The 68154-nt window shown below is 45.5% G+C and overlaps 8 protein-coding genes across 18 annotated transcripts in view; 6 read left to right on the forward strand and 2 right to left on the reverse strand.

Moving 5' to 3' along the window:
- Positions 1-201: 201 nt before the first annotated feature.
- Positions 202-3832, forward strand: ccng1 (cyclin G1). The gene is made up of 6 exons (XM_047022160.1): positions 202-388; positions 1176-1439; positions 1713-1966; positions 2047-2125; positions 2322-2432; positions 2684-3832. The coding sequence occupies exons 2-6, from the start codon at positions 1176-1178 to the stop codon at positions 2873-2875; spliced, it is 900 nt and encodes a 299-aa protein (XP_046878116.1). The 5' UTR covers positions 202-388; the 3' UTR covers positions 2876-3832.
- Positions 3833-3888: 56 nt separating this feature from the next.
- Positions 3889-6369, reverse strand: nudcd2 (NudC domain containing 2). Its single transcript, XM_047022170.1, has 4 exons — positions 6020-6369; positions 5804-5852; positions 4754-4905; positions 3889-4440 (listed from the first exon to the last, which is right to left on the reverse strand). The coding sequence occupies exons 1-4, from the start codon at positions 6206-6208 to the stop codon at positions 4357-4359; spliced, it is 474 nt and encodes a 157-aa protein (XP_046878126.1). The 5' UTR covers positions 6209-6369; the 3' UTR covers positions 3889-4356.
- A 45-nt stretch (positions 6370-6414) lies between these two features.
- On the forward strand, positions 6415-10144 carry aup1 (AUP1 lipid droplet regulating VLDL assembly factor). Of its 2 annotated transcripts, none has more exons than XM_047019893.1 (12): positions 6415-6627; positions 7289-7426; positions 7557-7707; positions 7784-7971; positions 8164-8236; positions 8389-8462; positions 8599-8665; positions 8751-8863; positions 8949-9103; positions 9187-9323; positions 9486-9562; positions 9696-10144. In XM_047019893.1, the coding sequence occupies exons 1-12, from the start codon at positions 6587-6589 to the stop codon at positions 9721-9723; spliced, it is 1242 nt and encodes a 413-aa protein (XP_046875849.1). In that variant the 5' UTR covers positions 6415-6586; the 3' UTR covers positions 9724-10144. The 2 variants fall into 2 exon arrangements, with proteins under 2 accessions (XP_046875849.1, XP_046875840.1); XM_047019884.1 differs by having other exon boundaries at positions 8751-8856; positions 8972-9103.
- Positions 10145-10200: 56 nt separating this feature from the next.
- Positions 10201-17158, forward strand: trpc3 (transient receptor potential cation channel, subfamily C, member 3). The gene is made up of 14 exons (XM_047019912.1): positions 10201-10456; positions 10558-10750; positions 10945-11716; positions 11947-11994; positions 12226-12411; positions 12917-13081; positions 13860-14076; positions 14173-14406; positions 14841-15105; positions 15512-15707; positions 15836-16045; positions 16212-16277; positions 16389-16464; positions 16593-17158. The coding sequence occupies exons 2-14, from the start codon at positions 10719-10721 to the stop codon at positions 16790-16792; spliced, it is 2667 nt and encodes an 888-aa protein (XP_046875868.1). The 5' UTR covers positions 10201-10456; positions 10558-10718; the 3' UTR covers positions 16793-17158.
- Positions 17159-17204: 46 nt separating this feature from the next.
- LOC124467579 (glutathione S-transferase P-like) lies at positions 17205-23303 on the forward strand. The gene is made up of 7 exons (XM_047019898.1): positions 17205-17283; positions 17717-17752; positions 21472-21578; positions 21713-21800; positions 22251-22354; positions 22626-22727; positions 22817-23303. Coding segments are annotated over exons 1-7 (627 nt in total). The 5' UTR covers positions 17205-17282; the 3' UTR covers positions 23006-23303.
- A 767-nt stretch (positions 23304-24070) lies between these two features.
- Positions 24071-29479, forward strand: fnta (farnesyltransferase, CAAX box, alpha). The gene is made up of 9 exons (XM_047024198.1): positions 24071-24312; positions 24689-24774; positions 25579-25693; positions 25795-25899; positions 26668-26794; positions 27666-27814; positions 28149-28211; positions 28578-28749; positions 28852-29479. The coding sequence occupies exons 1-9, from the start codon at positions 24188-24190 to the stop codon at positions 29002-29004; spliced, it is 1095 nt and encodes a 364-aa protein (XP_046880154.1). The 5' UTR covers positions 24071-24187; the 3' UTR covers positions 29005-29479.
- Positions 29480-29555: 76 nt separating this feature from the next.
- Positions 29556-31766, forward strand: LOC124470364 (transmembrane protein 271-like). Its single transcript, XM_047024207.1, has one exon. The coding sequence runs from the start codon at positions 30431-30433 to the stop codon at positions 31220-31222; it is 792 nt and encodes a 263-aa protein (XP_046880163.1). The 5' UTR covers positions 29556-30430; the 3' UTR covers positions 31223-31766.
- A 12063-nt stretch (positions 31767-43829) lies between these two features.
- The window catches only part of pigg (phosphatidylinositol glycan anchor biosynthesis class G), a 30634-nt gene continuing 6309 nt past the window's right edge, over positions 43830-68154 (reverse strand). Inside the window, exons 5-14 of one of the 10 annotated variants that reach the window (XR_006957345.1) lie at positions 65684-65822; positions 65006-65218; positions 60283-60500; positions 58718-59002; positions 57185-57585; positions 55433-55624; positions 52011-52320; positions 50719-50882; positions 50485-50569; positions 45054-45131 (exon numbers count right to left, since the gene is read on the reverse strand). Coding sequence is in view for 6 of the 10 variants with exons in the window: in XM_047037332.1 (XP_046893288.1) it covers positions 44912-45131; positions 50719-50882; positions 52011-52320; positions 55433-55624; positions 57185-57585; positions 58718-59002; positions 60283-60500; positions 65006-65218; positions 65684-65822 (2142 nt within the window). In the remaining 4 variants the exon portion in view is untranslated. Of the gene's footprint in view, positions 45132-49991; positions 50349-50484; positions 50570-50718; positions 50883-52010; positions 52321-53481; positions 54311-55432; positions 55625-55734; positions 56108-56957; positions 57096-57184; positions 57586-58717; positions 59003-60282; positions 60501-65005; positions 65219-65683; positions 65823-68154 lie in introns of those variants that run through there. The other 9 variants (XR_006957349.1, XM_047037332.1, XM_047037467.1 and 6 more) reach the window with 9 other exon arrangements.

Consider the following 68154-nt stretch of genomic DNA (forward strand, 5'->3'; position numbering starts at 1 on the left):
CCGAAACAGCTTCATTGTTTTATACTAAAGTAAAAAGGAACGCCTTGCGCTCACCGCCCCCTGTCAGAGTGACTTCCGCGTTGATTTGTACGATTTGATCGAATCAGACTCCAAAAAGAGGGAGGGTCTTCTCCTCGACAGCTAATCAAATGTGCCTTTGTGTGGGCGGGGATGAGCGGCCGTACTTAAGCCGCCGGAGCCCTTTCTCGGGCGCTTTATGCCAAGGGTAGGGAGTGTGCATAGGCGGAAATTTACGTTTGCTTGAAGCTTTCTTGTCGGAAGATCATACTGACACTTTTCATTTCCTTTCTAAACATTTTTATTAAGAACATTATTCTGTAAACTCTTGGATAACCACATTGCAACGCTTTCTATCACTTCAGATAAGGTAAGTTACAGCGATTCTCTATTGTAATTTCAAATCCTGTGCTACCTAGCTACCTTGTATTTAACAACTTTTTATAAAAACATTCGCTATAAATATTCGCTTGTGTCCTATATGTTTTAAACTTGGCGTTACTATGTATAAATTAGTTTTGATATGTAGCCTACCTCTATCTAGCCCAACGTTTGCTGTGACGTTCAGTTATCGATGACAGGGCATTATAGCCTAAACGGTGCCTGCGCCTTTTGACAAGAAGATTTTAGTTATATGATGTCATCCACTTGTGTAGTTTAAGCAAAGTCTATTTAGAATGGTGTTTTAAACGTAGATATTCGCGTAATTGCGATACTGTGGTCGTGTCTATTGCTATCTTGGCTATGTAGCTAGTCCATTGCTCTATGTTGGGGACATGCCCCGACATGCCGCAACGCTACTGCCCTTTAGTGACGCACAGGCGTACAAGGCCCGGGTCGCTCGCTACGCTAGCCCCCGAAAAGTTAAGTTCTTAAATCAAAGACTACTGTATGTCTATCTCCTATACATGGGTAAAACGCAATATGTTTGGATGAAGAATACTTTTGGATCACACTGACATTCATGATTACTATAATTATAATGTCATTATTTGTGGCCTACTAGTCCAGTTCAATGACAATTTCAGCTAGGAATCTGACTCAATAAATGAAAAGCAAATACTCGTCATTTAAAATAGTGGTAGCGCATGGGGATTGACTGCAGGTCTAAATATGATCTATGATCAGCGTTTGGTAACGTCTGTGACCCTCCACAGATGATCGACACAGTGCCATCCCCCGCGGTCCAGCCCTTCTCCGCCCAGCTGCGCACGTTGACTGAGCTGGAGTCTCGCTACCAGCCGAAACTCACGGGCCTGCGGGTGATTGAGAGCGCCAGCGACAACGGGCTGAGGATGACGGTGCGGCTGAGGGAGTGTGAGGTGAAGGACCTGCTCTCTCTCACCCGGTTCTTTGGCTTCAGCTCGGAGACCTTCTCCCTGGCCGTCAGTCTGCTGGATCGGTTCCTCTCAGTCATGAAGGTGAGTGTGACCGGAGCTGCAGGCTGCACACACTACTAGACTCACTCTGGTTTGAAACATCTGGTGAATGAAGAAAATGTTTAGACGGGCAGCCTTTCATGTGTAGGTCTCCCTGGTGCATATTGTGTATCTCAAATATTTTTATATGGTTGAATGTTGATAGTCATGTGCTACATAAGCTGTCAAAAGGATAACGTAAAATCTCAACAGACATTTATTAAAGAACGATGCTATTATGTCTTCATGTAGACTAACCAAGCTCTCCCCCTCCAGATCCAGCCCAAGCACCTGTCGTGCGTTGGCCTCTGCTGCTTCTACATTGCCATCAAGTCTTCAGAAGAGGAGAAGAACGTTCCCAACGCCGCCGATATGATCCGCATCAGCCAGAACCGCTTCAGCGTGTCGGACATGGTCCGCATGGAGAGGATCATCCTGGAGAAGCTGCTGTGGAGGGTGAAGGCTCCCACCGCACTGCTCTTCCTGCGCCTCTTCCACAGCTACGTGCAGGAGCAGCTGGGCTCTGACGGGTAGGCTGCTCATCTGGAGCGCACTGGTTCCTACAGAGTGTCTCTACCCCTAACCCTAACAGGGCGTTTTGTCTCCACAGCCAAGAGGTGCTGAGGATTGAGAGACTGGAGGCTTTGCTGAAAGCTTGCCATTGCTCGTTCGTCTTCTCCAAAGTTAAGGTAGGTTGATGTCTTGTCTTTTCATTAAACACTTCAGCGGCACACTGTAAGCACCAACTGTTATGCATGTTATGAAACTTGATATTGGACCTTGGTTTATTTTTAGTTAGTAGTCCTGGTGTGTCTTTATGAACCCCCTACAGTGGTGTGTTTCACCATCTTCCTCTCCCCACTCTCCCTTCCACTCCCCTCCCAGCCCTCTCTGGTGGCCCTGGCTCTGCTGGTCCTGGAGATCCATGAGGAACACAACGGCGATCACGTCCACAAGCTACTGGAGGCTGTGCAGTCCCTCCAGCAGCTCCTGAGTGTGAGTGACCAGGGTCCTCTCTCTGTAACAGGATACTGAGTGGCATTTCTCAGACAGCTGCTGTTGTAGCCTTGTTGCACAACTGAATGCCTAAATGTGTAACCAGGGTCCATGGGAAATTTATAGTTGATCATTAATCAGGACGATGAGACACTGGGTGCTAATGCCCTCTGGCTTGGGTTTAGTGACAGTCTCACATAACAGCAACGTTTGCTTGATGTGAAGTGTTGTCCCTGTGTTCTGTTGGCCAGGTCAGAGACGGGGACCTGGTGTGTGTGCGGGAGCTGGTGGCCAAGTGTCTGGTGGAGTACTCCACCACCAGGCGCTCCAGGCCCAACAGCCAGAGGCTGCGCTGGGTGATCTCAGGACGGACAGCCCGGCAGCTGAAGCACAGCTACTACAAGATCACCCACATGCCCACCATCCCAGAGTCTGGCTGCTGAACCCACCATCCCAGAGTCTGGCTGCTGAACTCGCCCGAGCTGGAGGCGTATATGGCCACATTTCCTACTAAGAAATAAGCCTCCTACCACCGCCAACTATTTCCTTACAGTACTGCATTATGGATGGTGGAGTTCTTTAAGGAAATGCCAACTTCTATTTTCTGTTTCTATTGTTCTTGTTTATCCCCCCCACCTACCTCCTAAGTTTCTGTGATGCAATTGTTCTTTTTGGATAAGCTCACTATGACATCACATCTGTCTTGGGCATGTCTTGTTGCCCCCTAGTGAAGGATTTCCTTCCAGGTTGAATTGCTTGCACAAGTGTACAGTTATGCTCTGATGTTAATCAGTGTGAGGATGTTTTCTGAGACGTTCTGTAGCAGCGGTTTCAGTTAAGCGATGAAGAATCTAGAACCACCTAGGTCCTCAAGCCACCATGTGGAAGAGGAGGGAGAAGGGTTTTGTGAAGTGCACTAATAATGGAACCAAGAAATCGGGCCCAAAACCCTTCACTCCCACCCTAGGTTGACTTGTCCTAAATGCACACTCCTACCCAAGGTGATGAAAACAAACTTTTTTTTTTTGTGGTTTCCTCAGTGATGGAGGAGCTAGTGTTGATCTGAAACATGGTTGAAGCTTGCCTGATATAGCGATGCTGTTTTAGCTCAACTACTCATAGTTACTTTGCAGACCCCTCCCAACAACTGACAAGATGTGTATTATGGTAGTATTCAGAAGTTGAACAAAACATGTTAGATGTAGACAATTGTTACCATTTTAGTATATTGTGCCAATGCAAAGGGCCCCTGAGTTGATCTATATAGGAAGTTAACTTTTTTTTTTTCTTTACAAATAGTTGATTTTTCAAAAGGTATAACAAATGTTTTGATCAATTGGCTTACTACACATCTGTGCGCCATACGTACAACCTTTCAATAAAACTTTATTGAAAAGCAATTTGTGGTTCACCTTGTCATTGGACCAACCATGCAACAATGTGTTTCAAAAGGAAAAAAACATTTTATTCCACTTAAAATATTGCAATATACTTCGCTCAAAGCAACCCAGTTGACATATTCTTAGATTCAGTTTCTGAACCCCACCCTAGCCGACATGTAAAACACATTCATGTTCTCATGTGCAATGAGAACAGCTTGGCAGAATAAACAGAACTTAAAAGGCAGCTGGTTGGCAAGTAAATGATGGCTTTCACTGACACTTGCATCCCCATGTATAAACCCTTCCAACTTTGTACACTGTTAGCGTGTAGCACTGGGATGACCCAGAGCCCATGCCGTTAATCCCGACCCCTGAGGGGACAGGTGTTAGCATGTGACAATGGTTTCTACTTCCCCTTCAATAGCGAGTTAAGTCGCTGCTGTCCACCTGGCCAGCTGCTGGGGTCTCAGCCCGGACAGTAGAAGGTTCAGGGGTGGGATCAAGCTCTCCAGCATGGTGGTTCAGGACAGCACTGTATCACGTCACTTCTGCAGGTTGGAAAAGTCTGGCCCTCCACCTGCAAAGTTCCCAGAGATCTCTGCCCCGCTGAAGTCAAACCCTGGATTCTGCAGGAGGACAACACCGGTTATAGAGGGCATCACAGGGATGGTACAACAGGTTAAAGAGGGCATCACAGGGATGGTACAACAGGTTAGAGGGCATCACAGGGATGGGTGCAGCTCATAGGTAAATCATATCTCTCCCTGGCTTCCTTGGGAATCTCTTAAAAGAAATAACAGTCCAATTAAATTGTTTTATATTGCCTTTTTTACAAGAAAAGTCAACAAGGGCTTTACAGCTCCCCATATAAATTGCCAGTCTACATAAGGGAATGATTTCCGGGCTTGGCCCAGGCAGATGTAAGAAGTGTTGGTGTACCTCTCTATGGAAGCGCTCCAAAGTGAGTTTGCGCTGCATCTGGTCCTGAACCCATGCGTCCGCGCAGTACTGCCCCTCCAGCAGAGACGCCCAACAGTTTCCTGCTTCCCGGTTTGTCTTCATCAATACGATGCGGATCAGACACTTGTCCTCTGGAGTGTGGGAGGGGGCGAGGGGTTGTACACTTATCAAGTATACATTCAACCATGGAGCTAGGTTAATTAATGTAGCTTAACAGATACAGAGGCCTCTTCAGAGGATTCAGAACGCAGCGGTCGCCTGGTCTACAATCTACCCAGACACTCCCACGTTACCCCACTCCTCATCTCCCTCCACTGGCTACCCATCACGGCCCGCATCAGATTCAAGACCCTGGTACTGACCTTCCGAGCAGTGAACGGGACTGCACCCGACTACATCAAGTCTCTCCTGCAGCCTTACACCCCCACCCGTCACCTACGGTCTTCTTCAGACAACCACCTGGTGGTCCCACCGCTCAAGACCGCCCGCTCTCAACACAAGCTCTTCTCCAGCCTGGCCCCCCAGTGGTGGAATCAACTCCCCACCTCCATCAGAGACACAGACTGTCTCTCCGCCTTCAAGAGAAGGCTCAAGACGCACTTGTTCCGGGAGTACAACGGTACTTAGGAATGGTTTGCTGAACCCAATGCTAGTTTCTTCAAGGATCACAATGACTCTTGCTTAGGGTTGCTCTTGTTGGTTAGTGGTAGCTGATTTAAACTGTTTTTATTTTACTGTTGCTTGCTTTTCTACAGGTATACTTGCACTTAGAGATTCATGTTGTTTAATTGTAACTTGCTTAACTACGTGCTCTTATGGTCTTTCCCTTTGGCACTTACTTTTTCGTTGTTCACAATGTGTGCTTCTTGTTTTGGCTACCCGCAATGCTTTGGGGCTATCTTGTTGCTAGTATCAGTGACCTATGCACTTTCTAAAGCTCTCTCTTGGAAGTCACTTTGGATAAAAGCGTCTGCTAAATGAATAAATGTAAATGTAAATACAGTAGCTAGTGCTTAGCTGAGGACTTACCTAATGTCCATGTTCCTTCATCAGAAACTGTGGTTCCAAATAGCTTACCCTGAAAGTAAACGTGGTAATATTTCAGCCAGTAAGCTAATGGCATGTTGATGTTTGCACCAAATACATTATGATATAGATTGATTATAGATTGATTTATATAGATTTGATGTAATAGATTTGAAGACCCAAATCACCAACCAGTGGTTTGAATTGATAAATTCCTACCTTGAATATCTCTTGTCCTTTCACGTGCAGCTCAATGTGTTTGGATCCCAGGATGCAGCTCACTTCTTTACCAGACGTGCCGTGAGGAACGTTTACCTCGATAAACACCTCCTCCATGGTTTGATACCAAGACCCCCACGATGTTCTACACAGGATGACTCCGCTCCTCTCCTCGAAGTGATTTGACATGCTGCTTGCTTAGAACAACTTGAAATAATCAGTCCAAAATATTCATACAGTTGACTAAAATTAGCGTCGTAGTCACATTAATGTTTGGTAAACATTTAACCACAATTAGCTCTAGATACTAGCTAGCTTTTCACTTCGTTACAATGGGGTTAAATTACAACTGCGCATGCGGGATGACCTTCCGGTTTGGAATGTGGAAACGCCCCTTCCTCTGTGCTGACTTCAGATCGATTAGACGGCAGCCGAAGCTAGCTGGGGATGTTAGCCAACCAGTTGGCTTAGTACTCAAGTGATAAGTCACTCAGAAGTTAGCTATCATCGCAGTTGTTTACGATGCAGAACAGCAATCACGACAACTTCTTATCGAAGTAGTTGAAAATGGAAACTCGGGGAATTGAACATATGTTCGACTTTCAGCGGTAAATTGTTTTGGCATATGTCGAAAGGGTCAAATTAGCACTAGCTCCGAAGCAATTTTGAGCGCTAGCAAGGGACGAACAATTTAGCTAGTTTGCTAATTGCATAGCTGCCTAATATGTAGAGAACTCCTTTGTCGTAGGTGTGTTGTAGATTTGTGGTATTGTGTCGAGAACTGTGTAGTTATCTATTTAGTGGTCTTTTATTACAGTAGCTGGGTAGTTAACGTCACTTAATGCTAACGCTAGTTGGTTGCGCTAGTAGTAATCACTGAAAATTGTCGATTAGCTAGGCTAGTGATGTTGGCTAGTTTCTAGCTGGCAAGCCACGTTGTCTACGTGAGAAATTGTGGTTACGTTATTATACGAATTCCTAATTAGGAAACGTTCATTATCCACGTAGACCTGGTTACCGTTTACAACTTTAATTATGAACATGGTAGTGTTATGTTTTGATATACTGTTACACAAATGGGATCCAACTACAGCAAGTTGACCTGCTAACTGTTGTTGATCAACTGTGCGACCTAAACCATTGCGCCACTAGTTTGTGTGTTAATATATAAATAGTAAACCTGTACAAGTCAAGATAAATGGAAACAGTTCTTGGTGGTGACCTTCTTTTATAGGTGGTCTAATAGTTATTTTTACGTTTGTATTATAGGTTGCCTAACGATGGACTGGTTCGCATCCTGCTTCTAATCTACTCTCCTATAGGCTTATGCCTGATGTTAATACGCATCTTCATAGGTGTACATGTGTTCTTAGTAAGCTGTGCACTGCCAGACAGCCTTATCAGACGGTAAGCACTAACTACCCTGCCTTTTATGTGAACTTCTACTTCCCAAAATATGTTATATAATGTTTTAATTAATTTACAGTCTTGATATCTTGTCTGTTGTGATTTCTAACAAATCTTTTATGTAATCTAGATGTATTGTGAGGATAATGTGCTCGGTGCTTGGCATGCACGTAAGACAGAACAACCCACGTCTAAGAGACAAACGCGTGAAACTCTACATTTGCAATCACGTGACAGAGTTTGACCACAACATCATCAATCTTCTGACCTCCTGCAACACAGTGAGTGTAACATCTGTACCAAGTGTATCTGGGTGTTCTGTTTCAGTTCAACATGTGGAGTGTGTGCTCTGTGCAGCCGATGCTGGACGGCTCAGCAGGGTTTGTGTGCTGGGCCCGAGGGTTCATGGAGCTGGGCCCCGCCCCAGCCCCCGCCCAGCTGCAGGAGGCCTTGCAGAGGTACTCCTCCTCCCCCGGCACCCCGCCCCTGCTGCTCTTCCCCGAGGAGGACACCACCAACGGAAGAGCCGGCATGCTTAAGTTCAGGTTTGTCTCCATCTCGCCATTTAGGCGTGTCACTAGTTTGATAATCTTTCATTTTCATCATAATCTTTTCAAATCTTGTGTGCAAGTTTGTGCATGTTGGATAGACCAGATACATTCAAATAAACGTTATTAATCATTGAACTGGTTGTGAACATGACATCTGTTACTGCTAACGGTGGTTCCCTCCTGCAGCCTGTGGCCCTTCTCTGTGACTGAGAGTCTGCAGCCCGTGGCTCTGCAGGTGAAGAGGCCATTCCTGTCCTTGGTAAACATCATGCTCCCACCTACTCTGAACCACACCAGCTGGTCATCGTCATTGTGTATAATAGGGTTTGGGCTCGTATGTAAGAACATGTGGAGTTAGGGTAAGCCAGGTTAGCTGGAGGTGAAGAGATGTGGTGTTGATTTTCTCCTCAGAGCATCCCAGAATCCTCCTGGTTGACCGAACTGTTGTGGACCTTTTTTGTCCCGTGTACGGTCTATCATGTAAGGTACTAAATAATTACTTTTCTTTTTCATTCACAATTATTTCAGGTTCTAGACCATCACAGATAATATGTATTCCTGCCAGAAGAGAGAACAGCCTCAGCTCACTCTCTGCTTTTCTTAATCTATTCCTCCTCCAAGATGGCTCCCGGCTGTGTCCAGGCAGGAGGAAGAGACCCTGCAAGACTTCACCAATAAAGTACAACAGGTGCAGAACGTTCATGTTCACTTCCTCTGCTGCCAATCATCACTGGCTGCTCTATTTTCAGATGACTTGACTGTGTGCGTTTCAGCTCCTTGCAGCTGAACTCAGTGTGGCGTCTACCCAGATCACTAAAGCAGACAAAGCTGAACATATCAAAAGGAAAAGACATGTTGCTCCGCACATCAACACGTCTAGTAAGCACACCACCTTCCAGTAACACCTCACCATTACCAGTAACACAACCACCTTCCATCTGGGCATTTTCCTTTGTGTGTGAGGTCTGGTGTGGGTGGTCGTGTGTTCCTCTAGGTGCCAGCCCCCGCCCCAGCCCACGGGGGGCCCAGGTGCGTGGCGTGGATGAGGCTGGGCTCAGCAGGCTGGCCCTGCAGGTGAAGGATGTGCTGCCTGACGTCCCCCTCAGCGTCATCACCAGTGACCTTGGTACCCACACGCTCACACCGCGCGCAGTACGCATGTTAAACCACAGGATAGTGGCTCTGTTTCTTATTAAATGTTCTCTTCAGTGCAAACCAACTGTGTGGACGCCACCATCACTAACCTGCTGGAGAGTACGGAGGAGTTCTCTTCTGAGCCGACCGGAAGCTCCGCCTTCACCTCCAGCATGAGCTCCTCATCTGCCTCTTCTCCCCCTGCTGTCAAGGTCCTCTTCCCCCCACCCCACCCCTCCACTATCAAAGTACCCCCCACACACACACACACTATCAAGGTGTGTGTGTGTGTGTTTGTTAGACTGGGATTTTGTTGTTTTCTTATGTAGGGTTGGGGTTGTAGTCTGATGTAGGGTTCTTCTTGTCACTCACAGTGTTTTGGGAAGTCGCCAGTTGACAGACACATGTCTCTTCAAGAGAGGAAAGAGGCCTTGTATGACTTCGCTAGAAGGTAGGAGCCTGTCTTAATGTCATTCAGTCTGCAACACTGTTTGAGAGGGGACAACAACCCATGCACATTTACAGTCCAAGTGACATTCTGAAGGATTTCATGTTAGAACACCTGTTTTCTTGTGTTTCTCCAGGCGCTACATTGAAAAACATGGACTGTAATTGGAGGACAGATTTTGAACAAGTAGAAGAGAAGTGGTTCCTATTAGGAAAACCATTGTTGAAATCAAACAATAGCAAAGACATTTGAAAGGATTGGAAGAAATCAAGGAAATTCTCTTGTTGGATTTGTTTTTGCAACAAAATGAATATTTTGAAAATGGATTTTATTGACTACCCTAACTAGAGGAATATGTCAGGACCTCGGTGGATTCTGTTTTTTTGGCATGACATGTCTGCATGTGTCTTAAATAATTTGTTCTATCAAAAATATATTATTTTGATAATGTGTCTTGTGATTGTGAAACACCACATTCTAATCATGTGCAGTGGTCTTGTAAGACAGGACACATGGACTTCATCAGTGAGGGGGTGTGTTTCTGCAATTACATTTTTGAAGACAATAAAGTCAATCATCTACAAATTTAAAACTTGTCTTAATGACACTATGTAGCAACGGCTTCAAAGTTCACACATCTGCTCAAGTGCATGTGTCGTGGTAATGTAAGTGTTGTTCAAGTCTGATTTCTGTCCAGGACATTGGATGGGTATTGCTCTGCAGTAGCACATTTGACTGCAGATAAAGAGGTTCAACATTAGTGAACTGTTGTTTTAGATAAGTGTGCTGAATGAATAAATAAGTACTTCAGATATGCCCTGCTAGAAGTCCTGCTGGAAGAGCAGGAGAGCCTACCAGATCCACGCTGTAGGGAAGCTGCTTGTTGAATCTACAAAGGTCTGACATGTTTTACTGAAATGTTCATATTGAACTGAATATGTCCTAACCTTCTGAATTAACATAGTTGATCATTATGTTTGGTTGTATACTTCTCTAAGGTGACCCAAGGTTATCCACTGCTTCTCCAGCCTGGCTCTGCTGGTATCTGGCGCGATGATAATGTGCCGCAGACAGCAGCACCTGTAGTGTTCCTAGCATCTGTAGTGTTTCATTAAAACGCTATTAAACCAGTAGGAGTTCTGTGTCGGGGGTCTGTTCCATGACGGATGATCCTAATTCGCTGCTGCTGAGGTGAGAAAAGACGCGTTTCCACCTCGTATGCCTCCATGAACACACAGAAGGCAGAACGACTTGTATCACAGGATGTGAGAGAAATATAAAGCAACAAATCATGCACTTAAACAGTTAGTCGGCCGATTCATTTCTGCGTGATCTGTAACGCACACACAAAGCCTGATTTGAACGAAGCAGGTTATTTGTTTCAGTGTGTCCACAACGACGGACCTTGCCACACACAGACGCATGAATGCAGCCAGAGATAGGGGCCGTCGGATAGGGGTGCGCGGCCCAGCACTCATGTTCAATGGCCGCGGCACCAAACTTACCGCTGAAGAGGAGCGTTTTCTGGATGCTGCAGAATATGGCAATATCCCAGTGGTGCGCAAGATGTTGGAGGAGATGCCTGCTCTTAATGTGAACTGTGTGGACTACATGGGCCAGAATGGGCTTCAGCTGGCGGTTGGAAACGAGCACCTGGAAGTTACGGAGCTACTCCTGCGGAAAGACAACTTGGCGCGTATCGGGGACGCGCTCCTTCTCGCCATCAGCAAGGGCTATGTCAGGATAGTGGAGACCATCCTGGCCCACCCATCCTTTGTTACCAGTGAGCGTCTGACGCGTAGTCCCCGCGACCTGGAGGACGACGACTTCTATTCGTACGACGAGGACGGCACGCGCTTCTCTCCAGACATCACTCCCGTGATCCTGGCAGCGCAATGCCAGAAGTACGAGGTGGTTCACATGCTACTTCTGAAGGGCGCACGCATCGAGCAGCCACACGATTACTTTTGCAAGTGCGAGGACTGCACTGAGAAACACCTCAACGACTCATTTAGCCACTCGCGCGCTCGCATTAACGCGTACCGTGGGCTGGCTAGCCCTGCTTACCTGTCCCTCTCCAGCGAAGATCCCGTCTTTATGGCGCTGGAGCTCAGCAATGAGCTGGCCAAACTTGCTAACATCGAGAAAGAGTTCAAGGTAGGCTACAGGATAAAAATGGCTTGAAATACCATTTCGTTTTCCTGCTTTTTTACATTGTGGTATTGTAATATAATATTAATTATATAATACGAATTGAAGGACATATAGAAATAATATGTCCTTCAAGTTGAGTTGATTTGTATGTTTTCGGAATATATTTTAATCTTATGTTTTCTATTAACATCAATGTTATGCCTGGTGTTTGTATCTGCTACTGTGTCCACCAGGAGAAAAAGAACATTAAAAAAGAGACAACACACAATTGCTTCTCCCTGGTAAATATATATTTGGCAACAATTAACTAGGCTACTTGATGTAGATAGTTAAGACTGCATAGTACTCTCAGGTTGAGTACTCACTCGTCTCACAAAATCATGCGTCGTGTCAGTTGAACTTGTATTGAGGATCATGAGCTATTCATAACGATTTCGTTATAACATGCACAAATTGACTGTAAAAAAGTGTACATTAATGTCGCCCTTCTCTGTCTCTTGTTGTTTGTCCAGAATGATTATCGCAAGCTGTCTCTGCAGTGTAAGGACTTCGCGGTAGGCGTTCTGGACTTGTGTCGGGACACGGAGGAGGTTGAGGCCATCCTGAACGGTGACATAAGTAATGAGACGGAGGAGCGGCAGCGTCGCCACTCCCTCCTCAACAGGGTCAAACTCGCCATTAAGTACGAGGTGAAGAAGGCAAGTAACTGCGACAGGTCCTACCAAGACCTAGACCCTGACATTTGATATTAGGCTACAGCAAGGCCGTAGCCATGGAGTCAACATTGGGGGGGGGGGGGGGGGGCGCATTTCCTGGGGAGTCTGAGGGTCCCCTGAAAACCTTTTACGTGTACGTTTAGTTAAAAACATGATTACATTTTTTTTTGGGGGGGACGACATTTTGACCAGATTTGAATATTGGGGATGCCCCCCCCCCACACACACACATATATATATTATGATTACGGCCCTGGGCTACATTATATTCATTTAGCAGACACTTTTATGCAAAGCAACAGTGCAAATGTACAAAATCAAGTATCAGAAATGCATAGGCCTAGTTCTAACAGTATTTCAGTGGTCAAAGAACGTTCTGTATTTACCAGGCACAGTGCAAAGTGTCCACATCTCAGCTTCCAGACACTGTGCTCACATTATCTCAATCTCACGTCAGTTCATTTGTTTTCCCGTTCGTCCTCCACAGTTTGTGGCCCACCCCAACTGCCAGCAGCAGCTCCTGAGTCTGTGGTACGAGGACCTGTCCTTTCTCAGGGAGCAGAGCCTGCTGGTGAAGTGCCTCGTGGTGCTGCTGGTGGGCCTGGGTCTGCCCCTTCTCGCCACAGCTTACTGGCTGTGCCCTTGCAGCAAGGTGAGACCCCACCACCATGCCAAACTACTGTCATCACCACCACCATGCCAAACTACTGCCATCACCACCACCATGCCAAACTACTGCCATCACCACCACCATGCCAAACTACTGCCATCACCACCACCATGCCAAACTACTGCCATCACCACCACCATGCCAAACTACTGTCATCACCACCACAATGCCAAACTACTGTCATCACCACCACCATGCCAAACTACTGTCATCCCCACCAGCATGCCAAACTACTGTTATCACCACTCACCACCACCATGCCAAACTACTGTCATCACCACCACCATGCCAAACTACTGCCATCACCACCACCATGCCAAACTACTGTCATCACCACCACCATGCCAAACTACTGTTATCACCACTCACCACCACCATGCCAAACTACTGTCATCACCACCACCATGCCAAACTACTGTCATCACCACCACCATGCCAAACTACTGTCATCACCACCACAATGCCAAACTACTGTCATCACCACCACCATGCCAAACTACTGTCATCCCCACCAGCATGCCAAACTACTGTTATCACCACTCACCACCACCATGCCAAACTACTGTCATCACCACTCACCACGCCAAACTACTGTCACCCCTACTCAGCACCATGTCGAACACTCTGGTGAACAGTCAGAGCCAGAACACCTGTTACGCTTCACAAAGGTCTTAACATTTAGTTCATTTGGTTGGATTAGTAAATTATCAAACTGTTTATGGCTGAATAACGTGGTCTGACTTGTTGCTTGTCTCTGCAGCTGGGCACGGTGCTGCGAAGCCCCTTCATGAAGTTTGTGGCGCATGCGGCCTCCTTCATCATCTTCCTGTGTCTGCTGGTGTTCAGCGCCTCAGACCGCTTCACAGGCATCACCACGCTGCCCAACGAGACGATCACGGAGCACCCCCGCCAGGTGTTCAGGGTGACCACCACACGCTTCAGCTGCACAGAGGGCCTCATCATCATCTGGGTTGCTGGTTAGATCAGAATTATGAGGAATTGTACAATAAACAAATCCCTTTTCAACGTGGGTGTCTGCTCTCAGCACTGTGGTCTTCCTGTTTCCTGTGCAGGGATGATGTGGTCGCAGTGTAAGGAGCTGTGGACTCAGGGCTGCAGGGAGTACATCTTGCAGCTGTGGCATGTTCTGGATTTTGGCATGCTATCCATCTTCACAGCCTCCTTCACTGCCAGGTTCATAGCTTTCCATCTGGCCAACAAGGCTCAGAAATACGTAGATGACCAGGTTCAGGCCAGCGATCTCTCCCTCGTCACCCTGCCCCCACATGTCAGATACTTTACCTACGGTGAGAGCAAGGAGCACTTGTGTTTTTCAACTTGACATTCTCACCGCATAAACGCTGAGGGAACAAGCACTTTAGTGATAACACTTAAGTGATCTGGATGAAGTGTGTTGTGTTGCAAACGACTCATTCGTTTTTTTTCTGGGACTTGAAGTATAACGTAAACCTGCTTCCTCACTGGGTAGCCTTCAGTTTAATGTATTCATTCAACAGGGGCTTTTATTGAAAGCTACATACAAATAGTGCAGTGGAAAGTTCAGTAGAAAATCATCAGAAGTGCATAGTTCTGACAGTGTTTGGGTGGTTCTTCATGGTTCTTACACTATCTGAGGTTCTGTGTAATTCTGACTTTATCTGTGTGATTCTGACTGGTTCTGTGTGGTTCTGACTATCTGTGTGGTTCTGTGTGGTTCTGACTGTTTTTGTGCCCCCACCAGCCAGGGCCAGATGGAGCCCTTCAGATCCTCAGCTGATCTCAGAGGGGCTGTACTCCATTGCCGTGGTGCTCAGCTTCCTGCGGATCGCCTACATTCTGCCGGCCAATGAAAGCTTCGGGCCTCTGCAGATCTCCCTGGGCCGGACGGTCAAGGACATTTTCAAGTTCATGGTTTTGTTCATCATGGTCTTCCTGGCGTTCATGATAGGCATGTTCATCCTGTATTCATACTACCTGGGCGCCAAGGTCAACCTGGCCTTTACCACGTGAGTAGGTTCATTAGTGTGATGTTAGCTGGTACAGTCAGCTGGTACAGTCAGCTGGTATATTCCCAGCACATACAACATGATCCTGGGTGTGACTGGGGTGGGGGTCTGCAGGGCTCTTAAGCTGTTGTAATGGGGTCAGGGGTCGGGTTACAATGTTAATCCACTGATGAGGTATGGAGACAGGCATGCTATGCAGTAGGAGTATCATGTCACACAATTAAATAAATAACGCCTTTTCAAAGTAGGTTTTGAAAGAAGGACCCTTTACTGGGTATCTGTTACAGTATATACAGTGCCAAACTGTTCTTTTTTTCTTCTTCACTATAGCTACTGACACTGCGTAAGTGACTTAAGAGATTGTCTTTCCTTATCAAAAGTGACCAGTTTCATGTTGTTACTGTAGGGTGGAGGAGAGCTTCAAGACGCTGTTCTGGTCGATATTTGGACTGTCTGAGGTGTCCTCGGTTGTGCTCAAGTATGACCACAAGTTCATTGAGAACATCGGCTATGTGCTGTTTGGAATTTATAATGTGACGATGGTTGTGGTGCTGCTAAACATGCTCATAGCCATGATCAACAGCTCCTATCAAGAGATAGAGGTATGGTCTACCAGCACCCATTACACATACAACTGAACATGTTTCTTTTAATATGGAAAGATTAAAAGTTTACTTTTTAGGTGACTATGTTTCCAGTCTATGATTATATAGTCATTCCCTTCTCTCAGGATGATGCTGATGTGGAGTGGAAGTTTGCGCGGTCTAAACTGTGGCTGTCCTACTTTGACAATGGAAGGACCCTCCCCCCCCCCTTCAGCATGGTGCCAAGCCCCAAGTCCTTCCTCAGGGTCATCCAAGCAGTCGTCTGCCGGCTCCGCTGCCCAAGACGCAGCTTGGAGAGGAAGACAGACCTGGGGAGATACTACTCTAAGTCCAGGGTATGAATACATTTTGAAGTCTTATAAATGAGCCTTAGATGGTGACAGTTTGTCAGTTTTATTGTTATATTATTTTAAATTCAGTTTATGAAACAAGATATGTTGTTTCATAACATTGTTTCTGCGTCTGTTTTAAAGTATGTTTTAAGTATGTGTCTTAATGTAGGCCAACCATCAGATGGCAGAGCTTCACAGTTTAAACAGCCAGCTGAACCAGCCCACTGGCTATCAGGTACAGAATGACTGTCAGCTCTCCAGAATGTTACCCAGAGAGCTTGTCTTTGAATCCTCCATAAAAACACAACATCCCACCTGCTTACTATAATTAATCTCATGATTGCAGCAAATTATGAAGAGACTCGTCAAGAGATATGTCTTAAAAGCGCAGGTGGATAAAGAAAGTGATGAAGTTAATGAAGGTATAGCTCTAAAGATTAAGGTTAATTAATCTAAAGTACAGGTACAACATCACAGTCACACTGTCTCATAGTGTTGTTCTTGTTGTCTCGGTGTTTCCTCTCCTGTTGGTCCACATCCCTGATTTCAGGGGAACTTAAAGAGATCAAGCAGGACATCTCGAGTCTTCGCTACGAGCTCTTGGAAGACAAGTCTCAGGTCACAGAAGAACTCTACTTAATCATCCACAAACTGGGCACCCAACTGAACCCAGTCTCTACACACTATGCAGACACAGGGGACACTGAAAATGGTCTGGCACAGCAGACAAACATTTATGCTACAATATAGCAATACAACACTTTCACAGTTTGTAAGACTTTCTTAACATTTTCAATTAATTTGCTACCCGGAGGCATTTTACCTGACACTCCTATGCACATTCCAACATTGCATGTATGAATAATAAAATATGGTTCGTGTGAGGGAAGAAATGGGCTACTAGTTATGTGAAGTACATGTGGGAAACGTATTGACTTTGTTTTGTTAGGACAGTTTTTAATATGGCATTCACCAGCAATGGTATTGTCACGAAACCGCAATGTATCATACATAATAAATAAACACGTTGCTTAGAAACTACTTCTTTCAAAGTGCACACTCGGGGAGTTCAACTTTGTCCTAATAGACCAATTAGCAGTCAGAATGACTCAGCACGTAGAGATGGGCGTCTCCAAGATCGCTTTTGTCCGTCGCTTTAAATGTCCTGACTCTTGTTCCCAAACGCACTCCGTCACTAACGCAGTCTACCTAACCTACAACATTACCCTTTGCCTGCACAAGTAAGTAGCAAATTTCGTTTTTTTGCAATATGAAAGTAATATACAGTGTGCAAGTATTGCTCTGTGCACAATGCTAGTTCTAGCTAGTTTTAGATTTTTCATTTAGTTAACTGCCATACTGTATTTGCAGAGATTTCTAAATAGCGCAATCGCAAGTGGACTGCTTCAGTGAATGTACGGTTTTAAAGTGAATGTGATTGCGTTTGTAAAGATAGCTTAGTCTACAAGTTATGCTTACACAAGAAACGTGGGTTAATTGTTATGTAACACGCGTTGCGACGCAGTGTGCTTGTTTGAGTTAGTGTCCTGATTTGTTGGACTGAACTAGCTAGCTAGTAAATTGTCTCACTTGCGCTTAAATTTGTCCGGATACAGTATGTGATGCAAAATGCTTTTTTTTCCCTGTGACTCATCTCCTTTATCACCCCTATAGTGCCGCCCTACACTATTACTTACTTTGCTGTGCGAGGTATGTGTAAAGAATAGAGAAATGAATGTATTTGTAAAACCATAATGCCACATGATCTTGAGCACATGACTGTCTCTCCAGGGGGAAACCAATTTTCCACTTGGCGCTTGAGTTTTGTCTGATTAATCGACTGACTTATTTCATTGCATTACTTTGCAATTAAATAATTAGCTAACATCTACATTTTTGTTCTGTTCAGATGATTTGGCATCGTAGGAATTTAGCGAGGTGAAGTTAGTTTCATATTCGACATTCGACATTCGTCTCACATTCGGAAGACGCTACTTTGCAGCGCCGAGTTAGGGACCGGGTGAAAATTACCCATACAATTTTGAAAAATGATGACATTTATAATATTTGTATGACTATAAAACCTCAAACAAACAGCAGAGCATTCCAACAATGTCTGACCTACTTCCACACCCTTTACTTTTTCAATAAAACTTTTTAAATGATAGAAAATCGCTAAATAGCATGACATCCTTGCAAATCTCAAAAAAATCTTAATATTTTTTCCAGACTTGCGTCAAAAAATCTCAAATATACACCCGATTATTCTAATAGTGTCTGGCCTACTTCCACACCCTTTAGTTTTTTAATAAAACCTTTTAAAAAAATGATAGAAAATCGCTAGTCTCTGAAAATAGCATGAAATCATTGATAATCTCAATAACATTTTCAAACTTGTTTCAAAAAATCTCGAATATACACCTGATTATTATAATAGTGTCTGGCCTACTTCCACACCCTTTACTTTTTCAATAATGTTTTTAAAAAAATGATAGAAAATCGCTAATCTCTGAAAATAGCATGAAATCATTGATAATCTCAATAACTTTTTCAAACTTGTTTAAAAAAATCTAGAATATACACCTGATTATTCTAATAGTGTCTGGCCTACTTCCACACCCTTTACTTTTTCAATAATATTTTTTTTTAAATGATAGTAAATCGCTAATCTCTGAAAATAGCATGAAATCCTTGCTAATCTCAATATCTTTTCCAGATTAATTGAGAAAAATCTCAAATACACACCATATTATTCTAATAGTGTCTGGCCTACTTCCACACCCTTTACTTTTTCAATATATTTTTTTTTTAAATGATAGTAAATCGCTAATCTCTGAAAATAGCATGAAATCCTTGCTAATCTCAATATCTTTTCCAGATTTATTGAGAAAAATCTCAAATACACACCAGATTATTCCAATAGTGTCTGGCCTACTTCCACACCCTTTACTTTTTCAATAATGTGTTTTTAAAAATGATAAAAAATCGCTAAACTCTGAAAATAGCATGAAATCCTTGCAAATCTCAATAACTTTTCCAGACTTGTTGAGAAAAATCTCAAATACACACCAGATTATTCTAATAGTGTCTGGCCTACTTCCACACCCTTTACTTTTTCAATAATGTGTTTTAAAAATGATAGAAAATCGCTAAACTCTGAAAATAGCATGAAATCCTTGCAAATCTCAATAACTTTTCCAGACTTGTTGAGAAAAATCTCAAATACACACCAGATTATTCTAATAGTGTCTGGCCTACTTCCACACCCTTTACTTTTTCAATAATGTGTTTTAAAAATGATAGAAAATCGCTAAACTCTGAAAATAGCATGAAATCCCTCTGAAATTTTATAGAAGACGAGTGATCATGTCATACAGGAAGACAGGATCACAATCCACCACAACGGATCAATTGACAGTCTCAGCTGTCAAGTCTTAGGTAAAACACTTTATATATAAGGAATATTTTGAATCCAGTCGATACTGACCTGACAGAGAGAGAGAGAGAGAGAGACAGACAGACAGACAGAGAGCGCGAATTAGAGAGAGAGGTATGTGTAAGATTACTCTGATGTAACCCCTTGACACACCCCATCACTTTGAGTGTCTGCCTGTCAGAAAAATTGAAGATGTATCTTTTTTTATTCTGTATAAAATGATACTGTGTTCAGCATTCCTTGTGTGGAAAGAGAGGCCTACTCCCAAACCTGGAATAGATGGAGACGCAAACTCTGGTGACCATTTGCTTGACACCTAAATGGTCAACTAGGGTTGATGACGCAAACACTCACACACACGCGCGCAAGGTCTATGCAAGGGAGCCAATGAAAGAAGAGTTATTAAGAAATTGGGATTTCCTATGTGCTTACATTATTCACTTATCAATAGAGCTAGTCATTGGATACTAGTTAGTAAGTTCTCATGTAAACTTGTTATTAAAAAGAGTAGATTGTGTCTGTGTCAGGATTAATAGATGTTCGGGGTCAGGAGAAAGTACTGGCTAAACGTTCCTTGTCATGACTACAAGTAGAGCTCCATATGAACTCTCTAGTCTGAGAGTTGTGATGGTGTTGGGAGCAGTGAATCTCTTTCTCTGAGACTGTCGTAACGTCAATACTGTCTGACTGACACAATCTATGTTTACATTCTTGTGCCCTATAAAAGATGGTCCTCTGGCTTTCAGAGCTGAGAGAGACATGATTGAGACCTAAGCCTGGTGTTGTGTTGTCATTTATTGTCAGAGATCTGGTTCTTTGTTTGGCAAAACTCATTGCCACAACTTGTGCCACTGTGTTTAAATGCACGCTTAAGATAAAAAAGAAACAGGCAATGAAAATAAGAAAAGGCTGTAATCATAATATATATGGGGTTCCATAAAGGTTATTGAGATTAGTGAAGATTTCATGCTATTTTCAGAGATTAGCGATTTCTTTTCTATCATTTTTTTAAAATGTTTTATTGAAAAAGTAAAGGGTGTGGAAGTAGGCAAGACACTATTATAATAATCAGGTGTATATTTGAGATTTTTTGAAACAAGTTTGAAAAAGTTATTGAGATTATCAATGATTTCATGCTATTTTCAGAGACTAGCGATTTTCTATCATTTAAAAAAAAGCATTTTTGAAAAAGTAAAGGGTGTGGAAGTAGGCCAGACACTATTAGAATAATCTGCTGTGTATTTGAGATTTTTGACACAAGTCTGGAAAAGTTATTGAGATTAGTGAAGATTTCATGCTATTTTCAAAGATAAGCGATTTTCTATCATTTTTTTAAAAGGTTTTATTAAAAAACTAAAGGGTGTGGAAGTAGGCCAGACACTATTAGAATAATCGGGTGTATATTTGAGATTTTTTGACCCAAGTCTGGAAAAGATATTGAGATTTTTTTGAGATTTGCAAGGATGTTATGCTATTTTCAGAGATTAGCGATTTTCTATCATTTAAAAAGTTTTATTGAAAAAGTAAAGGGTGTGGAAGTAGGTCAGACATTGTTGGAATGCTCTGCTGTTTGTTTGAGGTTTTATAGTCATACAAATATTATAAATGTCATCATATTTCAAAATTGTATGGGTAATTTTCACCCGGTCCCTAACGCGGAGCTGCAAAGTAGCGTCTTCCGAATGTGAGACGAATGTCGAATATGAAACTAACTTCACCTCGGTTAGGAATTTGATATACTAAAGAGATTATCTTCCTGTCCTCCAATCCCTTCCCTGGACCTAGCCGTAGAGTATTGCATGTGACACACATGTATTCATAGGCCGACACTACACCCTGACCCTACATTTTTGAAACAAATAAAGGAGAAATTAGTCTGAATGTGTTCATGTAAACATTTGAAAGAATAATTCAGTCACCATTAAATATGACTGCGCTATGGCTTCCTATGATTACTTTAGTCTGTGTGCCAAAGAAATGTATTGTGCAACAGGGCGTTGTAGTGCTGCCAAGATTATGCTGGCGGACCAGGGCCAGCAGTGGAAAGACATTGTTGTCAACTTCGAAGACTGGATGAAGGGAGACCTAAAAGCCACTTGTGTGAGTGAAATATCTTCTTTTTAATTTTCACTGATTTTATAATATTCTGTTTATATCTTCACTGATTATTATGTGAAACCTAACACCTGTGCATAATGTCTTTACAATTGACTGAACTATTTTTGTTGTTTTAGGTTTTTGGCCAGTTGCCCAAGTTTGAGGATGGAGATTTGGCTTTGTTTCAGTCAAACGCCATTCTGAGACACTTGGGTCGCAATCATGGTGATGTGCATCCTCACTCTCTTATTGACATAAGATCAATAATTCATTGAATTTGTACATATTTTTTATAGACCAAGACTCTTATTTTATATTCTTATTAGGCACATGTACTGTATCACTACTACCCTGCAATGCTTCGCAGTGTGTAAATTGCATAGTAGGTTTTGAGTCCCACACTAACCCACATCCCCCTGCAGATACTAGAAACAATTTGTAAGTCACTTTGGATAGAAGTGTCTTCTAAGTGTCTTGAGTAATTTTCCATTATAACTCATATATTACAATCCATTTACAGGCCATCATTTGTATTTGAACAAAAGTTGGTATAAGAAGACCTTGCATTATGAAATACTGTTTAATAACACTCATTTATTACTTGAATTTGTCTGCTGAACTATTTTTGATGTTGCTACATGAATCAGGAGTGTAAAGAGCTGCTGTTGTCTTCAGGGGCGTATGGGAAGGATGCCAAAGAGGCGTCTCTCATCGACATGATGAACGATGGCGTGGAAGATCTGCGTCTCAAATACGGTCGCCTTATTTACCAGGAATACGTACGTATGGGAGGTAGCTCTGGTATCCTTTTTCCTGCAGAAGATTAGGAGTTGACTCTTGGCTGTTAGAGCAGTTGAGCTTTGCTGACTTATTTCACCACATCTGAAGCACCTTCAGTCCGTCTGGTATTCATAATCAGTTTGATGGCTGTAGTGAGATCAAGAACATCTCTACATTGTTTTCATGTAGATTACTGGGCAACTGCTCAAGTGGTTATTAAGTGTTTTATCACCACGGCATTGACTCATATTATTCATTCAACTCTGACAGGAAACTGGAAAGGACCAGTACCTGAAAGACCTGCCTGACCACCTCTCCAAGTTTGAGGCTGTTATGGCTCGCAACAAGACAGGTTTCCTTGTTGGTGATAAGGTACTCATCCTGCCAGACTAGGGGAACGTTGATTCATGAGAGCATCTGGAGACTTCACTCCCTCTGTTTGTGTGTGTTATCTCTTCAAGGTTTCCTTTGCTGACTACAATCTGTTTGATATCCTGCTCAACCACCTGGTCCTGTGCGACTGCTGCCTGGATAGCTTTCCTTCCCTGAAGAGCTTTGTAGAAAAGATGTCTGCTCGACCTAAAATCAAGGTCTTCACTGACTCTGACGCGTACAAGAAACAGCCTATCAATGGAAATGGCAAACAGTGATTATTTGCCATTTCTGTTTGCGCCCCCCCAAAACATAATAATCTAGTACTAAAGTTAGATACCACTTATTTAGTTGTATTGCACTTCCGTTCATACTAATGGTTGTTTAGGGTTTATTGCATATTACTTAATAGTAATGGTTGTTTTGGGTTTATTGTAGGTTAGTTGAAACTATAGTTGTTTTTGTTTCCACCTTTTGTGTTTTCCCCATCATACTATACAACTTCAATGGATACAAATGTATTTTTTATATGGATTTGGCAGCTGAAATCTAATAAAAAGTAAATTTGAAATATGACTTTCTTTGTCATTAATTAATTATTAACTTAATTATTTCAATGTTTAATAATGTTAATTAAAAAAACAAGTCACTGTTTCTGGTCAATGACACTGGAAAAAAACAATTTACTGGTACTGGTCCATGACGCTGAAAAGTAATATTGCTTTTTCTGTCATGCGCCAATCTGTTTCCTAAATTGAAAGTAAGAGCGTCTGCTAAATGACTACATTTACATTTAGTCATTTAGCAGACGCTCTTATCCAGAGCGACTCACAGTAAGTACAGGGACATTACCCCCGAGGCAAGTAGGGTGAAGTGCCTTGCCCAAGGACACAATGTCATTTGGCACAGCCGGGAATCGAACTGGCAACCTTCTGATTACTAGCCCGATTCTCTCACCGCTCAGCCACCTGACTCCCACTAAATGTGGCTAAATGTGACTCAAGTTGATGTTATCGGGATGTAGCCTCTAGAACTGAATAGGAGGAACCAGTTCTCCTGTTTCCCATAAAAAAAAAAGAAAAGCTGTCTCGGAAATGACATTGCAAATAAGTGCAGGGTACATGAGGTAAAAACATGCACTAAAATTCATACTGTGGGAATTGAAAAGAGCAGTGGAAATGTGTAGGTGTACGTCTGCACATGATAGATTGCAGTGTTCTAGGACTGACTTCCTTTAAACAACGGTGGGGGTTAACATATAGGTGTTTATTTTATTTATGTATTGTGTTGATTTTTGGGGTTTGTTTTGAGATTGTGTAGGCCACCGACTTCACACTCCCGAACAGTAGGCGGCGATCATGCACCTCACAAACGTTGGTTGCAACCTGCCATTAAACCCACAAGAAGAAGATTTCCTAGCAAAGTCGGCTAGCATAAACTACTGTGCGAGTTAACAAAAAATGTCCGGTCTAGAAGACAATTATGGGATACCCTCGGAATTTCAGGGGGAGAATGAGGGCGAAGGGGATTTTGAAGAGGAGCCTGAAGCTGATTACGTGAACCCTTTCCGATATGTCTTCTATAGGTAAATTAAGTTAGCTAGCTAGCTAGCTAGCTAGCAATATACTGTAACTGACCAATATGACGAGCATCATAATGCTCCGATTTGCATAGCCTTCTCTTCTTCGCTAGCTTATTAGCGCTGTAATTTTTTAGCTGCTAGTTGGCTTTGGTGGGAAAGATGTGTTGTCTTGACAGCTTCAAGCATCATCCATAAACGGTTCTTAGATATAGCTAGTAATCTCAAGGGTCTACGAAAATCTGTCAAAGTGACCACTGCGCAAATTACACCTGCCTGGGTTCCTAGCTAGCTCTAACTGCTAGCGTAATTGACTTGAAACAAACCAGCATGCGATTGCGGATTGGGAACCTGAATGATCTGAATTTATTTTCCCCGACAGAGATAGGAAAGAGTGGTCGGATTTAGAGGGCGTTCCACAAGATGACGGACCCAATCCTGTTGTGAAGATAGCGTACTCTGACAAGTGTAAGTGAAATGGTCACAGTCTAGCTAACGAGCCAAGTATATATCCAGTGTTGTGCCTGAACGCGTTCATTGTCATTGAATGAAAGTTCATTAACTCGTTCATAATTTTGGTGACCGTGAACTGAACGTTCTGTATTACTACCTGATGAACGATACTGTGAACGCGTTCATTCTGGTGTCTGTGAACGGCACGTTCACTCTTTTAGATTTTGTTCTATAAGGTGCCATATTTCTAGAAACTTCCAGGCGATAAAAAAAACCCGGTAACAGTCCTGTATCCAGGGTTTCCCAACCCCAACCAGTCAATCGCTGCGTGTGCTTTCTTCTACGGTCTATGCCTGGCAAGTGTGAGAGCGCCGAAGTTGCGTAGAGACCGAGAGCGGTATTGCAGACAGATGGAACAAATGGGGAAAGCTGTCCCTTCAATGCGAATCCTGGTTGGATAAGGATTACAAATTGGATATGAAGATGAAATATGACAGTTTCAGCGTTAAACTAATACAATAATTGCTGTCTGTGGTTCTATATGGGCTGTGGAAATAATTCAGAAAAATTATAGCTCGTAAAATATAGAAAATTTCATTTTTTGGAGCTGTGAACTTAGTTCAAAATTTTGAATTATGAACTGAACTAGTTCATTTTAAAATGTGTGAACTATGAACTGAACTAGTTCATGTAGAAAGTGAACTTTCCCAACACTGTACCTAGCTCTACGTTTTTCTTTAATCCCTCAATCATCAATATTCGAACAAAAGATAAGTTGCAATAATGGATAATTTTACTGATGCATGTTCTTTCCCACAGTCACGGATGTATATGACTATTTCCGAGCATTACTGAAGAATGATGAGAAAAGTGAAAGAGCCCTCTCACTCACTGCAGAGGCCATTGAACTGAACGCAGCAAATTATACCGTATGGTAATACAAGCTCCTCACATAAAAACCAAAACATTTTAAGTTGAATGAAAAAATGAAAAAAAAGATTGCAAGGGCTGACTTTGTTTTGTGTGAATCTGCAGGCACTATCGTAGAGTCTTGCTGCAAGCTCTGGATAAGGACCTTCGGGAGGAGATGAACTACATTACAGCCATCATCGAGGACCAGCCAAAAAACTACCAAGTCTGGTGAGCTCCTGCAAGGTAGTAGCTCTGGTGAGCTCCTGCAAGGTAGCAGCCCTGGTGAGCTCCTGCAAGGTAGTAGCTCTGGTGAGCTCCTGCAAGGTAGCAGCCCTGGTGAGCTCCTGCAAGGTAGTAGCTCTGGTGAGCTCCTGCAAGGTAGCAGCCCTGGTGAGCTCCTGCAAGGTAGCAGCCCTGGTGAGCTCCCGCAAGGTAGCAGCCCTGGTGAGCTCCTACAAGGTAGCAGCCCTGGTGAGCTCCTGCAAGGTAGCAGCCCTGGTGAGCTCCTGCAAGGTAGCAGCCCTGGTGAGCTCCTTCAAGGTAGCAGCCCTGGTGAGCTCCTGCAAGGTAGCGGCCCTGGTGAGCTGCAAGGTAGCAGCCCTGGTGAGCTCCTTCAAGGTAGCAGCCCTGGTGAGCTCCTTCAAGGTAGCAGCCCTGGTGAGCTCCTGCAAGGTAGCGGCCCTGGTGAGCTCCTTCAAGGTAGCAGCCCTGGTGAGCTCCTGCAAGGTAGCAGCCCTGGTGAGCTCCTGCAAGGTAGCGGCCCTGGTGAGCAGTCGTTTTTGTGTGTCCTTTTGTTGTCAACTTTATTCATAGAGACAGACAGGAAAGCAGGGAGGGAGAGAAGGAAAGACATGCTGGACATGGCCTTGGGATGGATTTTAACCCAGGTCCCTGCGCTATGGCAGAGAGAAATATGACCATCGTGAGCTTGTCCACACATACATGCTCGCTACCCTATCTGCTCCCTGTGACCTTTCTCTAACCCCTGGTCTCCAGGCATCACAGGCGCATAGTGGTGGAGTGGCTGAACGACCCTTCAGAGGAGCTGGAGTTCATAGCAGACATCCTGAACCAGGACGCCAAGAACTACCACGCATGGCAACACAGGCAGTGGGTCATCCAGGTAGCAGCCTCAAGATTCATACATGGTCAGGATTTATACACAGAGTATCAGTATTTGAATATAGTCTGATTTTATTGTGCTTTTTATTGATTCATGGGAATGGGGGAAGCACAGTATAAAAATAATCGGCTCAATACATGATTACAGAATTATTAAAGGTAATGTTGACTTTAGGAGGTTATTTAACATTAATATGAGTTCCCTTAGCCTGCCTTTGGTCCCCCAGTGGCTAGAAATTTCAATAGGTGTAAACCAAGTCCTGGGTATTCTTCTCCACCTTTGAGAAAATGAAAGCTGAAACGCTCGGTTTTGAAAAAATCCTTTCCTTGTATCCAGGGGTGAATCTAGGTTCCCACTTTTGGGGGGGCTAAGCCCCTAGATAAAACCTATTATTTTTCCTTTGACCCAACAAAACTAGGGGGGTCTGGGGGCGTGTTCCTCCAGAATAATTGTTTGAAAATATCCTTTTAAATAGTGTCCTCTGGTGGGTTTTGGGTAGAAAAATTGACAAATTTAGATTTAAAATATGAAAGAAGAAAATAATGTTCAAGTTTTTTTTATTAAAATGTTTTGGGGGGGCTAATGGCATTTTTGGGGGGGCTCCAGCCAGAATTTGCCCCACCAGTGAGAAAATGAGCCGCAAGCGCGATACTGGTTTTTCCTCGAGACATCATGGCTTGCAAATGACCGAAGCATGGCAGTTAGCCCCGCCTCTTTCTTCCTCATAGCATTTAAAGCTACAGACACAGAAACAGCACGTCCTGAGGAAAGCTCATTGTGGGACTGCTCGTAGTGGCATGTCATGGGATCTTTAATGGATGGAGGCCTGAAACAGTAAACTGTGGGGGTGGTGATCATGTGTCATCCCCAGGAGTACAGCCTGTGGGATAGGGAGCTGGAGTATGTGGACCAGCTGCTGGAGGAGGATGTCAGGAACAACTCCGCCTGGAACCAGCGGCACTTTGTCGTCTCCCACACTACTGGCTACTCTGACCCAGCCGTACTGGACAGGGAAGTTCGGTAAGTTTGTTAATTCATACCTGGAATCCCCTTTAATCTTGCATAGAAATGGAAAGGGAGTCAGATGGCTGAGCGGTGAGGGAGTCGGGCTAGTAATCAGAAGGTTGCCGGATCGATTCCCCGCCGTGCCAAATGATGTTGTGTCCTTGAGCAAGGCACTTCACCCTACTTGCCCTGGGGGGAATGTCCCTGTACTTACTGTAAGTCGCTCTGGATAAGAGCGTCTGCTAAATGGCTAAATGTAAATGTAAAATTATTGTCTTTAATTAGTTGAATTTGAACAGCAGTGTCTTATCCATACATATTTAATATATTTGTATTACTGTTTTTGAAGGTATTGTCTCAAACAAATAAAGAAAGCTCCACACAATGAAAGTGCATGGAATTATCTAAAAGGGTGAGTTCCATAATTAAATAAAATATGGATGATTTCAACATATCCTCATACATTCACACACTGAGTAAACATAACACAACAGTTTCTAGCATGCTCCAGCAGATGGCAGTACTCTCTTGGTTTCATGAGTACTTGGAAAGACAGAGATTAGACCACTGTTTGAGTTTCAGTGGAGGAGGGGGAGGCATCCTGCTGTGCCGCTTGGCCACTGGCTCTTCGACATTGATTGACAAACATTTGACAAAATATAAACACTCCCATTCAGCAGTTAAACACCCTGTGCATGACAATAGCTATGTTGATAAATGTGCCAACATAACGATGATACCCATCTGGCCTGGTAACTCTCCCCTGACCTGTGTCCAGGATCCTGCAGGACCGCGGCTTGTCGACCCACCCTGGCCTGCTGGAGCAGGTGCTGGAGCTCAGGCAGACCCACTGCTCCCCTTACTTGCTGGCCTTCCTGGTGGACAGCTACGAGGACGCGCTGGAGTGCTCCTCCAGCCCCCAGGAGGAGTGCCTGAGCAGGGCCCTGGAGGTAACACAGCTCCTCAACACTGCCCTCTGTTGTACTCTCCCTCCCCTGACCCCAGCCCCCCCTCCCTTGACCCCCCAGACCCACGTCTCTGTCTCCCCCCAGCTGTGCGAGGTCCTAGCCCAGGAGAAGGATACCATCCGTAGGGAGTACTGGAGGTACGTGGGCCGGTCCCTGGAGAGTAAATACGGACCTGTGGTGAGGTCAGAGGTGGCCCCAGACTCTGCCCCCGGGCCTGAGGGAGAGGGCAGCAGCTGAGGAGCAGTCCCTGGTCCCCCATCCTCCCCACCCCACTATCACCTCCATTTCCCTGTCTGCCCTACCCTCTCCATCCCCTCTATCCCTCCATCCCTCCACTTCCTTCCATACCTTCATCCCCTCTATCCCTCCATCCCTCCACCTCCCCTCTATCTCCAAGTCGCTGCTTATTAACCAGTAGTGCAGCATGCCATGTTTTTTAGGTGAAAGGCTGTAACCAGGATAGTTCTGCTGTTTTTGCGTGACAAGGTAGTCAGGATGTGAGCCAGTGCTCTCTGTAGGGTCCCTGCTGAGCAGAGCAGGGCCCCTGCTGCACCCAGATATCATGTATGTATCATGTTAAAGAAGTGGGTCACCTTTGTTGTCAATGCATCTAGCTTTTTGCAGAATACAGTGTAACTGTATTCATGTCTGCTGTACTTCTACAATGTTTTTTATGCAAGAAAAAGCCTGAATACATGAATATTGTAAACTGGGCAGTCTTCTCTTGAATTTTTGTGTGAACCATGATGCCTTGAAGGTCTTCTTTCAGTCATGTTTCCACTTTGCTGCTTGAGGCACTAATCAAATAATCTACCATTAGGTGAATTGGAAAGAGCTAATGCATCTATAATTAACCAAACTAGAAATGAAATTAGTTAAGAACACATGAGTCACAACACAGGCTGATATTAAGCCACATACATATTTTAGTTTAAGTGGTGTCCTGGCTTGTAAAATATATACAGATATAATAATAAACGGAGTAACCTGCTCCAGCTAGGCTACAAGTGTCAATCCAAATGCCCCAAGGCTCTAAAACGGTGTAGATTGTTTTCTTCTTCCAGTTTTGGCCATCAAAAAAAATAAAATACAACCATAAAAAGATATTTTCTAAAACACTGCTGTTTTCTCAAAATACCATTAGGATCCAAAGCCAGTCTTGTTAGAGGCAACAGCCGGTCACAGGTTTAGTACCACGGACAGCGTTTGCTACACGCTACTCACTGGCCTATGTTGCGTGTCACTAAACCCCCTGAAAGATTCAAGTCTTAACTCCCAGGTTTCCAGACATTATTTGATCTCTGCCGCATGGTGAACACATACTATGAACGCCATCACCCTCACGCGACGTGAGTACCGGAGGGATGCCTATAATCCTGGTGTAACTTGAAGGGATAGGAGTGTCATGAAGGTATTCATTACCACAGGGTTGGATTTGGGGGGTCTTTACCGCAGAAACAAACCATTCTTTCCATTAATAATTAATACATTCATGAAGCAGCGGGAAAGCGCGAGAGAGCATGCAGTACTGGAGATCCTCGTTCTGAATAGCTGTCACCGGCGTATCATGTCACAGTCTGACAGCGCTTCGCGAGGGGCAGACGAGGAGGACGCGGGAGGATGAGGGAGCAAGAGGGACCGGGAGAGGTAGAGGAGGAATATAATGAAGTTGAGTGGGAAAGGACTGTGTACCATCATCTCCAGCACCCTCCTCTTCCTCTGTGCCGTGAGCGAAGTTGTTGTTGGATTCAAATGCATCGCGATGGGCACCAGAGTAAAAGTGCATTTCCATCTGGGCACTGCGGCCGGAGCCTTCTACTCCGGGATACTTATCGTTATCGGCCAGGCGCTCCTGGGCTTTGCGCTGCTTTGTTGCAAAGGGAAGCCTGGGTGTCGGAATTTTTTCCTCTTGGGGATCCTGGTGTTCTTACTAGGAGTTCTCACAGCCTTCTCTGGCGCCGTGGTGGACGGGGACACGGTGTCTCTGGTAGAGCGGAAATATTCACACTATTGCCTGCACTCAGTGGATTTAAACCACATGTGCGAGCAACTAAAGGAATATCAGAGAGGGCTAGTTATCTCAACCACTCTTAGCACTTTGGAATGCCTTCTCGGGCTTATGAACTTGATTATTATAAAAAAATATAAAACAGCGCAGTTTTACAGACGGAGGCAATCTCAGAGACAGAGTACGGGGGCTATTATATTTAACGAAGAACAGGACTTCTCCTCTGCAGAATTTCAGCCTGTTTCCTATATAAACTTGGGTGTTTTTCATGTGTTTGATGAAGCTGGAGTGGAGGTACAATGCGGGGGCCACCCGTCAGTCGAACTCCCGGGTTATTCGCCTACGGATCCTGAACTAAATCATTCCTATCCCTTTTCTTACCCGCTTCCGAGTGAACTACCGCCCGCGTATGAAGACATTTTCCCCGGAGAAGAAAGCAACAAATAGTCTAGCAAGTCTTAGTCCCTCAGTCCAAAATTCTGCAGTGACAATCACCGGCTTTTACCCCACAGAGTAAGATACTCTGTATGATGATTTTCTTAAAAAAATGGATTTAATTCATCACAGCATTGTGAGCTCTCATGCGTAGCTAATTTTTCAGCAAGAGTCGCTGCCTAGTCCATTGACAATATCCAACAAGAACATGCTGTCTATAAATTAGGCTATTTCATCATCAGTCGACTAGTTTACAGCATAGTCAACGGTGTTTGGAAAAAGAAAAGTCCCTACTTTGAGATGTTAACATACAATTTAAGATATCAAAGCAGCGTTTGTGTTGCTTTCAGATTGTAAACACTATGCTCAAATAGGTTGTTGTTGTTAATTGTTCCTTACCATATCAATAAACATGTATTTACTCTTATCCAATGTTGACATCTAAAGTCTGCTAACCGAATAAATCAACTTAAACCACCACTTGTTCAATTCCCCAGTAGCCCACTGCCTCCCCGTTACACCCTCCAGCAAACAAGTCAACCTAGAGTGGATGACTGCATAGTTATTTAAACATGTCATGCATAGAACAACTAGTGACCGTGCTGTGTTCCCGGTAGCGTAACGGTAGTGTGTTCAGTGCTGAGCGGAGAGCAGATGTCATGTTCTCACCTGAACGTGACTCACAGGGTGGGTCTGTCTCAGGGGCGTTGTTAGACATAAAGCCCTACTGGGGCACAGGCCCCCTATTCATAACCCTTTTTTTTCTTCAAAGCTTGCTGTGGACAATGCAACAGGCTACTAGGCTATAGAAACTCCCATTGCTTAACCCACCATACAGTTCAGGGACGCAAGTTTGATATCAGCTCTGGCAGGGACATCATCAATAGTTAAAATGCGAGCGTGTTTAACGGGTGTGAACCTGTGAAACTCACTCCTCAGGTATGTAATGGGCTACCCGCGTCAACGAATAGCTAGCTTTTCTTTGGCGTAGCTGGTAGTGGTCGCGCTTGGCAAGTCAGAGGTCGTGCGTTTGAGCCCAGCGAGTGGCGAACGACGCCTTGTAGTGACGGAGCGTGGCCACGTCCGTTACATACCGTCACATTGGTGCCGTGACCCGGATTCACGAGGTTAGCACTAGCTAACTGCCGGAGTGAATTTCAGAGGGGTGAAATGCCAATCAATCCGATAAATTTGAAGCCAACGCCCCGCTCCGCTGTTGTGGACACGCACTGTAGTCAAAATCATGCTTTGTGCTAGGGTACTGTAGCTGATAAACAGCGAATGCAGGTTGAAATGTTAGGTAGAGTTTTTCATCTTTGGCTCTTTTTGTTCTGATCAAAGGTGCTTTCTTGGATAGCCAAGTTGCATTAGTTTAATGATGCAGCCAACGTTACTATGTCCACACAAAGAAGAAAAGGCTGACTTGCATAACTCCCAGAGTGATGGGGTGATTATGCTGCAGAGAAGGAGGATAGGCCAGAGAGTCTGAAAGGGAAAGGTGGTTCAAGATAGGGTTAGGTAGACCCCTCGTCTACCTGTGTTCTGATATCCTCTAGTCTACCTGTGACAGGGCCCAGCCAAGGCAGGAAAGGCATTGTGGGTTCTGTATGTGATGAGGGTGGTACATACCTCAGTATCTCTGCTTCCCATCCCGGGTAACATTTTTGAAGGGTAAAAAAAAACTACACTTAGATGAAATCAATCCTCCCTAAAAGCCTTTCATTAAACACACAGTGCACAGAGCTGCCAGGAACAGTTCCCTTTGGAGGCGTTCCAGTGCCTTCTGAAAGCCAACAATGGGCATTTCCGTGGACAAAATGTGGTTCATTACCCTTGTGTGTGCTTCCAGGCCATTAGCCTTGTTAGTGTGGGTGCATGCTTTTGTTTGAGCACATTTTAGTTCTCTTTTCTTCATCCTTGCAATCTATAACTTCCTCAGTTTTAGAGTTAGATTTGAAGCGTCAAAAGTAATTAAATGCAATTTAGTCAGAAAGGTGAACAATATTATGGTGTCAATATAAATAAAAGTGTTGCATATGGAATTTTAACAGGCTGACTTGGACAGGTGTCAAAATAGTAAGTGATCAATGATTGCACTAACAACAGTGATAACATGTATTTTGTTGTTAGGTTAATTAGCATATTACCCTGAAGCCTCTTTTGCGGCTTCACCCAAAAAAGTGGAGAGGAAACCAGGCTGGATGTCTTAAGAGGTGGCAGGCTGACACACTAAGAGCAAGCACAGTAGAAACTCCATATCTAGTGGCTCAGGGTCTCATCCAATAATGTTTTATTATTTTTAAGACACCCACTTTGCTGCTTGCAATCAAGTAAATTAATCAGTGTAACAAATCAACCCCAGTCCCTCCTATTATAGCTGAGGAAGTACTGCCAGCTTCCAGTTTTCCAACAACAAACGGTTCAAAACCCACCATTTCCCATATCAGACTGTGTTACTTACTGAAACATATTCATTTATCAGGCTGAGTGAATACTGGGCTGAATGTGAGCTAATCCACTTGGCTTGTAGGTTTGCAGGTCTTAGTGACATCATCACTTTTCACTTCCTGCTAAGAGGATCTGAAGGAACAAAGTGGGCCGACGCAGAGAGCAAATGGAGCGAGACGGAATTGATCTTTTGTACAATAAAGGACTGTCTCCAAATCCAGGAGGGCTGCTATCTCTGTGGTGACCTGGGCCTTTCCAACTGTCAGCCTTAGAACAAAACAGCCTCTGAACAAGCCGTCTAGGAGCTGTGGATAAGCATCTGCTTGCCTGTGATTGTCTATAGTTCCTCTGTCTTGTTGCAGGGTGAACCTGAGGAATGCGTGGGGAGGGCACAGAGAAAAAGACCTGCTCCACTTTTTGATGAGGTCATAAACAAAGAAGCACAGTTTCATAGAGATGATCAGTTTGCTGCTTAGTAAAACCTCTGAGCGTGTCCATGCATGCTGTGGTTGAGGAACTTGGCCGGCAGGTTAACTCCACCCACACATGCTGCCCCCAGAGACAGACCTGCCAATCTGGATGCTTACAGCCACACACAAAGGCACCTTTCATGCTTAATGTAAAACAGATCAAGTGCCTTGACCACAGTAATTCACAATCTGAGATGCCTCAGCTTGCTCCAACCCCCTTTCCCCTACTGGTATTAGGATGGAGGTAATTAAAGGAGCTTAAGTCAACACATTCAATTACCATGGAGAGTTTGATAAGGACCCAGCCTTTGGTCTGGATCATGTCCCTTCCTCTGTTTTCTGATGGCATTCTAAATCCTGCCTGACAAACTTTAATTATACTGAGAGCCAATGATCTGGCCATGCCTAGCCTTGTCTTAGGGCAGCAGTATGTCATTCTCTCAGTACCAATCAACAACCGCCTGTGACCTGATCATGCTGAAGTTCAATTAGTCATTACAGTCAAAATGGACTTCCAACACTGTAGTCATTACCCATAGAGGTGTCTGGCATGTGTTGAAATGGGGTGCACATGCTCAGACAGGGGAGACCAACAGACAGGGGAAATCAGCAGACAGACAGGGGAGACCAGCAGACAGTCAAGGGGGATCAGCAGACAGGGGAGATCAGCAGACAGACAGGGGAGATCAGCAGACTGGAGACCAGCAGACAGACAGGGGAAACCAGCAGACAGACAGGGGAGACCAGCAGACAGGGGAGACCAGCAGACAGGGGAGATCAGCAGACAGACAGGGGAGACCAGCAGACAGACAGGGGAGATCAGCAGACGGGAGATCAGCAGACGGGAGACCAGCAGACAGACAGGGGAGACCAGCAGACAGACAGGGGAGGTCAGCAGACAGACAGGGGAGACCAGCAGACAGACAGGGGAGGTCAGCAGACAGACAGGGGAGACCAGCAGACAGACAGGGGAGGTCAGCAGACAGACAGGGGAGATCAGCAGACAGACAGGGGAGGTCAGCAGACAGACAGGGGAGATCAGCAGACAGACAGGGGAGATCAGCATGGTGCATCTCAGGTTCTCTAGGCCTGCCTCCTCATGCACAAACTATCCACCTCTTTCTCCAGCAACCAATGGGTCCTGAACTACTTCCGTTTTCCGTTTTTGTGTTTCCTGTTCAGCGTCTAACCTCTACTAGCGTACCATGATATCGACAGAGAAGGCAACATTACACTGATTAGAATAAGTTGTGTTTAACTAAATGTTGTTAACATGAGCTCAGGTTACACTTGTGCCCTTGTCGGTTGCCATAACAATTCAAGATAATTGAAGATTTTCGTCGGAAACGTCTTGCTTCGAACATCAACAACTTCGAAGAAATTGTCAGTGTCCATTGCCCGCTTTGCACTCCATGCCAAGGAATAAAGAACGCAAAACAGCGTGGCTTGCAGCTTTGAAACTAAAACACCCTCCAAAGAAAGTGTGTTTGCTCTTTCCATTTCTTAAAAACTGTATCCTGATCCGGAGCTTTATCTGGGCTACGCAATAATTCTATAATGGCATCACTATCAATACTGTAGGTGGATAAATAAAGACACGACGCGAAAATGTTTTTATGTTTTTTTGTGTGTGTGAAAAAAAAAAATGTTTCAAAGTTCGATTAGTCGATTTTCAGACATTTTAGTCGAGTCTTGGTCGACCAAAGAAAATCTTAGTCGGGGACAGCCCTACTGTGTTCAGGGAACACCCGCCACACCCCTGTGTAGTCCCCACCCGCCACGGGGGACTTGGTGACGGCACCCACAAAATGGAGTGTCAACTTCCCCAAAATGATTTTGTTTAGCAAGAGAATGATTCCTGTCAGGCTGCATCCGTTGAAAGGTTAAAACTGTCTTCCTTATCGTCCAGAGCGAAGCTCCTGGATGCAAGGGAAGCCATGCGCACGCATAGAGCTTCTTTGTTATACCAACAATGAGTTTGTTTCCAAATACCTGCTCTAGTTTGCATACAGGGTTTGTACCGGAGGCCAGAGTCTGACACAGAAGAAGAATGTCCATCTAGCTTTATTCACATCTCTGTTCACCCTCCTCCTGGTCCCTCTGGCTTCCACTGAACAACTGGTAACTACTCAGAATGAGTTTGAGCTCATGACTTATGCATGGGGACTCCGGGTTATAATGTGAATAAATATGAACCTTGTCAGGAACCGAGGCATTCCATAAATTAAATATGAAGTTGGGATGGCATGGGTAATTTGTTTATCCTGAGGTTCCACGGCATAATTCTTACTCTTTGTGAAAAGTTTGGTGTTGCAATATGCGGGTCTAACAACACTGAGCCGTGTATCGAAATCCAATCTATTATCCTTATTTTGTCACAGCCGTAGTATGGGTAAAGTATTGCACACTCAACAGGAAATATTCAAGCTCAAACCTATTGTGGAGCCCAAAGCCAGACAGTACAGAACCAGGTCTCTCTATTTTCTATGCTGTTTAACTGCCCTGACAGGTAATCAACTGCAATTTCATGCTGTATTCTAATGCTGCGTCTGGGCTGATGTGCTGCGTCTGGAATGAGTGGAGCAGCTTGAAGGAGAGAACACAGGGGCTAGCCATCACCAGCCTGGGAGGACCTCAGCACTCACACACTCACTGACACACACACACTCACTGACACACACACACACACTGACACACACACACACACTGACACACACGCACCCCCCGGGGGGGCTGAGGGGGCAGCCTTGAAAATTGATGTGAGCTGTGATACCTGACAGGGCAGAACACTCCGCCTCTATGCTGGTCTTCATGACAGACGCACAGAGGTGGTAAAACAACATCAAGACTGCCTAATCCCTGTGTGGCTGTACTAGAACCCTGTTTACCCAAGGCTGTGCTGTACTAGAACCCTGTTTCCCAGGGCTCGGCTGTACTAGAACCCTGTTTACCCAAGGCTGTGCTGTACTAGAACCCTGTTTCCCAGGGCTCGGTTGTACTAGAACCCTGTTTACCCAAGGCTGTGCTGTACTAGAACCTTGTTTTGCCAGCGCTGTGGTGAGGCTGCCTGGGAGATTAATTGATCATCTCCTAGTGAAGTGAACAGCAACTGGTAGGAGGAAAGGAGAGGAGGAGGTGAACAGCGACTGGTAGCAGGAGATTCAGGATTCAAGATCTCAAGATTTTATTATTTGTCACATACATGATTATACATAGTACAATATGCAGTGAAATGTGTTTGTGTACCTGCAATCACCTAATTAAATAAAAAGGGTACTAAGAGAGACATACCATTCTAAGACATAAGACATAAATGGATATTAAAATAGAAATAAATAAATTACAGTAAATAAAATAGAATAAATAGCACACAGCAGTATGTCAACGCTGTAAGTTGAGCAGACGGATGGCCTGGAGGAAGAAACTCCTCCTCATCCTCAGAGGAGGAGATGAACAGTGACCGGTAGGAGGAGAGGAGGAGGTGAACAGCAACTGGTAGGAGGAGAGGAGGAGGTGAACAGCAACTGGTAGCAGGAGAGGAGGAGGTGAACAATGACTGGTAGGAGGAGAGGAGGAGGTGAACAGCGACTGGTAGGAGGAGAGGAGGAGGTGAACAGTGACTGGTAGGAGGAGAGGAGGAGGTGAACAGTGACTGGTAGCAGGAGAGGAGAGGAGGAGGTGAACAGCGACTGGTAGGAGGAGAGGAGGAGGTGAACAGTGACTGGTAGGAGAGGTGGAGGTGAACAGCGACTGGTAGGAGGAGAGGAGGAGGTGAACAGTGAGTGGTAGCAGGGGAGGAGAGGAGGAGGTGAACAGCGACTGGTAAGAGGAGAGGACGAGGTGAACAGTGACTGGTAGTAGGAGAGGTGGAAGTGAACAGCGACTGGTAGGAGGAGAGGAGGAGGTGAACAGTGACTGGTAGCAGGAGAGGAGGTGAACAGTGAGTGGTAGCAGGAGAGGAGAGGAGGAGGTGAACAGCGACTGGTAGGAGGAGAGGAGGAGGTGAACAGTGACTGCTAGTAGGAGAGGTGGAGGTGAACAGCGACTGGTAGGAGGAGAGGAGGAGGTGAACAGTGACTGGTAGCAGGAGAGGAGGTGAACAGTGAGTGGTAGCAGGAGAGGAGGGGGTGAACAGTGAGTGGTAGCAGGAGAGGAGAGGAGGAGGTGAACAGCGACTGGTAGCAGGAGAGGAGGAGGTGAAAAGTGACTGGTAGCAGGAGAGGAAGAGGTGAACAGCGACTGGTAGGAGGAGAGGGGGAGTTGAACAGTGACTGGTAGCAGGAGAGGAGGAGGTGAACAGTGAGTGGTAGCAGAAGAGGAGGTGAACAGTGACTGGTAGATGGAGAGGAGGAGGTGAACAGTGACTAGTAGCAGGAGAGGAGAGGAGGAGGTGAACAGTGAGTGGTAGTAGGAGAGGAGGTGAACAGTGACTGGTAGATGGAGAGGAGGAGGTGAACAGTGACTAGTAGCAGGAGAGGAGGAGGTGAACAATGACTGGTAGGAGGAGAGGAGGAGGTGAACAGCAACTGGTAGGAGGAGAGGAGGAGGTGAACAGCAACTGGTAGCAGGAGAGGAGGAGGTGAACAATGACTGGTAGGAGGAGAGGAGGAGGTGAACAGCGACTGGTAGGAGGAGAGGAGGAGGTGAACAGTGACTGGTAGGAGAGGTGGAGGTGAACAGCGACTGGTAGGAGGAGAGGAGGAGGTGAACAGTGAGTGGTAGCAGGAGAGGAGAGGAGGAGGTGAACAGCGACTGGTAGGAGGAGAGGAGGAGGTGAACAGTGACTGGTAGTAGGAGAGGTGGAAGTGAACAGCGACTGGTAGGAGGAGAGGAGGAGGTGAACAGTGACTGGTAGCAGGAGAGGAGGTGAACAGTGAGTGGTAGCAGGAGAGGAGAGGAGGAGGTGAACAGCGACTGGTAGGAGGAGAGGAGGAGGTGAACAGTGACTGCTAGTAGGAGAGGTGGAGGTGAACAGCGACTGGTAGGAGGAGAGGAGGAGGTGAACAGTGACTGGTAGCAGGAGAGGAGGTGAACAGTGAGTGGTAGCAGGAGAGGAGGGGGTGAACAGTGAGTGGTAGCAGGAGAGGAGAGGAGGAGGTGAACAGCGACTGGTAGCAGGAGAGGAGGAGGTGAAAAGTGACTGGTAGCAGGAGAGGAAGAGGTGAACAGCGACTGGTAGGAGGAGAGGGGGAGTTGAACAGTGACTGGTAGCAGGAGAGGAGGAGGTGAACAGTGAGTGGTAGCAGAAGAGGAGGTGAACAGTGACTGGTAGATGGAGAGGAGGAGGTGAACAGTGACTAGTAGCAGGAGAGGAGAGGAGGAGGTGAACAGTGAGTGGTAGTAGGAGAGGAGGTGAACAGTGACTGGTAGATGGAGAGGAGGAGGTGAACAGTGACTAGTAGCAGGAGAGGAGAGGAGGAGGTGAACAGTGACTAGTAGCAGGAGAGGAGGAGGTGAACAATGACTGGTAGGAGGAGAGGAGGAGGTGAACAGCAACTGGTAGGAGGAAAGGAGGAGGTGAACAGCAACTGGTAGCAGGAGAGGAGGAGGTGAACAATGACTGGTAGGAGGAGAGGAGGAGGTGAACAGCGACTGGTAGGAGGAGAGGAGGAGGTGAACAGTGACTGGTAGGAGGAGAGGAGGAGGTGAACAGTGACTGGTAGGAGGAGAGGAGGAGGTGAACAGTGACTGGTAGCAGGAGAGGAGAGGAGGAGGTGAACAGCGACTGGTAGGAGGAGAGGAGGAGGTGAACAGTGACTGCTAGTAGGAGAGGTGGAGGTGAACAGCGACTGGTAGGAGGAGAGGAGGAGGTGAACAGTGACTGGTAGCAGGAGAGGAGGTGAACAGTGAGTGGTAGCAGGAGAGGAGGGGGTGAACAGTGAGTGGTAGCAGGAGAGGAGAGGAGGAGGTGAACAGCGACTGGTAGCAGGAGAGGAGGTGAACAGTGAGTGGTAGCAGGAGAGGAGAGGAGGAGGTGAACAGCGACTGGTAGGACGAGAGGAGGAGGTGAACAGTGACTGCTAGTAGGAGAGGTGGAGGTGAACAGCGACTGGTAGGAGGAGAGGAGGAGGTGAACAGTGACTGGTAGCAGGAGAGGAGGTGAACAGTGAGTGGTAGCAGGAGAGGAGGGGGTGAACAGTGAGTGGTAGCAGGAGAGGAGAGGAGGAGGTGAACAGCGACTGGTAGCAGGAGAGGAGGAGGTGAAAAGTGACTGGTAGCAGGAGAGGAAGAGGTGAACAGCGACTGGTAGGAGGAGAGGGGGAGTTGAACAGTGACTGGTAGCAGGAGAGGAGGAGGTGAACAGTGAGTGGTAGCAGAAGAGGAGGTGAACAGTGACTGGTAGATGGAGAGGAGGAGGTGAACAGTGACTAGTAGCAGGAGAGGAGAGGAGGAGGTGAACAGTGAGTGGTAGTAGGAGAGGAGGTGAACAGTGACTGGTAGATGGAGAGGAGGAGGTGAACAGTGACTAGTAGCAGGAGAGGAGAGGAGGAGGTGAACAGTGACTAGTAGCAGGAGAGGAGAGGAGGAGGTGAACAGTGACTGGTAGCAGGAGAGGAGGAGGTGAACAGTGAGTGGCAGCAGGAGAGGAGGAGGTGAACAGTGACTAGTAGCAGGAGAGGAGAGGAGGAGGTGAACAGTGAGTGGTAGCAGGAGAGGAGGAGGTGAACAGTGACTAGTAGCAGGAGAGGAGAGGAGGAGGTGAACAGTGACTGGTAGCAGGAGAGGATGAGGTGAACAGTGAGTGGCAGCAGGAGAGGTGAGCGGGGCAACACCAGCTACAGATCAGCTGCACTTGAATCAATAAACAGCAGAGACTGTAGAGCTCCCTTTCTCTCTCCCAACAGTAAATCTTTTGGCTTTCTTCCAGTTCCATCTGGAAGGCGATTCGATGTTGGAGGCTGGCAGCCGAGGGAGGGGTACAGTAGCAGCAACTCAGCCTCCAAGGCTGGCTGCTTCTCCAGAGGTCAGAGATGGTACAGTGCAGTGTTATACCCAGAGATAGTACAGTGCAGTGTCATATCCAGAGATGGTAGAGTGCAGTGTTATATCCAGAGATGGTACAGTGCAGTGTTATACCCAGAAATGGTACAGTGCAGTGTTATATCCAGAAATGGTACAGTGCAGTGTCATATCCAGAGATGGTACAGTGCAGTGTCATATCCAGAGATGGCAAAAATACACACATCAATACACACATCCTTCACTGTAGAAGTACAGATACTCATGTTAAAAAAAAGGTATGTACTGACTCAGTGTTCCCTCTAGGATTTCTTTTAGCAGTGGGGGCCGGTCTGTCCCCCCCCCCCACTGCCAAAACAATGTGCTAACCCTAACCTTATATTTCGGAGCAGGTTAATGTAATAGTTTAATAGCTAATGTAATATTGCACATATTTTTGTCCTTTTTCCCCTAAATTAAGTTAGCATACTTGAATTTACTAGCATTCTAAATGGCATAAATGCTGCCAATTAATAATTGACGTAACAACTTATTGTAAATGGTCAGTGGCCTATAGGCTATAGACCAATTATTTGTTTGTAAACATTCAGGATGGGCGAGCAATGTGGTTGCAGAAAACCGGGGAAAGGATAGGAAGGACCACACGGATCATACAAATAGTTAGATTTTAAAAGGCCAAAAAGGTTGAGGAAAGTTTTTAAGAGAGAAAGCGATTCCCCATTGATCTGTTACATCAGAATTTTTATTTGGGTCACGAAAGTCTTGAAATTTGAGTGAGAATGTCGCCCAGTAGACCGTATAGTCGGGCGGCAACCATGTATTCACGTCATGTCATTAAGTTCATAATTTTACAGTTTTACAGTCAATTCTACATCTAAAAAGTCGAGCAGGGCAGCTTTCAGGAGATATGGGAATTCTGCTTTTAGCCAGCTGGTCCGATTATTTTTGTGATTTGTTTAAAACTGGCAATCTGAGTGCGACTGCGTCCCCTTTACACTGTTTTGACGTTAGCATCAGTCAGACTCGGGTTGCTCACTGGCGGTGTGCAAAATGTTGTATTTCACTCCATTCTACACCAAAAAAACGTCAGGGAGGATTGCCTTTTGTAGATGCGAGCCTACGTGAATTGTAGATTTACATGACAACACAAGTTATTTATTCGAATGAAAGTCAGTTTCACCCCCTACTGTGTGAGGGGTCTTGTGTTTAAATTTCAATTTTAATTTAAAATTGACGTGTGTGCAATAATATCGTTTATTGCAATACATTTTGGTGCAATATCTCGCACAAGAAAAAGTAGTTATCATTACAGCCCTAAACGTCAGGCTAAATAAACTAGGCTAAATCATCACACATTCTACCTATGCTCTTGCGTTAGTAAGCTAAACTAGCATACATGCCTACAGTCTAGTTGTTTTCGCTATCTAGCTGTTGCATTCCTTGCAAGTCAGCGTTAATAAAAAGCAGATGAGCTAGAGTCAATCTAACATTGACTAGACGGTCATGGCTGATGTTTGTCTATACCGCAGCGAAGAAGATCACTGTGTAGTTCGACCATCGACACATTTGCGCGAACCATTTTACTAAGGACGGTTTTGAATACCTGGTACAATGTAAAGCAGGATTTGCTATTAAGCTGCTGCTGAAAAGAGGTGGGTTCCGACCTTACGTTCATCACAACCGCAAGCTGTAATATGATTTTGTCGATAACAGTTATTAGCAATGCTAACGTATCCTGTATCTAGCACATGCCTTTCTCCAGCTCTTTCAAATAAAGAATCTAGACTGGCATTAGCAAAAGGCCAGACTGCTATTCGTTTTCTGGCAATTTTTTCGGAAGCTTCCCTTCTAATGCCGACTACAGCTAGTCTAGCTAGAGTCATTTGCTAAGTAAAGTATGTTGATGTGTTTAGAAATGTATTTAGCATTCTACCTATGCTAGATGCAGGAGACGTTTGCATTGCTAATAACTGTTAGCGACAAAATCATACTGTAGCCTACTTACAGCTTGCGATGAGCGTACGGTCGGAACAGCACATCTCTTCAGGTTCCGCTTCTTAGCAAATCCTGCTTGAAATTGTCCAAGGTTGTCAAAACTGTCTTGGGTGAAATGTTCAGAGCAAATGAATAATTGAGTGTCGAACTTCGCCGGGATCTTCTCATAGACAAACAGCAGCCATGCCTGTCAAATGTTTGGCTCTTTGGGAAGACTGAGTGTTAGCCTTCCCTGTACAGCCTGGAACACAGCATTTATGACCGTGGTCCATTTTTTCATATCCTTGTTATACTTCAAAACGTTATTCTTTGTAATTGCTTAGAAGTAGCCTACACAGAGCAGCGCGCAGCTAACTAACATTGGAGATCTACGCTACCTCAGACTGGGCAACAACACCAGTGAGTGGGCTGGTCTGGATGTACATTTTGGGGCGTGACAAAGATACAGACCAGAGCCAAAAAAGGCGGTCCCCTGACTGACGTCAGTCCGGTGGCTTTGTTGAAAAGCTAGCGTTTTACAGCCAAATTTGTTCGTTTTGAGATTTGCAGAGGTGTCAAAGAGGTGTCAATGGATTTTGAGGTTCACTGTATGTTCATTTTACCCACCGAACTGTTGTTATTCAACTATGACAAGGTAAAATCGGTTTTGCAATCAATCGCCCCTTTAAAGAACACTAGATTAACATGGAAAGTTCCTTCATAGAAACATGTTTATATCAAGTAAAAACAACAATGCGGACATGTAAGACAGCTCACATTTGCATGTTTTATTTGGATGAAAGAAACAGTTCTCCCAGAGTAAAGACGTGCTGATGTCAGATTATTCATGACATTTCACCCTCAAAAAATTACAGAAATATGATCCAAAAGCCAATATTCTCCATTTCCATCATTAGAAAATCACACAGTGCAGAGATAGCTGCAGCATATCTGACTGATCACATTCTCTGCACAGCCCTTTGTCCAATAAGTTAATGTGCCCATTAATAAACTAAATCGACAACTATGTAGAAACACTTTGACACTCTGGATCTGTCCTGAGGAAGGTTTTAACACAAGTGCAGGTACATGGACAATAAATGAAAGGGAATCACACCAAATTAATAAGATTAAAGGAAAAGAAATAAAGGAACCTTCAAGCAAGACAGTACATGAACATTTACAGCAAGATTCACCCAGTGAATCTATTATTATTGTTTAACTTTCAAGCTCTATTCAAAAGGTAATCTCCAAACAAACAAATAGTATTCCAAAATATCACCACATCAAAGTTCTCAGTGAAAGAAAGATTTACACTACACAATTAAAAGATAATTAATAGAATATCAGAATCTGATATTAACCCGATTAACCTAATCATGTCCTTCTTGAGGCAATATATCGATGGCTTGACTTACAGAGTGCCAGAGTGGAATCTTAATGAAGTTACTGTGAAGGAGACTAAAGTAATAGAGGTAGGTGAACGCTCCACTACTGCGCTGCACAAAAAACACACAAAAATAACATTAAAACAATTCCATAGATGTATGCGCCCCTGCCAGAAGTAATGTGCTCCTTCAACAGTAATATTATTGGAACACCAACCCTGCAATCTGCAGTCCCCCCCACAAGAACACATCCAGATTTTAGACATCTGCATTTATTACAAAAACTGTAATCAAGTATATTGCTTTTCCAAACACATTCTCAGAACTTAAGTTCCATCCACACTGTTCCTTATGCGTTGTGCCTCCTGTCCACCAGGGAGAGGGTCCTTGGTTCTGTCCAGTCCCCCAAACCCAGTCCCCGGCCCTCCCCTTCCAGTCCCCCCACAGGCAGAGCAGCAGAGCTAGGCTCTGCTGGGGTGTCTCTGCTCCATGGTGGTGAAGAGCAGGCAGAGGCCGGCGGTGATGACTGTGTGTAGCGCTTCATACAGCAGCTTGGGGGAGAAAACGCTCCAGATGAACAGGTGGTACCGCAGCACCGTCACCAGAACCACGTAGGTCGCCACGGGAACAGACCGCAGCACCGCCAAGCAGTAGCAGCCATGACCCAGCCCCACTGAACTCCTGAAGCAGGAGAGGAGGGGAAAAGAGGAGAGAAGGAGACAAGACAGGAATATTAATGAAAATATTAACAGAAGGTTAGATGGGGGAAAAAAGGAGACAAAGTTTGAAAGAAGGATAACAGGAGGAGACAATGACCAGTCTAAGGGGAAGGGGAGTAGCGGACAGAGGAGGAGAAACATTTAACTGAATAAAACGTCCTCCTGTTCTTCATGTCTCTTTCCAAACATGTCAAAATGTACATGTTGTGTTTCATGAGGATAGCTGCTCTGCACCGTGTATCTGGACCACAGACAGCCCTGAGGGGGTTAGACAAGCAGGCAACAGACAAGATACAGCCTCTGCCTGACTGCTGCACAAGGCCCTGCTACCTTCTAAACAGCCTCATATCTATTCAGCAGCAGGAGGACAGATGACCTTAGAGGGCAGGCCTTGAATTAAACCCACAAGCAGCAATGAAAACAGGGCGGCCTTTACGGGCCTCCAGTGTCCACGACTATATTGTGTATATATATATATAAATATATACATGCATACATTTGAATGTTTACACACACCCTCACACAAACACAGCATGCCCACCATCCTGGTTATCAGGAAGCAGGGTCTGACTCATGTTCAAGCCTCCAGAGCCAGGTTGTCTGTCTCAGCTAAAGGCCGAAATATGCTTCTGCGTCTCCGTTTACGGATGGGCGGGCGCACGGATACGCACGGATACGGACGGATAGACTGCGTTTATGGTTCTCCGTAGGCTGTGGGTGCTGCAAACAATTCACCGCCAGAAGAGTAGGTGGCGCAACGGTTTTTTGTTTAGACGTCGTTGAGTGTTTATTTACCTAGGTTACCGAAAAGTCTGAGCAAATTTACAAATTAACCGTTCCATCAATAAAATATGCACATTTTCAGCAACTACACTTCCCATTTCTCATCACATTTTAATTCAGATTCTGATTTACATGTACCGTTTAGCTGAAATATGAATTGTAAAAACTTTACACGCAATGGCGGTCAAAGGATTCTGTTCGTCCTGCTATCACGGTAACCCCGCCCCTACCCCTGACGCAAGCGGTACTTTATACTGACCAACCACAGCCAAGGGGGTCTCCGTAGCTCTCCGTAGCTCTCCGTAGCTACGACGGAGAGTTACAAAATTAAGGAGGTGCACGTCAAGCTCTCCGAGGCTTTACGAGGGCTGACGGAGAGGTTGTAGAGGGCGTTCCACGGAGACGAGGGCGTTCCCATGTGTCCGTTTTTCGAAAAACGCAGAAGCATATATCGGCCTTTAGACACACCAAAGACACCAGTCAGCAGGTCAGAGTGAGGGTGAAGGTTGGGTTAGGGTAAGGTTAGGTTTGGGGTTAGAGATTGTATTCAAACAGGTGTTTATCTGCAAAAAGTACTATTATCAAAAACTTTTGATACTGGCAGAAGACGTTTTGGTTCATTATGCATATGTGCCACAAATACTTGCTTACAAAATAGCAATTCCAGACCATTTGCAAGTCTAATACCATCTCCAATGAGTTAGGGCTAGTTACCATCTCCAAAGCCATGTTCATGATCTTGTTGATGTGAGATGCAGTGCAATGTTTGGTCCTACTGTCTCTCTCTTACACGCACACAGACCTCTCAACGCCCACTCCAACTCTCTTTGTGGGTTTAGACTGGGAGTTATTGATCAGAGTCCATTTCCAGTCTGTGGCCTGCTGACTGAGCTGGAGCTAATGAGCTGGATGGGGTCAGACTCTGAGGCTCAGACTCGTTTCTTAGGGCTGGGGGGGGGGGGGGGGGGGGGGGGGTCTGGTAGGGGGGCTGGGAGGAGGGTGGGGGGGGGGCTAGGAGGAAGCTGGGGGGGGCTGAGATGAGTAACAAGGCCACCTGAGAGGCCTGAAGGGCAGGAGTGTGACACACATGTGAGGGGAGAGGTGGAGCTCTGAGCACACACACTTTCTGTTAACCCTGCGACCGTGGAGAGATATACAGGCTGGGGGGAGATAGAGATATACAGGCTGGGGAGAGAGAGATATACAGGCTGGGGAGAGAGAGATATACGGGCTGGGGGGAGAGAGATATACAGGCTGGGGGGAGAGAGAGATATACAGGCTGGTTTGAACAGGTCTCTCTTAAAAAAATATTTTTAACAACCTGTTTAAAGGGGTCATTGACTGGGTTTTTGGGGTATTTCATAATCAAATCAAATCAAATGTATTTGTATAGCCCTTTTTACACGCAAGCATGTCACAGAGGGCTTCACATACACCCATAGAACTGCCCCTCAGCCAACCTAAACCCTCGTGCTGTTCCTTAAGGTCTCCGAATAGGGTATCTAACATTGGTTGGGCTGAAAATGGCCCGGTTGCTGTTCTATGCCCCCTGGTGCTTCCTGTGAAATTGTCCCGGGAAAAAACGGTAGGTTTTCTCCTTTTATGGTATGCTCATGAATAAATAGATGAGCTGCGCGCTGATTGGTTGGTTTTCAACGAGTGAAGCTGCGGAGCAAAAACGGGACACGGCCAACAGCACTCACTGAAACATCAAAGGTGGAGACATGAAATAAAAACGTGCAAATATATCTATTGTGTCTACACAACACTGTTTTCAACAGATTGACCAGATATAATTTGAAATGATAACGTTAATTGTTTCCACTTCTGTTGTCGAAGCAATTGGGATCGACTTAAGTGGATAACGTTACAGTTAGCAACCAAACTATATCGTGATTCAACTCAGCTTCAATTACCTAGATATCTTGCATAAAAATTTAATAAGAAATTACCTGACAAAGATCTGGACAAACAGGCATCGTGAATTGTAAATTTACGAGTGCTGTCAGTTAAACGCGTTATTAATGGCGTTAACGCAAACCCAAATTAACGGGTTTCTTCTTTTTTTTTTTTTTTTTTTGATTAACGCTCTTTTTGACCTAGCAAACTTTTTAGTTTTTTTCACATTCTGTTGCAACAACCACTGACGTTAGAAAAACTACAATACCGCACTGGATCTAGCTAGACCGGAAACAAAACAACAGGCACGCCACATACATTTGTTTGGGCTTGCGAGCCGGCTAAAGAGTAGTAGCAGAGCCCGTTTGCGGATATTAGACATTCTCTGGTAGTAGGCTAACGTTACGTTTTGAGTTGATTGCCAGCGCTAGACACCGAAATGGATGCCAATAAGATTCTGAATGGAAAGTTTACTTTTAAAAGGTTGGCAAATGGTTCCATTGACAAGACGAAAGTGATCAGTGTGTTCTGTCGTTGTGAACTGAGCTATCATCGCAGCACGTCGTGGAGTCTAAAATACCATTTTGATGGCCAAGCACACAGCTGATGCGAATTCTCCACCCGCTCGTCAAAGCCAGGCGATCTCAATGTTGTTTTCAATTAAAAAAAAACATTTGCACGATGCAAACCGAACCACTTTTCCATGTTGATAAGAGCATTAAAATTAGAAAAAATAATGGATGAAAAAGAAATACATTTAGACAAAACATTTAGAATAAAAATTAAAAATTAAAAATCCAAAATTAATTGTGATTAATCGCGAGTTAACTATGACATTAATGTGATTAATCGCGATTAAATATTTTAATCGTTTGACAGTTCAAATGTACATAACACAGGTTATTTATTCGGATGAAACACAGTCAGGAACATGAAATAACGCATTGGGTACATTGCCAATGAACTAGGCTAAATCATCACACATTCTACCTATGCTTTTGCGTTAGCAAGCTAAACTAGTTTACATGCCTACAGTCTAGGTGTTTTCGCTATCTAGCTGTTCTTGCATTCCTTGCAAATTAACGTAATAAAAAGCAGATGACCTAGAGTCTAGCTAACATTGACTCGACGAGCATGGTTGATGTTTGTCTATACCATAGCGTAGAAGATCCCTGTGCAGTTCGACCCTCAATTACACATTTGCTCGAACCCTTTCACCAAGGACGGTTTTGAAAAACCTGGGACGATGTAAAGCAGGATTTGCTATGAAGCTGTTGCTGAAAAGAGGTGCGTTCCGACCTTATGTTAGTCACAATCGCAAACTGTAGTATGATTTTGTTGGTAACAATAATTAGCAATGCTAACGTTTGTTGTATCTAGCACCTGCCTTTCTCCAGTTCTTTCAAATCGATAATCTAGATAGGCGTCAGCAATAGGCTAGACTGCTATTCGTTGTCTGGCAATTTTTTCGGAAGCTTCCCTTCTAATGCCGACTACAGCTAGTCTACTCAGAGCATTACTCTACTGTACTCTAGCATTGCTAATAGGCTAACTGTTAGCGACAAAATCATGCTTAAAGCTTGCGTTTGTGATGACCATACGGTTGGAACAGCACCTCTTTTCAGCAACAGCGGCTTAGCAAATCCTTCTTTAAATTGTCCAAGGTTTTCATTCAAAACTGTCTTTGGTGAAATGGTTCGAGCAAATGAATAAATGAGTGTCAAACTTCACAGGGATCTTCTCATAGAAAAACATCAGCCATGCCCGTCGAGCGTCTGGTTCCATGGGAAGATGATGAAAGGTGTCAGCATTCCCAGTACTGCATTTACGATGGTCAATTTTCAATTTTTGTTGTTCGCGTGGTAGTACACAGATAAGCTTGCAGCTAAACTAGTGTCTGAGATCCTGGGCCAGAACACCAGAGGGCTGGTCTGTATGTAAATGTTGAAGCGTGACAAAGGTGATGCTATATTTGTGACGTCACAAATACAGCTTTTTCAAAACCGATCGTTTTACAGCTGCAGTTTCAAGTTGTGGGATTTAGATAGGAAAGAGGTGTCAATGGACTTTGAGGTTCACTGCATGTCCATTTTACCCACCGAACTGTCGTTATTCAACTATGACAAGGTCAAATCGGTCTTGCAATCAATGACCCCTTTAAAAACATTTTTTTTCAACATTACAGTGCATGTAGAAAGTACAGCAGATCAAGCATCATGTATAAATCATCCAATTAATGATTCACTTCAATTAATTGAATGAGAATAACAGCAATCAATTAGTCCTGGATTAAAGCACGGGGCCCAGTCTTGTAGATCAAGGGGATGTGCTGTGATGGTCTGCTGGCGTCTTTGACCCACCCGGGGGCATTGCTGTGTGGACTGCATCAGAGCACAAGGCTAGCGACTGCTCATCTCAGTCTCAGCCCTCCACCTCCCTCTCTTTCATTTTCAACTTTAGGTTTTATGTTATGGTCAGGGTCTATTCAATTTCCATTCTATTGAAGGGAGTAAATGAAAATTCCACTCATGAATAACTTACAAAAAAAGTTTTTTGTCTTTGCAACCTTTGAATGAAAACTGTCTCCAGGACATAGACCTGGTTTAGAGAGCATTTTAAATCAATCAGAATACCTTTTATATGTGCTACTAAGCTGGCCTGCAGTAGTGGAACACATCACACCATCACGTCTAACTCCAAATAACACGATACTCTAACCTGGAAGGACGGGAAATGTATCATTTCATTAAAATGTTCTGAGTTGTGATTTTCCACTTTAGTGATTTTAGCCTCATGGTTAGGAACAGCTGCCTCTGTGGATCAACCAATCAACAGAAAGGTGGCAGAGGAGGAGGAGGAGGGCTGACCTGTGAGAGTGAGTGCTGAGGTAGTACAGCAGGTGGCAGGCCCAGAGCAGAGGCCCAGCGTAGGTGGTCAGGGCGGTGAGGAAGATGGCAGGAGCTTCCACGTAACTCTCCAAACCCACGAAGCCTACAGAGATGTCCACGCTGGCGATGTTGTTGGAGTTACCCTGCGGAAACACACAGACCTTCCCAGGAAACTCTCCTGATAAACGGGACACAGAGACACTGACCATGAGGTGGAACGAAGCCCTCTTCCTGCTCCTTCTCAAACCCTCCTCCCTCTCTCTTCTTTTAACTCCCCCTTTGTCCCTCCTCCCTCCCTCTCCTCCTTCTCATCCCTCTCCTCCTCCTCTCCCTCAGGAGTGATGGCTAGTACAGATCTATCCACTCACACAAGAGTTGAGCCAGGCTGATGAGGCTCAGTACATATGTCTCACCTGTGTGTGTGTGTCCAGTACATGTGTGAATGAGAGTGAACAAAAAAAAGAGAATTGCTGGGACACAACCAGCTTGATCATGTCATGAATATCCATTTCAAAGCCCACAGAACGACAGACACTATTCTGGTGGATCAATGTAATCGCTCAATCATGAAAGCCCCAGACAGCCAACCGTTGGGGGACCAATCAGAGGCCAGAACATTGGCTGTTCAGCGATGGCTGTAGTGGGCCAGGTCTTTGAGGAGAATGCCAATACTGCTGTTCCATAACGCCAGCACTCCAGTCTATAATTTCACGGCTGGACGGCTGAGCAAGTAATTGGTGGTGGTGGCAGATTCCTGACCCCTCAATGCTGCTAACGACTCTACAGTAGAGATGGTCGTCAACCCTCAAGGGCAGAAACACTGAGGTGCATCTAAAATGTTGTTCTGAGGAGGAGACAGGAGAGGAGCAGAGAGAAGGAGAGGAGAGAACAGGACCATCTAGGAAAGCTGCTTGGTGGGGTTACCCTGACCTCCAAAAAAATCAACTTTCTCATTCACATACATACTGTACTCACACACACACGTGCACTGGGAAGCACACAGGTGAGAGATCTCAAGTGGTCCTCATCAGCCTGGCTCAGAGGGAAGAGGACCTACTTTCTCCTCAGCAAATACAGAGGGCGAGGAAGCCAGGGAGAGGAAGAGGATGATGGGGGCAGGAGAAAAGGGTGAGGAGGAGAGGGGAGAGTGTGATGAGAGGAAGAGGGTGAATGGAGAGGCGGAGTGAGGGGTGAGGTGGAGGCTAGGGAGGTGAGGATGAGAGGATGAGTGGAACAGAGAGAGGGTCAGATAGCTGCATGTTCCTGCTGACCTGGAAGTAGAAGAAGGCCTGTCCAAACCAGTAGTGCATGACGCTGGTGTGAGCGGGGCGGTAGTGCAGCGGGCTCCAGATGAACCGGGCCATGAGTGTCTGGACCAGCAGGCAGCAGGCCAGCACCGGGAGGTTGTGGGGTCGCAGCAGCAGGGCCACCAGCAGCACCACCCCGCTGTACAGCTCCCACAAGCCCCTGCTCTGCAGGCGGGCGTCAGCCGAGACCACCTGCGAGCGCAGCAGGTCCCTGGAGCCGCTGAACAGGATGCCCAGCACAAACACGTACACGAAGCGTGCCTCCACCGTTCCCCTGGCAACAGGAGGGGCCGCTGTCAGTCACGTGTTTACCACAGAGCAACACACACACATATACACATACACATTTACACACGAGTAAACACACACACACACACACACTGTTACGTGCACGCCTAGTGGTCGGGTGATGGGAATGTTTCATATTCCTTTATCGGAAGTAACTTTAATTATAACTAGTGCTGTCAGTTAAACGCGTTATTAACGGCGTTAACGCAAACCCAAATTAACGGCGTCAATTTTTTTATCGCGAGATTAACGCTCTTTTTGAAGTTTTTTTCACATTCTGTTGCAACAACCACTGACGTTAGAAAAACTACAATACCACACCGGATCTAGCTAGACCGGAAACAAAACAACAGGCACGCCACACACACTTGTTTGGGCTTGCGAGCCAGCTAAATAGTAGTAGCAGAGCCCGTTTACGGATATTAGACATTCTCTGGTAGTAGGCTAACGTTACGTTTTGAGTTGATTGCCAGCGCCAGACGCCGAAATGGATGCCAATAAGATTCTGAATGGAAAGTTTACTTTTAAAAGGTTGCCAAATGGTTCCATTGACAAGACCAAAGTGATAAGTGTGTTCTGTCGTTGTGAACTGACCTATCATCGCAGCACGTCGTGAAGTCTAAAATACAATTTTGATGGCCAAGCACACAGCTGATGCGAATTCTCCGCCCGCTCGTCAAAGCCAGGCGATTGCAATGTTGTTTAAAAAAAAAAAAAAAAAACATTTGCACGAAGCAATCCAAACCACTTTTCCATGTTGATAAGAGCATTAAAATTTGAAAAAATTATGGATGAAAAAGAAATCAAGGGAGATTTAGAATAGATAAAAATGTGCGATTAATTGCGATTAATCCCGTTGTCTCCTGGGTTTCTTTTTCCTTTGCTGCTTGTCCACCTTTCCTTTGTGTGACGCTGTGCTTAATGTATATATAAAACTGATCAATTCTACCAACCGAGAACGAGCTGTTCGCTGAACGGAGCGGTGGCTTGAGCTGTCCCAGACACCAGCGTGGGAGTCTACCTGCCTGCTTGAGCTGTCCCAGAGACCAGCGTGGGAGTCTACCTGCCTGCTTGAGCTGTCCCAGAGACCAGCGTGGGAGTGTACCTGCCTGCTTGAGCTGTCCCAGAGACCAGCGTGGGAGTTTACCTGGCTGGGGGGGGTTTCCTGCTTCTCCTTCCCAGTTTCACCTGTCCAGGCCCGCCGCTGGTAGCCACAGTATCGGTGACAGTCTAATACTATCCCCCTAGACAACGACGTCCATAACACACACACACAAGTAAACACGCACATATACACGCACGTAGACACACACGTTCACACGAGTAAATATACACATATACACACACACGTTACTCATGGTGCTGAGGTGAATTCTACAGTGTTTGTCCGCAGCAGGTAGTGGTGCTACATGTCTCTTGGCTAGCTCTCCATACAACACTGTCACACAGGCCTCTGAAACGTAACCATGGAGACAAGGCGACACCGCACTGACTGAACAATGAGAACCAAAGGCCCAGGTCACACACCTCGTCTCCATGGCAACACAACGACCAGGGAGACGCTCCCCCTGGGCAGGACCGGAAACATAATTACAGGAACTGATGGATAAACATGAGCGCTGCCTCGCTGAAAATAACGACTGGACTAAGTCTAATACTAAGAACTTCTGTAAACTGTTTAACATACAACTCGAAACCTCCACGGACCGCTTGTGTATCAAATCCAAAAAACTACATCCACAATTCACTGTATTTCTCACCAGACATAACCAGGCATCCCCAGGGCATCACCAGGCATCGCCAGACATCACCAGTTATCGCTAGGGCATCACCAGGCATCACCAGTCATCACCAGGGCATCACTATGGTATCACCAGGCATCACCAGGCATCACCAGTCATCACTAGGGCATCACCAGGCATCACTAGGGCATCACCAGGCATCACCAGGCATCGCTAGGGCATCACCAGGCATCACTATGGCATCAGCAGACATCACCAGGCATCACTAGGGCATCATCAGACATCACCAGGCATCACTAGAGCATCACCAGGCATCACTTGGACATCACCAGGCATCACTAGGGCATCACCAGGCATCACTAGGGCATCAGCAGACATCACCAGGCATCACTAGGGCATCACCAGGCATCATCAGACATCACCAGGCATCACTAGAGCATCACCAGGCATCACTTGGACATCACCAGGCATCACCAGGGTATCACCAGGCATCCCCAGGCATCACCAGGCATTACCAGGCATCCCAAGGCAGCAGCAGTGGGCGTGTGGGAGTGGGATTCATTAGCTAAGTTGCGGTCTTTGCAAACCACAGTCTCATCTCATGCCCGGCTGGACACACAGGAAGAGCAGCACAGGACGCTCCTCAGGAACTGCAGACAGTCCTGCAGACGCTCCCCAGGAACTGCAGATAGTTCTGCAGACGCTCCCCAGGAGCTGCTAACACAGTCCTGCAGACGCTCCCCAGGAGCTGCTAACACAGTCCTGCAGACACTCCCTAGGAGGACTAGGAGAGTGGGCCGGGACAGCGGGAACAACTTCTTGAAGTGATTAATGACCAGGGGGCTGGAGGCAGCCCATCAGTCCTGTCTGTTCCCAGGGAGCTGAGAGAGGGACCTGTCCTGGAGGGAGCTAGGTTATCTGGCTGACTGCACTCAGTGGTTATCTGGTTATCTGGCCAACTGGTTATCTGTCTGTAGGGAGACAAGGTCTCTCGGCTGAGAAGCTACTCATGGTGATTACAAGCCTGGGAGTAAACAAAGCGATCAGCCGACTAATTGATCCATTTATCATGCTGATCCAAGGGGCTGGCGAACAACAGCTCAATGATCCTCGAGCTGGAGTCCTCTAACCGTTTTGCTGTGTAATGATCCCTGCCCCCAAGCCCCCCTAGGCCCCCCGCCTCCGCGGCCCCCCCTGCCCCCTAGGTCCACCGCCCCCAAGCCCCCCCACGGCCCCCCCCCCGCCCCCAAGACCCCCCGCGGCCCCCACCGCCCCCTAGGCCCCCAGACGTCCACCCCCGGACTCCAACCTCTATCCTTTGGTCTAATGGTAAACAAAACAATAATAATAACTTACTTAGACATGTTTCTGCCAGCATGTTGCCATGGGAACAAAACGTTTCCCACAGCGGCACGGTAACTGAAGACTCCCAGAAGGCCGAGCGCCAGCGCCACCCTGGACACCCAGGAGCAGCGCCGCTGGACCAGGAAGTAGATGAGAGCCAATGAAAACGCAGCCAGGAGGGAGAGAGCTGTCTTGTGTTCCGAGCTGTGGACGAGAAGAAAGACAAGTTGTCCGTTAATCCTCTCGAGGCAAAGGACATGTCTGTACTCACACACAACTTTTAACCTAAAAGCTTGGTGTGGAGCTGCCATGTTGTGCTTGCTAAACAGATATCAAACCAGTGTCCTGGGTACTGCAGCAAGCAGGAGAAGCCTTCATTAGGCTGCAGGGTGTATAGCACCAAGCAGCTGGGGACACATACCAGAGCAGCCTCATTATTCAGACCATAGGCAGAGGAGACGAGGGGGGAGGCAGTGATGGAGGGAGGTCAGATGAGCACAGAGACAAACTCTGTCCTGCAGGAGAACCCAGGAACAATCAAAACCTCACCAACAATCCAGGAACAACCACAGGCTACCAACCACACAGCCTCGCCCTGCTTTGCCTGCTTCTTCAGAACCTTCTCCTGATGAGACCTTTGCTGAAGGTTAAGCAGATCCTTCATGACGTTCACAATCTGATAGAAATCTGCGGAAATTCATTTGAAAGAGACTATTACGGCTTGTTATCTCGGCAGACATCAGCATTAGCTCTCCCCCCAGAGTGACAGACTCATACAGGCTGAGCTAGTACCTGCAGAGCAGACAGGATGTGACTCAGACAGCAGCTCTTAGTTCCTGTCCAGGTGCTTTTATTCATAACCTCGCTGCAAGGAACCACTGTCATTATGTTGCAGAAGACTTCCACCCTGAGCCACACAAGCTAATGGAAAGCTTTCTCTGCTCTCAGCTTGGATAAAGAAGAGTGCATCTCTACTTGTTATCTACCACTCTCCTTCACTCTGAGTCTCTCTGGTACCATCTCCAGAAATTATGTGGTTTCTAATGTCCTGTAAACAGGCCTTAGAAGATGTGTATTAAGCCTTATGAAAAGACAAGCTAGAACAAGATAACAGATAGGTGATTTTAGTGTCCAGGATCATAAGGAATCTGTGTTGGACTAGGGTTAGGGTTTGGGCTAAACCTTATTCAGTTAGTCAACACACAGACTCAGACCTAGTCAGTTTATAGACCCAGACAGTATACAGACCCAGACCTAGTCAGTATACAGACCCAGACAGTATACAGACCCAGTCAGTATACAGACCCAGACAGTATACAGACCCAGACAGTATACAGACCCAGACCTAGTCAGTATACATACAGACTCAGACAGTATACAGACCCAGACCTAGTCAGTATACAGACCTAGTCAGTATACAGACCCAGACAGTATACAGACCCAGACCTAGTCAGTATACAGACCCAGACAGTATACAGACCCAGACCTAGTCAGTATACAGACCCAGACAGTATACAGACCCAGACAGTATACAGACCCAAACCTATTCAGCATACAGACACAGGCTGGTTAACTGGATCTGCTTCCAGCTCTGGCCTGAGCACACTTCATGGTAGAATGTGTCCAGGAATGTGTCCAGGTGAACAGACCAGCCACCTGGCCCTCTGCTCCTCTTCTGAAGGGGGAGGGGGGATGAAGGGAGGGAGAGGAGGATGAGGGGATGGAGAGGAGGATGAGGGGGTAGCGTAGTGTGGAGAAAATCACCTGTTAAGCCAGTGGCCGAGGTCAGGCAGGTGGGCCCACTGCACCCCCGTCTGGTTGAGGGAGCGCAGCAGCCGGCAGCAGGCCAGCGTGACGACCGGGGTGGCCAGCGCAAGCCACCTCTCCGCTCCCGCACCCTTCCCCCCCAGGGGGTATGCGGGACTGGGGGCCAGGGGCTCCTCGGAGCAGGGCAGTAGGGGGTCCACGGGGCCCCTGGGCTCTCGGAAGTAGGTGCGGCAGACATCCTGGAAGAGGGCGAGGCACAGCGTGCTGAGCAGGAAGTACCACGTCTGGTGCTCCTCCTCCACAAAGCTGCTGGCCGCCAGGCTCAAGGTGTGTCCGGCCGTGCCCAGCAGCAGCAGAGCCTCCAGTTCCGACACGCTCCAGACGCCTCGCACCGGTGACTGGGGAGGAAGCAGGGAGGAACACACCCCTTACATGCAGTACAGGTGGTACAGTCTAACCCCCTACATAGAGGTGGTACAGTCTAACCAACTACATACAGGGGGTAGAGTCTAAAGGCCGATTTATACTTCTGCGTTTTTACGCACACAGGGGCCGCCCTCTCCGTCAAGAAACGCCCTCTGCGTGTTCTCTCCGAGCCCTTAGCAGAGCTCTGCATGCACATCCTGATTTTCCTTACTATCCGTGCGTCATTTTACGGATACCCCTTGGCTGTGATTGGTCCGTATTAAGAACCGCTTGCGTCAGGGGTGGGGGCGGGGTTGCCGTGACCAACAAGAGAACAAAATCCTTTGACCGCCATTGTTGTAAGTTTTTACAACTCTTATTTCAGCTAAACAGTACATGTAAATCAGCATCTGAATTCAAATGTGACGAGAAATGGGCAGTGTAGTTGCTGAAAATGTGCTTATTTTATTGATGAAACGGCTCATTTGTAAATTTGCTCAGACTTTTCGATAACCTAGCTAGCATTGCAGTGCAGCGCTATCTACTGTTCTGGCGGTGAATTGCTTTCAGCACGCAGAGCCGTCGGAGTAGTATAAATTCAACCAGTCCGTCCGACTCCGTCCGACTCCGTGCGTGCGTCTGTCCGTTAACGGAGACGCAGAAGTATAAATCGGCCTTGCCCCCCTACATACAGGTGGTACAGTCTAACCCCCTACATACAGGTGGTACAGTCTGCCCCCCATTTTGAGAGAACAAAATTACCCCAAAATACGACAAAAAAAGAAAAAAATAACAAAACATGCTTTGCAGAGCCTGAAAGAGTTGAATCCCTGTGGCATTTTGCTGAAATTGCCACACGCAAGTTTGGTTTATCAGATTACCTGGCAGGCTGCTTTAGTAGGATTATCTCTCTTTCTGCAGATGTCATAAGCAGGAGGGCCTCCAGGTTGTATAAATGTTCATTCTGCTGCTGAGATCGCAGTGGACTATCGGACTATCACCAGAGCCAGTCCTGTGGTCCTGACAACCCTTATCATGCCAGGTCCCTCATTCTGCCTGCCCCCCCTCACCACTGAGAGACCCTCCCGGTGATGGTGCTTGATAGAAGGAGGGGAAAAAACTCACCTTCCCAGGGGGCTTTGCTCCCAGGGGAAGCCTCCTGGTTGCCATGGAGAGCAGTATGCAGAGCAGGGCTGAGGAGAAGGCCAGTGCTGGGAACACCAGGCCCCAGGGGAGACTGCAGGAGTAGCAGGAGGCCTGGGCGGAGGTGCAGAGCAGCACGTGGGCGGAGCAGAGCAGCAGAGAGAGCAGGTAGCAGGGCGGGGCCAGCAGGGCGGCACTCACAGGAACCTCCACCTCCCCCGAGCCACCCAGAGCCTCCGGCAGGGCCAGCAGCAGCAGCAGCACGGACTGGAGACACACACATACACCACACACACACATACACCACACACACACATACATAAACACCACACACAAAGGGGAGAGAAGAGAACATCACAGGCTTGTCCTTGGCTCTCCTCAGAGATGAGCAGCTCACTGTCAAACTTTCCTTGTGAAAACAGCTCTTTCTAGCTCCATCCTGGTCCCTCAGACAGGAGAGACCAGGCAAGGCTGGGAACCCGTCAGTCCTGACAGGAGAGAACCTGGGACTTGTGGATAGCATTTCTTAAAGGACTAGTTAACTGTAGAAACCTAATTGGGTGAAAGTTTTATCATCAAATGAAGCTTTTTACTTAGATGAATCATGTTAAAATGCATGTTGTCGTTCTGCTAATGTCTATCCCTTTTAACATTCGCTGTATAAAGAGCTGTTGCTCTAAATAACATTGCTCTCCATAATAGTGTTAGAGAATGGATTTCAGACAACAAAAGCTATGAAAACACCCTGTAGTTGCTTGAGAACTTCGCCTAGGCTGAAAAACCAAACAAAATAATGCATATTCAGGAAAAGAGTTACGTTCATGAAATATTAATGCACAAGTATGGAACAGGAGTGGGCAAATTAAGTCAGATCATACAGAAAATAACAAGCCAGCAAAATGAGGCAGAAAACCACAGCAATAATGTCTCCTTAACAGTATTGCCATCCCTTTATTTTATTTATTTTGCGTAAATGAAGCTACGAAATGAAGCTAGAACAATCCAGTATATCAGTTCTGATGATAATAATAACATTCTGATAATTATTTTAATGATGTACTGATAATGATGATAATGTACTAAAGATGGCAATAACATATTGATGATGATAATGCATTGATAATTATAATAATGTACTGATGATGATGATGATGATGATAATGTACTGATGATAATGATGGTCATGTATTGATAATTATAATAATGTACTGATGATGATGATAATGTACTAATGATGATAATGTACTGATGATGATGATAATGTACTGATAATTATAATAATGTACTGATGACAATTATAATAATGTACTAATGATGATGATAGTGTATTGATGATGATGATGATAATGTACTGATGATAATGTGCTGAGGATGATGATAATGCACTCATTATAATAATGTACTGATGATGGTGATGATGTACTGATGATAATGTGCTGCTGCTGCTGATAATGTACTAATAATTATAATAATATACTGATGACGATGATAATAATACTACCATACTGATAATGATACTGCCCAGCCCTGCAGGGAGAGCTCCTCACCTGGAAGACGAGGGCCATGCCCACCAACATGGAGTACAGGTCGTAGCGTCCCAGCTGCTTGCTGAGAGCTGAGCTCAGGGAGGCCAGGGCCTGCTGGTATAGCTGCACCGCTTTGCTCCCCTGGCTGGACAGCACCTCCGGGGTGCTGCCCTCCTGCTGCAGACGCAGCCAGCTGCTGTGGGCCTTCTGCGCAACACGCGCCTGCTCGTAGCCGGCCTCTGGAGGGGAACATACAAAATAAAACATCAGTCTGTGTAAAGAAAACACCTTAAGTGTTTCTACTTATTATTATTAAGCGGCTTGGCCATCAACAATAATAATGATCGAGAAAAAGGGAAGTGAGGTCATATCTTAGCGAATCTTTGATGCCTTGACTCCAAACTTGTTGTATGGATTCATGACCCTGTTATTAAGAGGACCGAAAAAAGGTAGTGTCATTTGAGCTAGGGGGCGCTACAATAGGACAAAATTGTGTTTTGACCAATAACTGTTGATTTGTTTGTCGTATTTAAGTGATTCCCATGTCTCGTGATATCTTAGGAGATCCCGTGTCTGACGCATGTTAACTTGTGATACCAGACGAATTGATGCCGTCATTTTGAATGAATTAATAAAACGAACCAAATTTGACACTGATTGTCTTCAGACCACAATCACATTGACATATCAAAATAAGACTGAATTACAGCTGTTTAAACTTGGGCCAAATCTGACAACCGCTTGCCACAGGAAAGATTCCTTATATTTTTACGCAGTCACTGAAATCTGATTTCCAGCACTGAGAATCGCTCACTAGGATAAATTGGTGTCCTGGCAACGTCAACGTCAGAGGTTCAAATCCAGCCAAAGCTGACAAGCTTGTCATGTCTCTGATTCTCTGTTTAGTGAGACAATAAGCCACTGCAAAGGAAGCCAGGTACACCGCAGTCACTAGAAGGCAAAAGTTTCTTCGGGGTCATCTGACATGCTTGGCCACTACTTTGCTGCTTGCAGCTATTTTTGTTTTATGTTTTTGTTTTATTTCAGACTCTGAGATTTCAACAACTTGAATGATAAGCATCTTTTGATGACCCGCCAGTCAGAGTAAAACTGTGGTAACAATGATGAATGAGTGTTGTGATGATGCCAGCAAGCCACTGTGAGGGTGTCACAGGCCCCAGTGTCAAGTATGAAACAGGGTCCTAACAGCTCTGGCCAGGTTCCACCAGACACACACAGCAAGTGGTCTGAACACTCTCTTTAGGTCATGGATGGGCACCTGCAGTTAATAGCACACAGCGAGGAGATTAAAAAGGGAATTTGGCAAAAGAGTGTGTGTGTGTGTGGGTGTGCCTGCGTGGGTATGTGACTATGACGTGAGCGAGAGCATTAGAGCGAGATCGAGAGAGGGAGATAAAGACAGATGTTTGTTAACCAAATCTTCTCCATCTCCTGTCAGCTGTCTGATATTGTTAGAGTGACAGCAACATTTGTTGCCAAGTTACACTGCAGTCAGTACCAGCCTTGTGATTGGTCACTCGTCACTTCCGTTGCAAACGATGCAGCAGGAAACCCTGTCCTGGTGTTCTGGGTCATCATGAATCTGTACCTGCCAGCTGCTGCTGGCTTTTATAGCCTGGCTGTATGTACAATGTAAAAATCCTCTCTGTACAGGTAGATCCTGTCCTCTCCACACAGGTATACACAGATACAAATGATTTGTTACTGTACTTAAGTAGAACCAGTTTTCTGGTATCAGTACTTGAATTCACTTTTTCTGACAACTTTTTACTTTCACTCCTTAAATGTTTTACACAAATATCTTTAGTTTCTACTTCTACATTGTCAAGCCAGGCTCATTACTTTGGTTTTCATCTGTATTTTGTGGTTTTTCATTTTTGGCTATCGCGCACAACAAACGTAAGATAGTCTACAAAGCTACCATGGAGCAAGCAGAAGGCAACAATAAAAAGTTTCAAAAGTATTTTTTGAGAAAAAAAGATCAAATAATGTAAAAAAAAAGTTTTTGTTTGAAAAAGCATTTTTGGAAAAAAAAGTTTTGAAAGGTTGAAAAAATATTTCAAAACAAAAGAAAATCGGAAAAAAAAGCTTCACACAAATGTTTTGCATCATTGATGAGTACTTGATGAGGACTGTACTGTACTCAATTGTACTCTCCTTTACTCTACTCTGTTTTAGGCTTCTCTGTTCTCTCCCCTCTCCTCTCCTTTCACTGTTTGTTTGAGAAAAAAAAAACTATTGTAAAAAAAAATAAAAAAGATTTAGGTTTAAAACACTTTTTTCAACAAGGTTTTGAAAGGTAGGTTCATTTGTTCTTTTTTTGCATCATTGATGAGTACTTGAGGAGGGCTTCTCTGTTCTCTCTCCTCTCCATTCACTGTTTGTTACAAAAAAAGGTTTTTGAAAAAAAAGATTTGAAAGGTTGAATATTGTTCAAAAAAAGGTTGTTCATCAGGTATGTAAACCAGACAAGCTCAGCCGCAGGTGGGCCTTAGATAAACACTCCAAACAGCCCAGCTTCCAGAAGGCTAACAGACTCGCTCCCCTCTCCTGCCTTTACCAGATGTGTCTAGCGCCACTCACCACTTCACAGTGGAAACCAGGCAACCAAATACTGAATGGAGTGGAGTTGTCGGCACTGTCAACAACATCTCTGAGCTACAGCAGAAGTGATCAGCAGCTAGTTACAAGACCTCAGAATGACAGATCCCTGGAGTCGTGTACCAGACAAGAGGGCTCACTTGGGCATGATGAATAATGTTTTACTGGCTTCCTGTATCACCTGACATGGTGACACAACGTCACTGACAGGTTCATCTCAGCCTTCATCTCACCTCCGGGAGCGATGTGTGTGTGAGTGTGTGTGTGTGAGTTAGCTTGAGGCCTCGTCACGACAGAGATCTTGTCTGTATTGTATGACGAAGCTCTGTATCTAGTTTCCAGAGGACAGAGATGTATGTAAACACAGAAACACTCATGGGAATCCCACATCACAATCAGTATTTTCTTTTTTTACTGCTGCATTGCTAATTTTGAAGCTCAACTTTTAAATTAATCAGGCTATTGTATTATTTCAGACAGAACTGTATCTGTTGTCTAGGGGATGGGAGGTTCTCCCACAGAGACATGCTAACTGATGTTCAAGATTTCATGTTTAATGAGAAACATCCCCACCTTGCTAGAACAAACAGCTATAGAGACAGAATTTCTCTAATAAGATTAACCGAACACAGCTATAGAGACAACATATCTCTAATAAGATTAACAGAACACAGCTATAGAGACAGCATACACTGCAGCGACGCGAATCGCTTGCCATCGCTCGCCTTCCCACAGTGCACAACGCTTGGGGGTGTCAGACAGATTAATGCAGAGTTGTAGTTCTCTAAAGTCACTGTTGTAGTTCGTATAACGTCATGGGTGCAGATTAGGTTTACATACTCGCAATATCGATCAAAATACAACTTTTACACACATTAAGCAAAAGTCCAATACGCTGGCTAGCTGTAGCATGATGTTATCTACTGTACACACTAGTTTACATTTACATTTACATTACATTTATTCATTTAGCAGACGCTTTTATCCAAAGCGACTTCCAAGAGAGAGCTTACAAAAGAGCATAGGTCACTGATCATAACAACGAGATAGTCCCAAACATTGCAAGTAGCCAAAACATGAAGCATACATTGTGAAAGGCTAAACAAGTGCCAAAGGGAAGACCCATAAGAGCATGCAGTTATTCAAGTTACAAATTAAACAACATGAACCACAAAAGTGCAGGACTGTACCTGAAGAAGAACAATCAACAGTAAAATATTTCACAGCGAGTACAAGACTTAACTTCGTTATATCTAACCTAAAAGAGTTAGTTAGTTCTGGCTGTATTTGAGCTGTAATCAGAGTGAAAGATTAAATGTAGTACTGTATGTGATCGAACGTGAACGGCAGTAATATAGTGTGCAATGCAGTCTTACAATATGGATGAAACAACTTTTACACACATGATGCAATAAAACCAATACGCTAGCTATGTGTCGCGTGATATCTTTTTTTTGTATTTTATTCAGGGTGAAAGAATAAATTTAACAGTATGCTACCGGGAAACCAGTTGTGTACTGTACCGACAGGGCTAGCTAGCTAGCACAGTTACGTTATGTTACGAGACAGAATTTTAAAGTACAAAAACCCCAAGGAGCAGCAACAACATCGGCAACCCTGCCCCATGCCTCATTTTTTTTGTTAACATATTTGTATGAATACAGAGACGTATCAAACAGGGCTGGATATACAGCCACACAAGCGATTAGTTTCTCCTCCATCTTGGAGCTGAGAGATAGAAATGTTTTACCAGGGTTGCTACGTTAAGAGAAACCAAAAACACTCCGATTGGCCATCGCTAGCGAAAATCGCTCCCAATTTGCATAAAGTTGAGAATCTCTTGGATCGTGTTGCGTCGCTACCCACAATGCACCACGCAAGCGATTCGCCTGGCTCCATTGAAAATGAATGGAAAGCATGTTGTCGCGTCGCTCCCGTCGCTGCAGTGTAAACGCACCGTAATAATATTAACAGAACACAGCTGTATAAGTAAAACATCCCTGGAGAAGGAAGGAGCAGTGACTGCTCTCTGTCTGCAGAGACACTCAGAGTACAGTGAGTGTATGTGTGTGAGTGTACACGTATGTGTGTGTGAGAGTTCAGAGAGTTGGAGTGTGTGTACCTCTCTGGTAGTCGGTGGTGCTGTCCCGGAGCAGCGTGCTGAGCTGGTGAGTGTTGAGCTGCAAGTAGCGGAGCTGCTGTCTCAGAGGCAGCTCCTCCAGCAGGGGAAGCAGCAGGTGACCCACGCTGTTCTGAGGCACAGCCAGCCCCAGCCCCAGGGCCAGGGACGAGGGCAGGTCCACCTGCTCCACCACGGAGGGCTTCTCCATGCCCACTGCAGGAGCACACACACACACATGCATACACACACACATACACACGCATGTATACATACACACACACACAAACACATGCATACAAACATACACACACACACACATCACACACATAGCCATTAAGGTATATAGGTACCTGTGGAGATCTAAGGTGTGTAGCAGTGGTATGTGAAATGGCTAGCTAGGATTCATCTCCTTCCTAGTCACAAGCTGACATGGAAATACAAACAGGCAGAAAGAAACTAAAATAGAACAGATAAAAAAAGAAACAATTATCACATTGACTCTGAGGTGCTGTGACACGTTCATCACAGCCTGTTCATGAACCAGTCTACACATTACTGTACAGTCACACAACTGCTCACAGCCAGAGGGTAAAGGGGAGATGGGGAGGAGGGGAGGATAGAGAGGAGGGGGAGGAGAGGAGAGAGGGGAGTAAAGGAGAGGGGAAGAGACACACTCACCTTTCCTCCTGAAGGCGGGGCTGATGAGCACCAGGGGGGTGTTGACCTCTGGTTCGGAGGAGCCTCCATGACTGCCTGTGTCTGACATGCCATGGTCAGCACACAGCACCAGCATGTACGGCAGCGAGCCCTCCTCCTCCTGGACAACGGCCAGGGGTCAGAGGTCAGCTCAGCAAGACTCAGAGAGAGAGAGAGAGAGAGAGAGAGAGAGAGAGAGAGAGAGAGAGAGAGAGAGAGAGAGAGAGAGAGAGAGAGGGAGAGGGACTCAGAGGCATCTACACACACTTCTACAGAGATACAACTGCTATTATTAATTGAATTGAATTTTATTTATTTCAAGACAGGGACAGCGCACAATAATACATTAATATTGTACAACAAGAGAATATGCATTGTGCCAGGTTCTAGCAGATTGGTATTTTCCACTTTCCTCCTCCTACTACTAGTGAATACTAATATTATTTACTACAGTACTGTTACTACTACTACTCCTCCTTTGATTCAATTAATAATGATATATGTATTTAGACTCTCTGTATAAACTAACTCTTCCTCTCTAATTCCGCTCTAATAGGAAAAAAACTTGATTGAACAGGTGTCAGGATTGCCCTGTCTGTGAGCTAGTGGAGATGCTAGTGTTGGGCTGCTAGAGTTGGGCTGCTGGTGTTGGGCTGCTAGTGTTGGGCTGTTAGTGTTGGGCTGCTAGTGTCCCCCACCTACCCCTCCCAGCTAACTTCCCCCCAGCAGAAGCACAGCAGCTAACAAGCTCCTCACCTCACCACGCGACACTGTGATTTACAAGGTGGATGTGTGGAGTCTGAAACACAGATGTACTGTGACCTCAGCCTGCCTAGCACAGCCCCTAACAGCGGCCCCTCGGCAAGAACACCAATACTAATCTATCTTCCCTTTATTCACATGCAAACTATTATTATAAACTTCTACTGCAGCATTCAGATGGGTCATCTGGGATAGGGAGTCACAGCTCATTCTGCTACATAGTAGGAGAGCAGAGAGGAGCAGACAAGAGCAGAGAGCTGGGAGGAGCAGAGAGGTGCAGTGAGGAGGGAGGAGCAGAGAGAAGGAGAGGAGAGCAGGGAGGAGCAGAGAGGAGCAGAAAGGATGAGAGAGGAGCAGAGAGAAGGAGAGAGGAGCAGGGAGGAGCAGAGAGAAGGAGAGAGGAGCAGAGAGAAGGACGAGCAGGGAGGAGCAGAGAGAAGGAGAGAGGAGCAGGGAGTAGCAGAGAGAAGGAGTGGGGAGCAGAGAGGAGCAGAGAGAAGGGGAGAGGTGGGAGGAGCAGAGAGGAGGACCAGAGAGGAGGAGGGAGGAGCAGAGAGCTTGGAAAATAGAGAGACCTTAAAGAGAGAGGAGACAGACATGGAGAGATACAAGGAAGGATGGCACTATCCTGCCTGTCACAGTTCTTCAGCTCTCATCCAGGCTCAAAAGACTGCAGAAATTCAATATCCTCGACCAGAATAAGAACATTTTCACGCAAAATTGAGAACGTAGATGAGAACGTAGATGGACAATGAAGTTGTATTATATTCTACTTTGCTACCATCTCCATATTTAAAAACATTTAAATCAGACTTACAAAAAAATATTCTGCGATATTCAGCATGTATTTGAAATGTCTCAAAGGAAACAGCTTTCCCGCTGTAAACAGCTTCTGAGAAGAACCAAGCCTTATGCACAACACAGCAATTAACAGCAGAAATTAGATTACAGCTTTAACAAGAATAGCATGAAGAAACATTACCAGTCATAATTGGTTTCTTCACACCTTTCTATCTGTCACTTCCTGTAGTCCTGTCTAATTCCAGCAGGAACAGGAATCTTATTTATAGAGGTGCCACTCAGAAGACATGGGGATTTCTACCCCCTCGCTCTCTCATACACAGACAAACAGAAAAAGACCTCTTAAATTATACAGTACAAGCCCTCTCTAGTGTCATAACTTGATGATGAGAGCCCTCGAGAGGCGAGACATAGTTTAGGTGATGAGAGAACTTTAACAAGTTGTGCCTTGAAGCCTTCCTCTCCAACCCCAGGCCTGCAGACTGCGAGGTGAGAAGGAGACAGGCTGCGGAGGCCTCCATCTCTGTTCCCTCTTATCCAGGCCTGCAGACTGCGAGGTGAGAAGGAGACAGGCTGCGGATGCCTCCATCTCTGTTCCCTTTCATCCAGGCCTGCAGACTGCGAGGTGAGAAGGAGACAGGCTGCGGAGGCCTCCATCTCTGTTCCCTTTCATCCAGGCTCGCGAGGACCTGCCAGACACTACGCTTCACAGGGCTGCCGTCACGGCAACAGGAAAACATGCCATGAAAGGAAACGGAGCGGAACAGTAGAAGATGTCAGGCTTCGCCCGGCAACTGATGTGTTTATTCCAGGGGATGTGTGCCCTTCGTGGAGCGCAGTCAGAGCTTGATCATTAATGACTGATGACAGCTTCTGGAATTATTATGACC

Source organism: Hypomesus transpacificus, chromosome 1 (assembly GCF_021917145.1).
Source record: "Hypomesus transpacificus isolate Combined female chromosome 1, fHypTra1, whole genome shotgun sequence".
Classification (NCBI taxonomy): Eukaryota; Metazoa; Chordata; class Actinopteri; order Osmeriformes; family Osmeridae; genus Hypomesus; species Hypomesus transpacificus.

Excerpts from the sequence above, each read along its gene's own strand:
- LOC124467579 (XM_047019898.1), top strand. Across the intron at positions 21,579-21,712 it reads GAGACCTAAAAGCCACTTGT|GTTTTTGGCCAGTTGCCCAA; the intron begins GTGAGTGAAATA and ends TTGTTGTTTTAG. Across the intron at positions 22,728-22,816 it reads GTTTCCTTGTTGGTGATAAG|GTTTCCTTTGCTGACTACAA; the intron begins GTACTCATCCTG and ends TATCTCTTCAAG.
- nudcd2 (XM_047022170.1), bottom strand. The coding sequence starts at position 6,208 with ATGTCAAATCACTTCGAGGAGAGGAGCGGAGTCATCCTGTGTAGAACA. Across the intron at positions 4,906-5,803 it reads TGAAGGAACATGGACATTAG|AGGACAAGTGTCTGATCCGC; the intron begins GTAAGTCCTCAG and ends CCCACACTCCAG. Across the intron at positions 4,441-4,753 it reads TGGAGCGCTTCCATAGAGAG|AATCCAGGGTTTGACTTCAG; the intron begins GTACACCAACAC and ends GTCCTCCTGCAG.
- trpc3 (XM_047019912.1), top strand. The coding sequence starts at position 10,719 with ATGACGGATGATCCTAATTCGCTGCTGCTGAG. Across the intron at positions 14,077-14,172 it reads CATCATCATCTGGGTTGCTG|GGATGATGTGGTCGCAGTGT; the intron begins GTTAGATCAGAA and ends TTTCCTGTGCAG. Across the intron at positions 16,465-16,592 it reads AAGTGATGAAGTTAATGAAG|GGGAACTTAAAGAGATCAAG; the intron begins GTATAGCTCTAA and ends CCCTGATTTCAG.
- fnta (XM_047024198.1), top strand. The coding sequence starts at position 24,188 with ATGTCCGGTCTAGAAGACAATTATGGGATACCCTCGGAATTTCAGGGG. Across the intron at positions 25,694-25,794 it reads GCAGCAAATTATACCGTATG|GCACTATCGTAGAGTCTTGC; the intron begins GTAATACAAGCT and ends GTGAATCTGCAG. Across the intron at positions 28,212-28,577 it reads GCATGGAATTATCTAAAAGG|GATCCTGCAGGACCGCGGCT; the intron begins GTGAGTTCCATA and ends ACCTGTGTCCAG.
- ccng1 (XM_047022160.1), top strand. The coding sequence starts at position 1,176 with ATGATCGACACAGTGCCATCCCCCGCGGTCCAGCCCTTCTCCGCCCAG. Across the intron at positions 2,126-2,321 it reads TCGTCTTCTCCAAAGTTAAG|CCCTCTCTGGTGGCCCTGGC; the intron begins GTAGGTTGATGT and ends CTCCCCTCCCAG. Across the intron at positions 2,433-2,683 it reads CCCTCCAGCAGCTCCTGAGT|GTCAGAGACGGGGACCTGGT; the intron begins GTGAGTGACCAG and ends TCTGTTGGCCAG.
- aup1 (XM_047019893.1), top strand. The coding sequence starts at position 6,587 with ATGGAAACTCGGGGAATTGAACATATGTTCGACTTTCAGCG. Across the intron at positions 7,708-7,783 it reads TTCTGACCTCCTGCAACACA|CCGATGCTGGACGGCTCAGC; the intron begins GTGAGTGTAACA and ends TGCTCTGTGCAG. Across the intron at positions 7,972-8,163 it reads GCCGGCATGCTTAAGTTCAG|CCTGTGGCCCTTCTCTGTGA; the intron begins GTTTGTCTCCAT and ends TCCCTCCTGCAG.
- LOC124470364 (XM_047024207.1), top strand. The coding sequence starts at position 30,431 with ATGAAGTTGAGTGGGAAAGGACTGTGTACCATCATCTCCAGCACCCTC.